At 47.7% G+C, this 54,238-nt stretch overlaps 2 protein-coding genes across 2 annotated transcripts; both read right to left on the minus strand.

Annotated features, from left to right (window-relative positions):
- Window positions 1-9,068: 9,068 nt before the first annotated feature.
- Window positions 9,069-17,907, minus strand: LOC140207350 (uncharacterized). The gene is made up of 5 exons (XM_072275899.1): window positions 17,812-17,907; window positions 15,518-15,773; window positions 15,073-15,138; window positions 13,502-13,621; window positions 9,069-9,434 (listed from the first exon to the last, which is right to left on the minus strand). The coding sequence occupies exons 1-5, from the start codon at window positions 17,812-17,814 to the stop codon at window positions 9,205-9,207; spliced, it is 675 nt and encodes a 224-aa protein (XP_072132000.1). The 5' UTR covers window positions 17,815-17,907; the 3' UTR covers window positions 9,069-9,204.
- An 8,994-nt stretch (window positions 17,908-26,901) lies between these two features.
- Window positions 26,902-51,092, minus strand: LOC140208157 (C-type lectin domain family 9 member A-like). Its single transcript, XM_072276638.1, has 5 exons — window positions 50,954-51,092; window positions 46,140-46,292; window positions 29,991-30,133; window positions 29,140-29,204; window positions 26,902-28,111 (listed from the first exon to the last, which is right to left on the minus strand). The coding sequence occupies exons 1-5, from the start codon at window positions 51,090-51,092 to the stop codon at window positions 27,922-27,924; spliced, it is 690 nt and encodes a 229-aa protein (XP_072132739.1). The 3' UTR covers window positions 26,902-27,921.
- Window positions 51,093-54,238: the final 3,146 nt, after the last annotated feature.

Genomic DNA, 54,238 nt, shown 5'->3' on the forward strand with positions numbered 1-54,238 from the left:
GAACTTGGAAGATTAAATTGGGAACAGGATCTATCAGGGAAATCTACGGAAGAAATGTGTCAGATGTGAAGGGGTTATTTGCTTGGGGCTCTGGGTAGATATGTTCCAATGACACAGGGAAGGGATGGCAGGGTACATAAACAGGGGTGTACAAAGGCTGTTAAAAATCTAGTCAAAAAGAAGAGAAGAGCTTCTGAAAGATTGAAAAAACTAGGTAATTAGAGAGATGTGGAAGATTATAAGGTCCGCAGTAAGGAAGTTAGGAAATAAATTAGGAGAGCTAGAAGGGACTTGAGAAGGTCTTGGTGGACAGAATTAAGGAAAACCCCAAGGGAGTTTTCAAGTACGTGAAGAGCAAGAGGTTAAGGCGTGAGAGAATAGGAGCAAGCAAGTGTGAAACTGGGAAAGTGTGCAACGGAACCGGAGGAGAGAGCAAAAGTACTTATTTAATACTTTGCTTCAGTATTCACTACGGAAAAGGATCTTGGCGATTGTAGGGATGACTTACCGCGGACTTGAGCATATAGATATTTTAAAAAGGATGGGCTACAACTTTTGGAAAGCAGCAAGTTGGTAAGGTCACTGGGACAAGAGGAGATGTACCCTAGGCTACTGCGGAAGGCGAGGGAGGAGACTGCTAAGCCTCTGGCAATGATCTGTGCATCATCCATGGGGAGGGGAGAAGTTCAGGAGGATTGCAGGTTTGGCAGATGTTGCTCCCTTTTCTGTTAGCCCAGGAAAACATAGACCAGTGAGTCTTACTTCGGTGGTTGGTTAATTGATGGGGAATATCCTGAGAGGCAGGATTTATGAAAATTTGGAGAGGCAAAATAATATTAGAAATAACCTGCATGGCTTGTCAAAGGCAAGTTGTGCATTACGAGACTGATTGAATTTTCCTGAGGTTGTCACTAAACACATTGCTGAAGGAAGATGAGTAGATGTAGTGGATATGGGTTTCGGCAAGGCACTTGACAAGATACCCAATGCAAGGCTTGTTGAGCAAGTAAGGAGACATCGGATCGAAAGGTGCATTCCTTGGTGGATCCAGAAATGTCTTTCTTCCAAAAGGCAAAGTGTTGTTGTAGAGGGTCATATTCCGCATGGAGGTCGGTGACCAGTGGTGTGCCTCAGGGATGTGTTCTGCTACCACTGCAGTTTATGATTTTTTTTTTTCCTAAACGACCTGCATGAAGAAGTATATTGATGGGTTAGTACGTTGGTTGATAATACAAAGGTTGGGTGTGTTGCGGATAGTCTGAATGGCTGTCAGAGGTTACAACGGGACATCGATAAGATGCAAAATTGGGCTGAAATGTGGCAGATTGAGTTCGACCCAGATAAGTGTGAGGTGGTTCATTTTGGTAAGTCAAAACTGAATGCAGAATATAATATTAATGCTAAAACACTTGGCAGCGTGGAGGATCAGAGGGATCTGGGGTCCTAGTCCATAGGACACTCTAAGACCCTACGCGGTTTGACTTTGTGGTTAAGAACGCATACGGTACCTTGGCCTTCATCAATCGTGGGATTGAGTTTAGGAGCCGAGAGTTAATGTTGCTGCTATATAGGACCCTGGTCAGACCCCACCTGGAGTACTGTGGTCAATTCTGGTCGCCATGAAAGATGTGGAAACCTTAGAAATGTTGCAGAGGAGATTTACAGGGATGTTGCCTGGTTCGGGGAGCATGCCTATGTGGAATAGGTTGAATGAAACATGGCCTTTTTCCTTGGAGCGAAGGAGGATGAGAGGTGACTTAATAGAGGTGTATAAGATGATAAGAGGCATTGATGGTGTGGATAGTCAGAATCTTTTTTTCCTATGGCTAAAATAGCTAGCATGATAGACCACAGTTTTAAGGTGCTTGGAAGTAGGTACAGAGGAGACGTCAGGGGTAAGTTTTTCCGCAGTGAGTGGTGAGTGCGTGGAATTGGCTGCCGGCGACGGTGGTGGAGGCGGATACAGAGCGTCTTTTTAAGAGAATCCTGGACAGTACATGGAGCTCAAAAATAAACAAAATAGAGGTCTATGTGTAACCCTGGGCAATTTCCAAGATTAGGACATGTTCTTCACAGCTTTGTGGGATGAAGTATTGTGTATTGAGTTTTCTATGTTTCTATTAAAACCGGTAAGGTTACAAGAGGCAGAGCGCTAAGGTAATGTAATGTTTAGCACATCGCTTTGCAGTACTAGCGACCCGGATTCAATTCCGGCCGCTGGCGGGAAGGATTCTGCACGTTCCCCCATGAGCGCGAGCGCCTCGTCCACGTGCTTCAGTTTCCTCCCACCGTCCGCAGACACACCAGTTGTAGGCTAGTTAGCCATTGTAAAATGGACAGATAGTTGGCCAAAATTAAATGGGAGGATGGGCGCATTGCTTTTCAAAAGATAAGTAATTTCATTTTTTTTTTTGAAGATGAATCTCAAGATTGTTTGTGGTATCAATATAAAAAGGGCCTTCGGGTGTTTGGAATGTATAGGACTGACATGAATGAAAATGGAGATCAATGGGTAGATAATTTTGCAGACGAATAGGTGTGGGAACGTGGCCAAATGGTTAAGACATTGGACTAGCAACATGAAGGTCATGAGTTCGGGCCCCAGCTGAGGCAGCGTGTTGTGTCCTTGAGCAAGGCACTTAATCACACATTGCTCTGCGACGACATTGGTGCCAAGCTTTATGGGTCCTAATGCCCTTCCCTTCGGCAACATCGGTGTCGTGGAGAGAGGAGACTTGCAGCATGGGCAACTGCTGGTCTTCCATACAACCTTGCCCAGGCTTGCGTCCTGGAGAGTGAAGACTTTCCAGGCGCAGATCCATGGTCTCGCAAGACTAACGGATGCCTTAAGATATGAATGAAAATGGAGATCGATGGGTTGATAATTTTGCAGACGACACAGAGAGTGGTGGTGTTGTGGAGAGAGTAGAACATCGCCAATACATATGGATCAGTTGTAGATTAGTGGAAAAATGGCAAACTGAGTTTATTCAGGGTTAGTGTGAGGCTCTGGGTCCTCGGAAGTCTAATGCGAAAGGACAGGACACAGGTAACGACAGGACCCTTAACTGGCGACTTAGAAACGGATCTTAGGTTGATTGCGCAGGTCGATGGTAAATACATGACTGTATTCGGCCTTTGACATCGTTCCTCTTTCGGGCGATTCATTCACAAGTTTGCGATTTATAGGAGTCACCGTGAATGGGCCATTTGGATTTCGAATTGGCTTCTGCACGGAAAACACAGGGCGGAGATCGCAGCTTGCTGTCTGTGACTGGTGGCGTTACGCAGGATCGATGCTGTCTATGGCAAAGACTTGGATAGAAACCTGGATTTTTCAACAAGGAATCTGTGTTTACGACATCCCCTCTGGTAGATTTAGTAAACTGGTTTATTATTGTCAAAGATAGATAAGCCAATACAGCACCGGGACACTTACATCAATTCCTGCCGTCGGCTCTCCTGCCTGCACAATATGCATATCCCTCCCTTTCCGTCACATTGATAGGTCAATCTCGTTAAATTCTGTACTGTCTCTGACTCTACCAACACCCAGGAAGCGTATTCCAGGAACCCACCACTCTCTGTGTGTAAAAAAAAAAAATAACACGACCTTAAAATTTCGTTTGAAATTATACCTTCTCACTTTAACTGGATGGTTTCTGGTATTAGACATTTCAGTACTGGGAAAAAAAGGTACTGCATGTCTACTCTATCTATGTCTCTTATAATAAAAAAAATCAATCGGATCTCTCCACATCTACCTCAGATGGAGAGAAAGCAACTCATTTCCGTCCAACCTCACCGGAAAACTCATGCCCTCTAGTCCAGGCAGCATCCTCGTAAACTACTTCTGCACCATATCCAGAGTCTTGGCATTCCTCCAGATAACGGGCTGACCAGATCTGTACGCAATTCTCCAGATGCGGCCGAGCCAGATGTTTATAAGTTCCGCCATAACTCCCTGAGATCTGTATTCAATGCCCCGACTAATAAAGACAACATGCCATAGTTTGGCAAAAGAATAAATCAAGGAAGGTAGTGCACCCGTGGCTGACAAGAGAAATTAGCCAGAGAAAGTGGCTCACCTGAGGACTGGGAGAAATTCAGAGTCCAGCAGAGGAGCACAAACGGCTTAATTAGGAAGGGGAAAAAATTATGAGAGAAAACTGGCAGGAAACATAAAAACGGACTGTAAAAGCTTTTATAGATATGTAAAAAGGAAAAGACTGGTAAAGACAAATGTATGTCCCCTGCAGACAGAAACAGGTGAATTGATTATGGGGAGCAAGGACATGGCAGACCAATTGAATAATTACTTTGGTTCTGTCTTCACTAAGGAGGACATAAATAATCTTCCAGAAATAGTCGGGGACAGAGAGTCCAGTGAGATGGAGGAACTGAGCGAAATACATGTTAGTAGGGAAGTGGTGTTAGGTAAATTGAAGGGATTGAAGGCAGATAAATCCCCAGGGCCAGATGGTCTGCATCCCAGGGTGCTTAAGGAAGTAGCCCAAGAAATAGTGGATGCATTAGTGATAATTTTTCAAAACTCGTTAGATTCTGGACTAGTTCCTGAGGATTGGAGGGTGGCTAATGTAACTCCACTTTTTAAAAAAAGAGGGAGAGAGAAACCGGGGAATTATAGACCGGTTAGCCTAATGTCGGTGGTGGGGAAACTGCTGGAGTCAGTTATCAAGGATGTGATAACAGCACATTTGGAAAGCGGTGAAATAATCGGACAAAGTCAGCATGGATTTGTGAAAGGAAAATCATGTCGGACGAATCTCATAGAATTTTTTGAGGATGTAACTATTAGAGTGGATAGGGGAGAACCAGTGGATGTGGTATATTTGGATTTTCAGAAGGCTTTTGACAAGGTCCCACATAGGAGATTAGTGTGCAAACTTAAAGCACACGGTATTGGGGGTAAGGTATTGGTGTGGGTGGAGAGTTGGTTAGCAGACAGGAAGCAAAGAGTGGGAATAAACGGGCCCTTTTCAGAATGGCAGGCGATGACTAGTGGGGTACCGCAAGGCTCAGTGCTGGGACCCCAGTTGTTTACAATATATATTAATGACTTGGATGAGGGAATTAAATGCAGCATCTCCAAGTTTACAGATGACACGAAGCTGGGTGGCAGTGTTAGCTGTGAGGAGGATGCTAAGAGAATGCAGGGTGACTTGGATGGATTAGTTGAGTGGGCAAATTCATGGCAGATGCAATTTAATGTGAGTAACTGTGAGGTTATCCATTTTGTTCGAAAGAACAGGAAAACAGATTATTATCTGAATGGTGGCCGATTAGGAAAAGGGGAGGTGCAACAAGACCTGAGTGTCATTATACACCAGTCATTGAAAGTGGGCACGCAGGTACAGCAGGCGGTGAAAAAGGCGAATGGTATGCTGGCATTTATAGCGAGAGGATTCGAGGACAGGAGCAGGGAGGTACTACTGCAGTTGTACAAGGCCTTGGTGAGACCACACCTGGAGTATTGTGTGCAGTTTTGGTCCCCTAATCTGAGGAAAGACATCCTTGCCATAGAGGGAGTACAAAGAAGGTTCACCAGATTGATTCCTGGGATGGCAGGACTTTCATATGAAGAAAGACTGGATGAACTGGGCTTGTACTCGTTGGAATTTAGAAGATTAAGGGGGGATCTGATTTAAACGTATAAGATCCTAAGGGGATTGGACAGGCTAGATGCAGGAAGATTGTTCCCGATGTTGGGGAAGTCCAGAACGAGGGGTCACAGTTTGAGGATAGAGGGGAAGCCTTTTAGGACCGAGATTAGGAAAAACTTCTTCACACAGAGAGTGGTGAATCTGTGGAATTCTCTGCCACAGGAAACAGTTGAGGCCAGTTCATTGGCTATATTTAAGAGGGAGTTAGCTATGGCACTTGTGGCTACGGGGGTCAGGGGGTATGGAGGGAAGGCTGGGGCGGTGTTCTGAGTTGGATGATCAGCCATGATCATAATAAATGGCGGTGCAGGCTCGAAGGGCCGAATGGCCTACTCCTGCACCTATTTTCTACGTTTCTATTTTTCTATATGCCTTCTTAACCATCCCATCAGAATGTGCAGTCGAGTACAAGGAAATATGAACATGGACCCCAAGCATCCTCTGTTCATCAACACTATTTTGAGTCTTGCCTTTAACAATGTATTACTCTTTTGAATTTGACATAACAAGGTGGAGCATTTCACGTTTTTCTGGATGAAACTAAATCTGCCATGTCACTAGTCAAATCCGTAACTGATCTCTCTCCAACTGAATTATTTACTAGTCTTCTACGCTCTCCACAACACCACCTGTCGTCGTATCATCTTCAAACCTACTAACCCGAAGTTGGGCCCCTCAGGACAGAAACGGGTGAAATTATTATGGGGAGCACGGAAATGGCAGACGAGCTGAACAGGTACTGTGGATGTGTCTTCACTGGGGAAGACACAAACAATCTACCAGAGAAAGAATCTTTCTTAGTGTCCTGAGGACCTAAGGTATCAGAGGAACTGAAGAAAATTCGCATCAGGCAGACAATGCTGTTAGGTAAAATGATGGGACTGAAGGCTGAAAAATCCCCAGGAATGCTGGTCTGCATCCAAGGGTACTTAAAGGTTGCTCCAGAAATCGTGGAGGCATTGGTAATTTTCCAAAGTTCTATAGATTCAGGATCAGTTCCTGCGGATTGGAGTGTAGCTAATGTTATCCCACTTTTTAAGAAAGGAGGGAGAGAGAAAACAGGCAATTATACACCAGTTAGTCTGACATCAGTGGTGGGGAAGATGCTGGAATCAATTATAAAAGATGAAATAGCGGCATATTTGGACAGCGGTAGCAGGCTAGGTCCAAGTCAGCATGGACCTACGAACGGAAAATCATGCTTAACTAATCTTCCGGATTTTTTTGAGAATGCAACTATGAAAATAGACATGGGAAAGCAAGTGGATGTAGTGTACCTGGACTTTCAGAAAGCCTCTGATAATGTCCCACATAGAGGTTAGTGGGAAAAAAAATAGTGCAAATGGTATTGGGGGCTGGGTACTGACATGGACAGAAAATTGGTTGGCAGACAGGAAACAAAGAGTAGAGATTAATGGGTCCATTTCGGAATGGCAGGCAATGAGTAGTGGTGTACCGCAAGGCTCGGTGCTGGGACCGCAGCTATTTACAATATAGATTAATGGTTTTAATGAAGGAATTAAAAGTACCTTTGGCAAATTTGCAGATGTCACAAAACTGGGTGTCAGTGTGAAATGTGCGGAGGATGTTATGAGAATGCAAAGTGACTTGGACAGGTTGTTTAAGTGGGCAGATGCATGGCAGATGCAGTTTAATGTGGGTAAATGTGAGGTTATCCACTTTGGTGGCAAGAACAGGAAGGCAGATCACTATCTGAATTGTGTCAAATTAGGAAAAGGAGAAATTCGACGAGATCTAGGTGTCCTTGTTCATCAATCACTGAACATGTGCATGCAGGTACGGCAGGTAGTGAAGAAAGGTAATGGCATGTTGGCCTTCATAACAAGGGGAATTGAGAATAGGAGCAAAGTGGTTCTACTGCAGTTGTACAGGGCCCTGGTGAGAACACACCTGGAGTATTTTGTGCAATTTTCGTCTCCAAATTTGAGGAAGAATATTCTAGCTATTGAGGGAGTGCAGTGCAGGTTCACGAGGTTAACTCTCGGGATGGCGGGACCGTCATAATTTGAAAAATTGGACCGACTGGGTTTGTATATAGTGGAATTTAGAAGGATGAGAGGGGATCTGATTGAATCATATAAGATTATTCAGGGATTGGGCACGCTAGAGGCAGGAAACATGTTCGCGATGTCGGGGGAGTCCAGAACCAGAGGCCGCAGTTTAAGAATAAGGGGTAGACTATTTAGAGCGGAGTTGAGGAAAAAGCTTTTTTTATATACAGAGGTGTGTGGTTCTGTGGAATGCTCTGCCTCAGAAGGCAGTGGAGGCCAATTTTCTGGATTCTTTCAAGAAAGAGATAGGTAGTGCTCTTAAAGATAGCGCAGTCAAGGGATATGGGATGAAGGCAGGAAAACGGTACTGATTGGAGATGATCAGCCATGATCACAGTGAGTGGCAGTGCTGACTCGAAGGGATGAATGGCCTTCTCCTGCACCTATTGTCTATTGTCTATTAACCAGCCCATCTACATTTTCATTCAGATCATTTGTATATATCGCAAAGAGGAGATGTTCCAATGGAATGTCATAGATACAGATCACATCATAGGAGTAAAAGAGGTGAAAGAATAAGAGAGTGCAGAGTAAAGTGTCACAGTTACAGAGAAAGTACAGTGCAGGTAGACATTAATCTTCAAGGGGACACGAGGTAGCAGACGGCGATGTCTAGAGTACATTACCGTCATCGGGGACCGTTGCATAGTCTGATAAAAGCAGGCACAAACTGCCTTTGTGCCTGGCGAGGCTTGTTTTCGTATCTTCCCCCGATGTGGGAGAGTATGGGTTGTGCGGGGGTCTCGTAGGAAGATTATCCAGGGTGGGTCGGAGTTTTTATTCCGGTGGCTGCTTCAGCGATGCAGCGGGATGTGTGGATGGAGACCTTGGAGGTGAGGCTGCCTGATCTGCGCGATTCAAACTGACTGAGAACAAAGTGCCATAAATGACAGATCGTCTCTTGCTGGTAAGAGCACAATGAATGGATGCAATCAATACAATTTGCCTGGAGCAGAGCCAATGAAAACGTGTCAAATGTCAGGCACTTGACCTGTAGCCAATGACACTGGAATGCAATAGGTGAATGGGTAAGAAGTGAACATAACTCAAACGCTTCAATTCTGCTGGCGAGTGCAACTCCGTATGAGAACAATTATCGTAGATGTGGGGTACCCCATTGACCGGTGGAGATTCGGAACGCAGCTACAAGGAACATGTGGCCAGCAGCAGAAACGTCCTTTTAACCGGTAATATCTTTTCTGTTCTTTGACCGTTCATGGAAGGTCAGAGTCAATTAGCTGGTGTGGACACAAGGTATTCAGTGTATGAATTAATGCACTTGGTAAATTAGACAATCAAGGTACTTGTCGGTAAATACGTCTCCGTTTATTACTACAAGGGACGAGCCTTGTAACACATTGAACTGGAAAGAGTGCAGATGGAGATTTAGGAAAGTATTGCCGGGACTCGATGGAGGCAGATACAGAGAGAGTTCAGGAAGGTCGGGACTATATTCTCTGGCGTGCAAGGGTGACTTTCCAGAGGTATTTAAAGTCACGAGGTGCAAAAACAGAGTGAATACGCAAAGTCATTTTCTCTCGTTTTGGAGAATCGAGGACCAGAGCTCGCAGGTCTGAACAACACACATCAAAGTTGCTGGTGAACTCAGCAGGCCAGGCAGCATCTGTAGGAAGAGGTGCAGTCGTCGTTTCAGGCCGAGACCCTTCGTCAGGACTAACTGAAGGAAGAGAGAGTAATAGATTTGAAAGTTGGAGGGGGAGGGGGAGATCCAAAATGATAGGAGAAGACAGGAGGGGGAGGGATGGAGCCAAGAGCTGGGCAGGTGATTGGCAAAAGGGATCCGAGAGGATCATGGGACAGTGGGCGGTGCCTTTCCTGGGGACGGGGCAGACAGTCTGGTCACATTTCAGTCCGGTGAACGTTCAGTGTGAGTGGGGGAGAGTGGGAAGGGAGAGTGTAGGGTAGAGAGGGTGGGCAGACGAATGAGAAGGCTTCATCAGGAGAGCAGTGATATAGAAAGGTGCTGGAAAGAGGAAGTAGAGGAAAATGGAGAGAGCTAGATAGAAGAGTGAAATTGAAGCGTCCATAGGAGGCATTCATGGGAGAGAAATAGGGAGATAGTGAGGGGAGAGTGAAGGACGCGGAGAGAAAATGATAGACAAAAGGTGATGGAGGGTTGTTGAGAGAGCTCCAGAACTCAGTCTGTTGGGCTGATATCCCTGCTTTTTTTATTATTATTTCTTGCTGTGTGTATGCCGGCCCGGTCAGTGTAGCTGCAAGCTTGCAATACTTCTCTGAAACACTCACAGCTCGCGGCTTATGTTTCAATGGGTGAAGAGAATCAAACCGCAGATACCGATCAGCGTGCGCTGCTTTCCTGTAAAGTTCAATATCTAAATGTATGCTCTCGTTGATCAGTGATACACAGTCATAAAATGGAAATCTATTTCTCTGACTTATTCCCGGAAGGAGGGGGCTCGATTACTTCTGTGGGTGTTTGCGGGTTTGTCCTGGGGCCGTGGCTTGTAGAGCACAGAGGGTCTGAAACCCCGGCTATAAGCAGAGCAATGGGAGCGCCGATGCTCAAACCAGGAATCACCTGGAAGTTGGAGTCGGAGGGGAGTGGTGGTGTTTGCAAATAGAAAACCATAGAATACCATAGAAAAACTACAGCACAGAAACAGGCCTTTTGGCCCTTCTTGGCTGTGCCGAACCATTTTCTGCCTAGTCCCACTGACCTGCACATGAACCATATCCCTCCATGCACCTCGCATCGATGTATCTGTCCAATTAATTCTTAAATTTTAAAAAAGAACCTACATTTACCACCTGGTCTGGCAGCTCATTGCATACTCCCACCATTCTCTGTGTGAAGAAGCCCCCCCTAATGTTCCCTTTAAACTTCCCCCCCACCCACCCTTAACAGATGTCCTCCGATTTTTTTTCTCCCCTTGCCTCAGTGGAAAAAGCCTGCTTGCATTCACTCTATCTATACCCATCATAATTTTATATACCTCTATCAAATATCCCCTCATTTTTCTACGCTCCAGGGAATAAAGTCCTAAACTATTCAACCTTTCTCTGTAACTGAGTTTCTCAAGTCCCGGCAATATCCTTGTAAACCTTCTCTGCACTCTTTCAACCTTATTTATATCCTTCCTGTAATTTGGTGACCAAAACTGAACACAAGACTCCTGATTCGGCCTCACCAATGCCTTATACAACCTCATCATAACATTCCAGCTCTTATACTCAATACTTTGAATAATAAAGACCAATGTACCAACAGCGCTCTTTACGACCCTATCTACCTGTGACGCCACTTTTAGGGAATTTTGTATCTGTATTCCCAGATCCCACTGTTCCACTGCACTCCACAGTGCCTTACCATTAACCCTGTATGTTCTACCTTAGTTTGCCCTTCCAACGTGCAGTACCTCACAGTTCTCGGTATTAAACTCCATCTGCCATTTTTCAGATCATTTTTCCAGCTGATCCAAGTCCCTCTGCAGGCTCTGAAAACCTTCCTCATTGTCTACTACACCTCCAATCTTTGTATCATCAGCAAACTTGCTGATCCAATTTACCACATTATCATCCAGATCATTGATATAGATGACAAATAACAATGGACCCAGCACTGATCCCTGTGGCACACCACTAGTCACAGGCTCTACTCAGAGAAGCATTTCTCTACCACCACTCTCTGGCTTCTTCTATCGAGCCAATGTCTAATCCAATTTACCACCTCTCCATGTATACCTAGCGACTGAATTTTCCTACCTAACCTCCCATGCGGGACCTTGTCAAAGGCCTTACTGAAGTCCATGTAGACAACATCCACTGCCTTACCTTCATTCACTTTCCTGGTAACCTCCTCGAAAATCTCCAATAGATTGGTCAAATATGACCTACCAGGCACAAAGCCATGTTGACTCTCCCTAATAAGCCCCTGTCTATCCAAATGCTTGTAGATTCTGTCTCTTAGTACTCCCTCCAATAACTTACCCACTACCGACGTTAAACTTACTGGCCTATAATTTCCCGGATTACTTTTCGATCCTTTTTTAAACAACGGAACAACAGGAGCCACTCTCCAATCCTCTGGCACCTCACCTGTAGACAGCGACATTTTAAATATTTCAGCCAGGCCCCCTGCAGTTTCAACACTAGTCTCCTTCAAGGTCCGTTGGAACACCCTGTCAGGTCCCGGGAATTTATCCACTTTATTTTTCCTCAAGACAGCAAGGACCTCCTCCTTTTCGTTTTGTACAGTTTCCATGATCTCACTACTTGTTTCCCTTAATTCCATAGACTTCATGCCAGTTTCCTTAGTAAATACAGACGCAAAAAAACTTATTTAAGATCTCCCCCATTTCCTTTGGTTCCGCACATAGCCGACCACTCTGATCTTCAAGAGGACCAATTTTATCCCTTACAATCATTTTGCTCTTCATATACCTGTAAAAGCTCTTTGGATTATCTTTCACTTTGACTACCAAGGCAACCTCATGTCTTATTTTAGCCCTCCTGATTTCTTTCTTAAGTATTTTCTTGCACTTCTTATACTCCTCAAGCACCTTATTTACTCCCTGCTTCCTATACATTTCATACAACTCCCTCTTCTTCTTTATCAGAGTTGCAATATCCCTTGAGAACCAAGGTTCCTTATTCCTATTCACCTTGCCTTTAATCCTGACATGAACATACAAATTCTGCAATCTCAAAATTTCTGCTGTGAAGGCTTCCCACCTACCGATGACATCCATACCAGAGAACAACCTGTCCCATTCCACGCTTCTTAGATCCTTTCTCATTTCTTTAAATTTGGCCTTCTTCCAGTTAAGAACCTCAACCGTAGGAGCAGATCTATCCTTGTCCATGATCAAGCTGAAACTAATGGTGTTACGATCACTGGAACCAAAGTGCTCCCCTACACAGACTTCTGTCACTTGCCCTAACTCGTTTCCTAACAGGAGATCCAATAGTGCATCCCCTCTAGTTGGTCCCTCTATATATTGATTTAGAAAAGTTTCCTGAACACATTTTACAAACTCTAAACCATCTAGACCCCTAACAGTATGGGAGACCCAATCAATATATGGAAAATTCAAATCCCCTACCACCACAACTTTATGCTTCCTGCAGTTGCCTTCTATCTCTCTGCAGAATTGCACTTCCATGTCTCGGTGACTATTGGGTGGTCTGTAATACAATCCCACTAATGTGGCCATACCTTTCCTGTTTCTCAGCTCCACCCACAAGGACTCAGTAGACAAGCCCTCTGATCTGCCCAGCCTGAGCACTGCTGTAATATTTTCCATAACAAGCAATGCCACTCCCCCACCTTTCATTCCTCTGCCTCGATCACATCTGAAACATCGGGACCGTGGAATATTAAGCTGCCAGCCCTGCCCCTCCTGCAGCCAAGTTTCACTAATTGCTACAACGTCATAATTCCACGTGTCAATCCACGTCCTCACCTAACCGCCTTCCCCGCAATAGTCCAAGCATTGAAATATATACACCTCAGAAGATTTTTACCAACACTCACAACCTTTCTATTAGTGGATTTGCTTGAACTTTTAATATCATTTATTTTCACCCCAGCCACACTGTCAGCTCTGGCACTTTGGTTCCCATCCCCCTGCAAATCTAGTTTAAAGCACCCCCCCCCCCCCCACCAATAGCATTAACAAACCTCCCTGAAAGGAAAGAAACTTAGACTCTTGGGAGTATGACACGTGAGCTCTTCAGAATGGCGTCGGTACTGTGAACCCTGACCTGTTTGTGCAGTGACTCGCAGTTCGCCGGGTCTCGAGGCAATGGAAGGACCCTCATCCTCATCGATGAGGGGTTCGTCTCTCCCAATGTTCAGCTCTGAGTAGGTGGAGGTCAGACGGTCTAGGGAGGACAGTGAAGAGAATGAGAGAGAGAGAATTAGAAGGAGGACAGAACGGTAAATAAAGGCGGACGGGTGAGGACAGAGAAACGGTGCAGAGAGACGGGAAGATAGGGGGATAGGGATTGAAGGTGAGAGAGAGGTGAACGTGAGGGGAAAGCGACGAGGAGACAGAGCAGGAGAGTGCGGATGAAAAGGATGGATGGAGAGGGGAGAGAGGAGTGAGCGATTGGAGCGATGGGTGAGAAGATGGGAGTGAATGGGGGAGAGAGAACGGTGACGGAAAGGGGAAAGACGGAGAGAGGGAGGAAGAAAAGGGAGCAAGATTATGCGTAGGGGAGTGACAGGGGGCGAACATCAGCGAAGGAGAAACTGAGGAGAGGGGGATTGAGGGAGGGGAAATGTGGGAGGCTCAGGGGTGCAAAACAATGGGAGAGAGAGAGAAGGGGAGACAGGTTACATAGAGAGGGTTAAGAGAGAGGGAAGAGCGTGGGGGAGAGAGAGACGGGGTGAATACAGAGAGGGAGATGGTGTGGAGGGGGGAGTTGATCGGAAAATTGGTTCACAGCGAGAGGGTGTGAACGGGGAGATAGACTGAGATAGGAGGAGCGAAACTGGAGGGGCGAAGTGAGCGGAGTGAGTGAAGGAGTGCGCGAGGAGAGCTAGAGTGGTAGAGAGAGGGAGTGTGAAAGAGAGTGTAGGAAAGGAGAGACTGGGGAAAGTGTGTAGATAGAGGGGAAATGGCAACGGAGAGAGCAGGAGGTGTAGAAGGGTAGAAACAGTGATAAGGGTAGGGAAAGGGGAAAGAGTGAGGGTAAGAGAAAGAATTAGTGGGCCAGAGAAGAAGACAATAAGATGACGGAGGATTAGCGTGTGAGAGATAGGGGGAGAAAGAGGGAGGCAGGGGAGAGAGAGTAGAGAGGATGAGAGAGTGGGGTTAGAACGCGGAGAGAGTTGTTCACATTTTATAGATTTCCCTTTCCTCAATGCCTCTTTTCACTCTGCTCCCTCCTCGCCACTCCTCGCAAGGTTTTTCGTACTCACCGGCCATGTCGCAGCACTCCCTGCTCTCGCACCACGCCCAAACCCCACCACACAGCGCCCCCTCCACTGTGTCCCCAATTTAACACCCTCTCACGGTTCTCCCACCATACAGCAAATCCCATGGCGTTCTCTGCACCGAACCCACCCAGAGCAATCTTCTCATCCCTTTCCACAGCCCTCCCTCTATACCGCCCGAGCTACTGCTCTGCCTCACCCCGCCCCTTCCCAGAGCGCTCCCTCCTCACCGACCGTCCTACAGAGCTCGTATCTCATCGCGTCTCGCACGCATTGCCTCGGAATCATTCTCAAACAGGGAATCATTAGTGTCAACTGCACCCGTGCCACGAGATTTCTCGACAGGAATGGACACATCGGCTGAACAGAGTCAAACCAACAAAGTGAAACTGACCTGCATCTGTCCGGGGAACGGAGAGGCCCTTGATATTCGGTTTCGCGTACGATACATCAGGTTCAGCTGGGAAAAGAACAGTGAGAGTCAGAAACAGGGTGAGGCTCCCTCCACACTGCCCCGTCACAAACTCCCGGGGTCAGACACAGAGTCAAGCTCCTTCCACCCCGTTCGATTACCCACTCCCGGGGTCAGCAACAGAGTGAATCTCCCTCCACACCCTCCCATCACACAGACACGGGATCAAACACAGAGTGAAGCTCCCTCCCCACCGTCCCATCACACACTTCCGGAGCCAGACACAGAGTGTCGCACCCTCTGCCCCGTCCCATCACACACTCCGATTGTCAGACACAGAGTGTTGCTCCCCCTTCCCCGTCCCATTACACACTCCAGGGGACAGAAAGAGATTGAAACTCCCTCCTTCCGTCACGGCCCCACTCACTTCTCGATGGAAACCGTGAGTCCGGTTTGACGAGCTGAACATTCGCATAAGTCTGCCTGTCTTCCATGCTGTCTCGGATTCTCTGCGTCTCTGAGCTCAGCGAGGGAATGTGACTGTTGTCAGCGGAAGCCCGTGTTGACAGCGGAGTCAGGCCGACAGAAACAAACACCGGATGAGCAGCTGATAAAGAGAGCAGCCGAGAGCAGGGGAGGAAGTGCTGGGGAAGAGGGAGATTCAGGGTGTGAGAAGGGGTGGTCTGGAGCGATGAGAGTGGCAGGGGGAAGAGTGGTGAGAGTGGGGAGATGCACAGGGAGGGGAGAGTGGCAGGACGTTAGGGCTTGGCGGAAAGAGAGACGTGGGATACAGGGGTCAGAAAGGGGCAGCGAAATGAAAGAAGGGGAGGCCGAGAAGTGGGAGATAACTTAGAGCAGCGATTGAGAAAACAGAGGGTGAGCTAACGGAGGAAAGCAGGAGAAAGAGAAACGAACAGGGAGGGGCAGAGGAAGAGGGAGGAGAGATGCAGGGACGGGACGATTGAGGGAGAGGGAATGTGGAAGTTGTGGAAGGATATAGGAAGAGAAAAAAGGAGATAGAAAAGAATGGTAGAAGAGGAAGAGGGACAGATGTCGAGTGAAGAGGGAGGGAGAGACACACAGATATATCATCACTCACGCAGAGCCTTTATTGTCCGAGAGATTTGCAGCGAACACAACTCGCCCGATCCCCTAACCCCAACCTCCAGGTAATTCCTGGTTTGAGCGTCAGCGCTCCCATTGCTCTGCTTATTGCCGGGGCTTCAGACCCTCTGTGCTGCAGAAACCCCGGCCCCGGGACAAACCCGCAACACCCACCGAAGTAAGCGAGCCCCTCCCTCCGAGAATACATCAGAGCAATAGATGGCCATTTTAGATTGTGTAACACTTAGGTAAGAAATCAGACATTTAGATATTGAAGGTCACAGGAAACCAGCGCACGCTGATCGCTCTCTGCGGTTTGACTCTCTTCACCCTTTGGACATAAGCTGGCGGTTGTCAGTGTCTTTGTTTGAGAGAAGTTTTGAAACCTTGCATCTGTCTATATAGACAGCAAGAAATAAAAATAGCGGGGACGTCAGCCGAACAGACGGCGTTCAGGAGCTCTCTCAAAAACCCTCCATCACCTCCTGCCTGTCATTTTCTCTCTCTGCGTCCCTCACTCCCCCCTCACTATTTCCCTATTTCTCTCCCATGAATGCCTCTGACCCGCTTCAATTTCGCTCCTCTCTCCAGCTTTCTTATTTTCCTCTTACCCCTCTCCCTCCTCTGCCTTTCTATCTCACTGCCCACCTCATGAAGCCTTCTCTTTTGTCTCCTCACCCTCTCTACCCTACTTTCTGCCGTCCCACTCTCCCCCGCTCACACTGAACGTTCGCTGGTCTGAAATGTGACAGGGCCGTCTGCCCCGTTCCCAGGAGAGGCGCCGCACAGTCGGATTAGTTACATCCTCCGCAGTAAGTAAGGGAGGAGGTGACAGGAAATAGGGCCTTGGGAAATGAGGGGAAGGGTAGTAGTTAAGGGGCTGGCGGTGGCAGGGGGGGGGTTGTCTATGTGCTGGAGCGACTGTGTGTGTGTGTGTGTGTGTGTGGGCGTCTGTGTGTGTCTGTGTGAGTCTGTGTGTGTGTGTGTGTGTGTATGTGTGTGTGTATGTGAGAAAGAGAAAGAGAGAGAGAGAGAGAGAGAGAGAGAGAGAGAGAGAGAGAGAGAGAGAGAGAGAGAGAGAGAGAGACTCGGCACTGTCCGAACAACCACTCCCGGAGTCAGACACAAGTACAGCTCCCTTCAGACTGTCCCATCTCACAGTCGTAAGGATCAGACACAGAGCGAAGCTCCCTCCGCAGTGTCTCATCACACAACTCCCGGGGTCAGACACAGAGTGAATCTCCCTCCTCACCGTCCGATCACAGACTCCACAGGGTCAGAAACAGAGAGAAACTCCCGCGCACCGTCTCATCACAAACACCCAGGGTCAGACACAGCGTGGAGCTTAAACACATAATAATCTGCATATGCTGCGGTGAAAACAACACTCACAACACGCTGGAGGATCTCGACATGTCGGGCAGCATCCGTGGAAGGGTTCCTGCCCGAAACGTTGACTGATCGTTCCACGGATTCTGCCCGAATTGCTGAGTTCCCCCAGCGTGTTGTGAGTGTTACAGAGTGAAGCTCTCTCCTCTCAGTCTCATCACAGACGAACAGATTCGGAAACAGAACGTATCTCCCTCTTTACTCCCTCTCTCCCACCTCACCACTCACCATCACTTCAGCGTTCCTGTAGTCTCTAATTCTGTGCCTGTCTCTGAGATAATCTGTGTTTGTGATCAAATGTAGAGTTGAGGAGGGAGCCGAAAGAGACGTAGGGCAGTGACGAGGTGGCGGGTTTCCAGCACTGGGAGGAAGTGACGTGAAACCACACGATAATCCTGTATACACAGAGACGTAGAGAAGCTCAGAACTGAGAGATCGATATTGGGTGAAAGGCTGCAGATCTCACTCCAACGGTGTGGAGCGGGGTTCACCATGTGTCTGACACCGGCGTGTGTGATGGGACGGTGTGGAGGGAGCTTCTCTCTGTGTTTGATCACGAGACTCTGTGTTGGGACGGTGCGGAGGGTTTATCACTTTGTGTCAGACCCTGGGAGTGTGAGATGGGACGGTGTGGAGGGAGGTTCACTCTGTGTCTGACCCTGGGAGTACGTGATGGAACAGTGTGGATGGTTGATCACGGGAGTGTGTGATGGGACAGAGTGGATGGATATTCAGTCTGGTGTGAATATATCTTCTGTGTATCAGACACATAACTCTTCCACTTTTCAATTTATTTCCAGACGCTTTGAATCAGAGTGTGAAAAATGCTGCTTCCCCACATCGCCTGCTGTGGAAAATAGGAACAAGGTACGTTGAATCTCTCTCGTAAGGTAGAAAGCGTGCGGAGAAAAAAAAGAGAAGGCTTCATGAGGAGGGCAGTGAGATAGAAAGGCACAGGAGGGAGCGGGGTAAGAGGAAAATGGGTGAGCTGGAGAGAGGAGTGGAATTGAAGCGGGTTGGAGGCATTCTTTGGAGAGAAATAGGGAGATAGTGAGGGGAGAGTGAGGGACGCAGAGAGAGAAAATGACAGACGGGAGGTGATGGAGGGTTTTTGAGAGAGCTCCTGAACTGTGTCTGTTGGGCTGACGTCCCTGCTATTTTTATTTCTTGCTGTGTATATAGCTCAGTCAGTGCAGCAGCAAGCTTTCAATACTTCTCTGAAACACAGACACTGACAACCCCCGGCTTATCCTCCAATGGGTGAAGAGATTCAAACCGCAGATACCGATCAGCCTGCGCTCGTTTCCTCTGACCTTCAAGATATAAATGTCCGCTTTCTTTCATAAGTGTTACACAATCTAAAATGGTCATCTATTGCTCTGACGTATTCTCGGAGGGTGGGGGGGGGGCGCTTGCTAACTTCAGTGGGTGTTGCGTATTTGTCCCAGGGCCGTGGTTTCCAGAGCACAGAGGGTCTGAAGCCCCAGCGATAAGCAGAGCAATGGGAGCGCTACACTCAAACCAGGAATCACCTGGAGGTTGGGGTTAGTGGGAGAGGGGGCTAGTGTTCGCTCCAAATCTGTCCAACAATAAAGGTTCTGCGTGAGGGACATCATACCCGTCCGTCTCTCCCTCCCACTTCACCCGTCATCCCCCACGCTTCCCCTTCTTCCATTGTTTTCTCTCTCCTTCCTTCGCTTCCTATATCCTTCCAACTTCCATATTCCTTCCCCCACAATCGCTCCTTCCCTGCATCTCTCCACCCCTCCCTGTTCGTTTCTCTTTCTTCTGCTTTCCTCCGTTAGCTCGCCCTCTGTTTTCTCATTCGCTACTCTAAATTCTCTCCCCATTCTCTCCCACTTCTCGCCGTCCCCTTCTTTCATTTCTCTCCCCTTTTTTCTGACCCCTGTATCCCACGTCTCTGTTCCACCAAGCCGTAACCTCCCCTCAATCTCCCCTCCCTCTGTATCTCCCCACTCTCACTACTCTTCCCCCTGCCACTCTAATCGCTTCAGACCACCGCCCCTCACACCCTCATCTCCCTCTTCCCCAGCGCTTCCTCCCCTGCTCTCGGCTCCTCTCTTTATCAGCTGCTCATCTGGTGTTCGTTCCTGTCGGTCTGACTCCGCTGTCAACAGGGGCTGCCTCTGATATCGGATACATCCCCTCGCTGAGCTCAGAGACGCAGAGAATCCGAGACAGCATGGAGGACAGCCAGATTTATGCGAATGTTCAGCTCGTCAAACCGGACTCACGGTTCCCATCGAGAAGTGAGTGGGGCCGTGACGGAAGGAGGGAGTTTCAATCTATTTCTGTCATCTGGAGTGTGTGATGGGAGAGGGTGGAGGGAGCGACACTCTGTGTCGGGTAATCGGAGTGTGTGATGTGACGGTAGGGAGGGAGCTTCACTCTGTGTTTCATCCCATGTCTGTGTGATGGGATGGTGTGGAGGGAGATTCACTCTGTTTCTGACCCCGGGAGTGGGTACTAGAACGGGGTGGAGGGAGATTCACTCTGTGTCTGACCCCGGGAGTCTGTCACGGGGCAGTGTGGAGGGAGCCCCACCCTTTTTCTGACTCTCACTGTTCTGTCCCCAGCTGAACCTGATGTATCGTACGTGGAACCGAATATCAAGACCCTCTCTGTTCCCCGGACCGATGAAGGTCAGTTTCACTTTGTTGGTTTGACTCTGCTCAGCCGATGTGTCCATTCCTGTCGAGAAATCTCGTGGCAAGGGTGCAGTTGACACTAATGATTCCCTGTTTGAGAATAAGTCAGAGGCATTGCGAGCGAGAGGCGATGAGATACGAGTACTTGTGTCTGATCCCGCGAGATGTTGTTCGGACGGTGCCGAGGCTCGCCCGCTCTCTCTCTCCCTCTCTCACACACACAAACACACACACACACACACACACTCGCACACAAACCGCTCCAGCACATCGCCTCCCACACCACCACCCCCTTAGCCACTACCCTGCTCCCCATTTCCAAAACCCCCCACCTTTCCTTTCACTGCACCTCCCCCCTTACTCACTGTGGAGGATGTAACTAATCCGGCTGTCGAGGGCCCGGCGTCTCTCCCGGGAACGGGGCAGACGACCCGGTCACATTTCAGTCCGGTGAGCGTTCAGTGTGAGCGGGGCAGAGTGGGACGGGAGAAAGTCGGGTAGAGAGGGTGGGGAGCCAAAAGAGCAGGTTTCATGAGGAGGGCAGTGAGATAGAACTGCATAGAAGAGACAGGGGTAGGAGGAAAATGGGAGAGCTGGAGAGAGGAGCGAAATTAAAGAGGGTTGGAGGAACCCATGGGAGAAAAATAGGGAGATAGTGAGGGGAGAGTGAGGGACGCAGAGAGAGAAAATGATAGACAGGAGGTGATGGAGGGTTTTTGGGAGAGCTCCTGTACTCTGTCTGTTGGGCTGACGTCCATGCTATTTTTATTTCTTGCTGTCTGTGTAGCCCAGTCAGTGTAGCCGCAAGCTTTCCATACTTCTCTGAAACACCGGCACTGACAACACCCGGCAGAGTCCATTGGGTGAAGAGAGTCAAACCGCAGATACCGATCAGTCTGCGTTGGTTTCTTGGAAACTTCAATATCTAAATTTTCGCTTTCTTTGATAAGTAAAACACAGTCTTAAAATGACAATCTATTGCTCTGACGTCTTCTGGGAGGGAGGGGGCTCGTTTACATCGGTGGGTGCTGCAGGCTTGTCCCGGGGCCGTGGCTTCTAGAGCACAGAGGGTCTGGAGCCCCGGCGATCAGCAGCGCAATGGGAGCGCTGACACTGAAACCAGGAATCAGCTGGAGGTTCGGGATGGGGAGGGTGTGCTCGTTGTGAATCTCTCCGTCAATAAAAGCCCTGCATGAGTGACCACATATCCACCCGTCTCTTCCACCCTCTTCACTTGTCATCCCTCACTCTTTCCCTTCTTCTATATCTTTCTCTCCCTCTCTCGTCTGCTCCTATGTCCTTCCAAATTCCGTATTCCTTCTCCCTGCATCTCTCCTCCCTCTTCCTCCGCCCCCACACTGCCCGTTTCACTTTCTCCTGCTTTCCACCGTTTGCTCGCGCTATGTTTTCTCATTCTCTACTCTCAATTCCCTCCCCAATCTCTCCCACTTCTCGCCCTCCCCTTCTTTCATTCCACCATCCCTTTCTGACCCCTGTATCCCACATCTCTCTTTCCGCTAAGCCATAGCCTCTCCCTCACTCTCCCCTCCCTCTGTATCTGCCCACTCTCACTACTCTTCCCCCTGCCAGTCTCATAGGTCCAGACAACCCCTTCTCACACTCTAAATCTTCCTCTTCCCCAGCACTTCCTCCCCTGCTCTCGGTTCTTCTCTTTATCAGCTGCTCATCTGGTGTTCGTTTCTGTCGGTCTGACTCCGCTGTCAACACGGGCTTCCTGTGACAACGGTCACAACCCCTCGCTGAGATCAGAGACGTAGAAAATCGGAGACAGGATGGAAAACAGCGAGACTTACATGAATGTGCAGCTCGCAAAACCGAACTCACGGTCTACATCGAGAAGTGAGTGGTGAAGAGACGGAGGGAGTGAGTTTCCATCTCTTTTTGAACCCGGGAGTGGATACTGGGACAGGGTGGAGGTAGTTTCACTCAGTGTATGGCACTCGGACTGGGAGATGGGACGGTGTGGAGGGAGCTTGACTCTGTGTCTGAACACAGGATTGTGTAATGCGACGGAGTGGAGGGAGCTTCACTCTGTGTCTGACCCTGGACGTGTGTGGATGGAGATTCACTCTATGTCTGATCCTGGGCGTGTGTGGAGGGAGATTCAGTCTATGTCTGATCCTGAGGACTGTGTGATGGGACAGTGTTCAGGGAGCTATACATATGTCTCACTCGGGAAGTGTGTTTTTTTCGGGCAATGCCGAGGCGTGCGCTCTCTCTCTCTCTCTCTCTCTCTCTTACTCACACACACACACACACACACACACACACACACACACACACACACACACACACACACAGACAGACACACAGAAAGCCGCAATAGCACATCGCCTCCCCCACTACCGCCCCTTTAGACACTCCCCCGCCCCCACATTTTCAAGCCTTCCGCCTTCCTTTCGTCTCCTCCCTTACTCACTGTGGAGGATGAAACTAACCCGGCTGTCCAGTGGGCGGCGCCTTTCCTGGGACCGGGACTGACGGCCCGGTCACATTTCAGTCCGGTGACCGTTCAGTCTGAGCGGGGGAGAGTGGGAAGGGAGAAAGTAGGGTAGAGAGGGTGGGCAGATGAAAGAGAAGGCTTTACCTGGAGGGCAGTGATATAGAAAGGCACAGGAGAGAGAGGAAGTCGAGGAAAATGGAGAGAGCTGGAGAGAAGAGCGAAATTGAAGCGTCCATAGGAGGCATTAATGGGAGAGAAATAGAGAGATAGTGAGGGGAGAGTGAAGGACGTGGAAAGAAAATGTTAGACAGAAGGTGATGGAGGGTTGTTGAGAGAGCTCATAAACTCAATCTGTTGGGCTGATATCCCTGTTATGTTTTATTTCTTGCTGTCTGTATGACGGCCTACTCAGCGTAGCTGCAAGCTTACAATGCTTCTCTGAAACACTCAGAGCCCCGGGTTATGTTCCAATGGGTGAAGAGAGTCAAACCGCAGATACCGATCAGCGTGCGCCGGTTTCCTTAAAACTTAAACATCTAAATGTCTGCTCTCGTTGATCAGTGATACACAGTCTAAAAATGGAAATTGATTCTTCTGACGTATTCCGGGAAGGAGGGGGCGCGATTAGAACCATAGGAAGAACCATAGAAACCATAAAAAAAATACAGCACAGAAACAGGCCTTTTGGCCCGTCTTGGCTGTGCCGAACCATTTTCTGCCTGGTCCCATTGACCATATCCCTCCATACACCTCCCATCCATGTATCTGTTCAATTTATACTTAAATGTTAAAAAAAGAACCCACATTTACCACGTGTCTGGCAGCTCATTCCATACCCCCAGCACGCTCTGTGTGAAGAAGCCCCCCCGATGCTCCTTTAAACTTTCCCCCCTCACCCTTTAACCCTTGTCCTCTGTTTTTTTTTTCTCCCCTTGTTTCAGTGGAAAAAAAGCCTGCTTGCATTCACTCTATCAATACCCATCATAATTTTATATACCTCTATCAAATCTCCCCTCATTCTTCTATGCACCATGGAATAAAGTCCTAACCTATTCAACCTTTCTCTGTAACTGAGATTCTCAAGTCCCGGCAACATCCTTGTAAACCTTTTCTGCACTCTTTCAACCTTATTTATATCCTTTCTGTAATTTGGTGACCAAACTGAACACTATACTCCAGATTCCGCCTCACCAATGCCTGACACAACATCATCATTACATTCCTGGTCTTATACTCAATACTTTGATTAATAAAGGCCAATGTGCCAAAAGCTCTCTTTAATACCCTAGCTACCTGTGACGCCACTTTTTAGGGAATTTTGTATCTGTGTTCTCAGATCCCTCTGTTTCACTGCACTCCTCAGTGCCTTACCATTAACCCTGTATGTTCTACCTTGGTTTGTCCTTCCAACGTGCAATAACTCACACATTGTCTGTATTAAACTCCATCTACCTTTTTTCAGCCCATTTTTCCAGCTGGTCCAAGTCCCTCTGCAGGCTCTGAAAACCTTCCTCACTGTCTACTACACCTCCAAACTTTGTATCATCAGCAAATTTGCTGATCCAATTTACCACATTATCATCCAGATCATTGATATAGATGACAAATAACAATGGACCCAGCACTGATCCCTGTGGCACACCACTAGTCACAGGCCTCCACGCGGAGACGCAATTCTCTACTACCACTCTTTGGCTTCTTCCATTGAGCCAATGTCTAATCCAATTTACCACCTCTCCATGTATACCTAGCGACTGAATTTTCCTAACTAACCTCCCATGCGGGACCTTGTCAAAGGCCTTACTGAAGTCCATGTAGACAATATCTACGGCCTTCCCTTCATCCACTTTCCTGGTAACCTCCTCGAAAAACTCCAATAGATTGGTCAAACATGACCTACCACGCACAAAGCCATGTTGACTCTCCCTAACAAGTCCCAGTCTATCCAAATGCTTGTAGATTCTGTCTCTTAGTACTCCCTCCAATAACTTACCTATTACCGACGTTAAACTTACTGGTGTATAATTTCCCGGATTACGTTTTGATCCTTTTTTTAAACAGCGGAACAACATGAGCCACTTTCCAATCCTCCGGCTCTTCACCTGTAGACAGCGACATTTTAAATATTTCTGCCAGGGCCCCTGCAATTTCAACACTAGTGTCCTTCAAGGTTCGAGCGAACATTCTGCCAGGTCCCGGGGATTTATCCACTTTAATTTTCTTCAAGACAGCAAGGACCTCCACCTATTCGATCTGTACAGTTTCCATGATCTCACTACTTGTTTCCCTTAATTCCATAGACTTCATGCCAGTTTCCTTAGTAAATACAGACGAAAAAAAAACTATTTAATATCTCCCCCATTTCCTTTAGTTCCGCACAGAGCCGACCACTTTGATCTTCAAGAGGACCAATGTTATCCCTTACAATCATTTTGTTCTTAATATACCTGTAAAAGCTCTTTGGATTATCCTTCACTTTGACTGTCAAGGCAACCTCATGTCTTCTTTTAGCCCTCCTGATTTCTTTCTTTAAGTATTTTCTTGCATTTTTTTATATCCCTGAAGCACGTTACTTACTCCCTGCTTCGAATACATGTCATACAGCTCACTCTTCTTCTTTATCAGAGTTGCAATATCCCTTGAGATCCAATGTTCCTTATTCCTATTCACTTTGCCCTCTGGAATTCAAAATAAAGAGGGGTGACCTTTTTGAAAGTTTTCGGATGGTGAAAGGTCATGGCAGCGTTTGTGTGGAGAGAATGTTTCCTAATTTAGGGTAGTCTAGGATGAGAGACACAGCCTGAGAATAGAGTGGCTTGATTTATGAAGGCGACGAGGAGGTATTTTCTTCGCCAGAGCTTGGTGAATCTGCGGAATTCCAAGCCACAGGCGGACGTGAGGAACATCCATTCGGTATATTTATATAACCATATAACCATATAACAATTACAGCACGCAAACAGGCCATCTGGGCCCTTCGAGTCCGTGCCGAACTCTTACACTCACCTCGTCCCATTGACCTGCAGTCAGTCCATAACCCGCCATTCCTTTCCTGTCCATATCGCTGTCCAATGTAACTTTAAACCACAACATCGAACCCGCTTCAACGACTTCTCCTGGAAGCTCGTTCCACACAGCTACCACGGTCTGAGTAAAGAAGCCCCCATTTCTGTTACCCCTAAACGTTTGCCCTTTAATTCTCAACTCATGTCCTCTTGTTTGAATCTCTCCCACTATCAATGGAAATAGCCTATCTACGTCAACTCTATCTAAGCCCCTCATAATTTTAAAAACCTCTATCAAGTCACCTTCAACCTTTTACGTTCCAAAGAATCAGGACCCAATTTATTCAACCTTTCTCTGTAACTTAGGTGACGAAAGCCAGGTAACATTCTGGTTAATGTTAATTTAATAAAATTCACTTAATTTACTCTAGTAAATTTAAGACAGTTTGAATAATTATTCATGATTGAAGGCATGAAGGTATGCCGGCAGACGGCGGGAGATGGAGCTGAGAGGACAATCGAACAGAGATAAAATGGCCAGCAGACTCGATGGCCTAATTATGCTCTTATGTCGTATCGTTTTAATTGAGGTTCCTCTGTTACTGGTTGACAGCAACTCAGTGGATCTACAGTGGCCCAACACATTCATGCAAACACAAAGAAGGTGCCATGTGCCCGACTGACTAGGACAGGTGTCCACGTTTCCGCAAGTCCATTTCCCGGAGTACAGTTAACTGTCACTTTTCTTTTCAGATTCAGAGATATAATGGTTCAATGCCACATTCCTTCATGGAAAGTCTACCGTTAAAGGACTCTAGCTGAGCACTCAGTGCTCAACCGTAAGAGTTCCGTCTCCAGTAAAAGTGCGTGTGATGTCGTCATTGGTTAGAGTTAGTGCCGTCTTGTTTACTTCGAGTCTGATCTCAATCAATTCTAGACATTGCTCTGCATTTGGGTTCAAAGACATCCATAGCTCTCTCCTACAGAAGGGGTCACAGATTTAGGAGATTGAGGAGGTGTGCTCTCTCAGTGAAGATGAGGAAAGTTCTATGGATGTTCGGTGGAGAACATTCTGACAAGCCGCATCGCCTCCTGGAGTGGATGCTGCAACGTACAGAATAGTAACAGGATACAGAGGGTTCCAGCCTCAGCCACCACTCTGACGTCACATCCCTCCCTACCATCGAGGACATTTTCGAGAGGCGATGCCTCGAGAAGGCGCCGTCCATCACTGAGGACCCTCCCCACTCGGGGAAACTGTCTGCTCGTTTCTACAGTCACCGAGGGGTCGCATGAGTCTAAACACCCACACACAACGATTCAGGAACCAGCTTCTGCCCCTGCGCCGTCCCATCTTTGAACGCTCGGACACTAACACGACATTTTTGCTGGGTTTATTAATATTTGTAATTTACATTAATTGGACATGTTTGTGGGATACTGACGCTGCAAAAGAACATATTTCTGGCTCTAAATATTTCAGATAATAAATCAAATTGCGATTCCGGTGGAAAACATCCGACACGAGTAGACAGGACACTTGGCACGCTGGTCTTCGCCAGTCAAAACAAAAACAGTGAAATGGATAGAGTGTACAGGGAGTTCTACGAGGATATTGCCGGGACTTGAACGACTGAGTTCTGGAGAGAGTTCGGGAACGCTGGGACTTTATTCGGTGGAGCGTAGTTGTAAATTTACAGTGTTCTATAAACACAAGAGGGGCACAGACAGAGGGAATACGCATAGACTTTTTCGCGGGGTTCGGTTATGGAGAACCAGACGGCACAGGATTGAGGTGAGTGTGGGTGCTAAGGAGAATGAGAGAGAGATCAGAGGGAACGGGGAGAGGAGGGAGAGAGTGCCATACGTGGGGGGTGGGTGGAGGTGAAGAGAGGTGAAAGAAGTTGTCAGAAGGGGCAGAGAAAAAGCGGACGGGGAAAGCTCGGGGAAATAAGGGGAGGTGAGGGGTAGAGAGAAAGGTGGAGCAAGCGTGGAAGAACCGGACGGGGAAAATGGCGAGAAAGAAGGGGATAGACTGCGAGAGAGGTTTGACGGTGTTTCGCGGGGAGAATATGATGGCGACAAGATGAGGTGTATGAGGAGGAGGGAGAGGCAGAGAATGTGAGGAGGGAATTTGAAAGGATCACGGAGTGAGAGTGAAGAGGAGAGAAGGACGAGAATTTGGGGTTAATCACTTGATTCACGACGCCTCCAGTGGCTGTCGACAGAGACCCTGGATCTTTTCAGGAATATCCGGGAACAAAGGTGCCGACTTCTTGCAGATGAAACGCCGATCTCGATCGCAACGGTTATTCCATCCGTTTGTTTTGCACTGACTGCAGGCGGGCGTTGCAGATTGTACCTTGTACAGGAGACCCCAGTCAACATACCTACCCAAGAGTGTTAAACAATTTCAATAGAGACAAAGCAGCCCCAGCAGAGAACCCGAGCCGAGACTGTTCACAAGCTAATCCCATGAAATCGCTCCCTCCTAACAGCCTGAGTCAGTACGCAAAATCATCCCATTCATACACTCTCTTCGTATAGCCCCGTGCCAGTACCCAGACAGATACCACGGTCCCAATGTCTCCCCACGGCCCTGTGTCAGTCCCCAAACTAATCGTACTGACCCAACGATACCCTAGAGCCACGTGTCTCCCCAAACTAATCCCACAGAACCGCTTTCTCACCACAGTCCTCTGTCAGTCCCCATACGAATCGAACAGGCCCACCCTCTCCCCTCAGATCTGTTTCAGTCCCCAAACAAACCCCACTGTCCCACCGTCTCCCCACACACTAATGGCTGTCCTGAAATCAATGCAACTGGTCCACACTTTTCCCTCAGCCCTGTGTCGGTCCAAGATCAATCCCGTTGCCCCTCCCTCTACCCAGACTTCGTGTCAGTTACCTAACATACCCCACTGCACCGCGATCTCTCCATAGTCTCTGGTCCGCCTCCAAACTTCCACTGGCACCCTCCCTCCCACATCCGTGCGTCAGTTCGCAAACTAATCCATTAACCCACTGTGTGTCCACCGCCCTGTATCGGACTCCAAACTAATCCAGTTGCCCTACCTTCGCCCCTCAGATCTATGCTATTCATCAAACAAATCCTGCTTTTGCTGCCTCTCCTCACAGCCCGGCAACTATCTCCAAAATAATCCTACAATAATCCGACATGCGTCAGTATAGAAATAATCCCTATGTGCTGAACTCTCCCCACTGCCCTCTGGCTGTTTCCGAAGTATTCCCACTGCCCTGTCATTCTCGGACAGACAGATGTCGGCCCCAGATTGTACCCTTTCTACCACACTCTCCAGAAAACCTCGTACAGTCTTATCGTAAACTAATCTCATTTTCTCCCGTCAGGATTATGTCAATGTCCAACTCTCACCCCACAGATCAGTCCAAATCTCACCCTTCTTCGCATTTTCCAATCCAGTATGCACGGTCCCGATGCACAAGTTTGTGCGTTACAAAGCTCTGGAACATTAAATTTATTTGATTAATGCCAAGAATCGAAAACAATGTACAGAGCTTCTCTCAACAGGAATCTGTGATGGGATGTTGCGGACCTGCCTCTGTCTCTGACCCCGGGTGTGTGCGCTGAACGGTGTGGAGGGAGATTCACTCTGTGTCTGACCCCGGGTGTGTGTGATGGGACGGTGTGGAGGGAGATTCACTCTGTGTCTGACCCCGGGAGTGCTTGATGGGACGGTGTGGAGGGAGCTTCACTCTGTGTCCGAGCCTGGGAGTGTGTGATGGGACCGTGGGGAAGGGGGTTCACTCTGTTTCAAATCCCGGGAGTGTATGATGGAATGGTGTGTAGAGAGTTTCACTCTGTGTCTGACCTCTGGTGTGTGTGATGGTACGGTGTGGAGGGAGATTCAATCTATGTCTGACCCTGGAAGTGTGCGATGGCACGGTGTGAAGGGACATAACTGTTTGTCTGACCCCGGAAGTGTGTGATGGTATGGTGTGGAGGGAACTTCACCCTGCATCAGACCTCGTGATGCACTTGGAGTGTATTTTGAGTTTTCACTCTGTCTCTGACACCGGGCGTGTGGGATGGGACGGAGTGGAGGTAGCTTCACTCTGTGCCTGACTCCAGGAGTGCGAAATGGGGCTGTGTGGAGGGAGCATCACTATCTGTCCGACTCCGGGAGTGTGTGATGGGACTGTATTCTGGGTGTTCACCCTCTGTCTGATCTCGCGGGTGTGTGATGATTCCTGTGTTACGGTGGGACCTTCTCTTGCTGTGATACATACCGCTTCATCCCTTGAATCGATTTCCAGCAGCCTTGAATCAAGGTTTGAACATTCTTGCATCGCTTCGTGGAAAGATGTTTCAATCGTGGATACGTAATAACACCGGTCTGTATTTGTGATCCATTTCTCGGAACACGGTTGCCCTTGAAATCAGGAACAAGAAAGAGTGAAAAACAGAGTGAATCATCCTTCCTACTTTCCCATCACACACACGAGGGCTTGACACACAGAGCGAATTTCCCTTCTCGCGTCACACACACCCGAGGTCAGACACATCCCCACACCGTCCCATCGCACATTAGCAGGATCACAGAGTGAATTTCCCTCCACATTATCCATCACACACTCCCGAGGTCAGACACGGAGTGAATCTCTTACACACTGGCCCAACGCACACACGCCGCAAAGACACAGAATGAAGTTTCCTCCACAACGTCCCATCACAAATTCACAGGATCAGGCACCGAGTGAAGTTCAATCCACATCATCCATCACAGACTCTCCGGTCAATCACAGATTGAGCTACCTCTACACCCTCCCTGATACAATCACGGAGTCAGAGACAAAGTGATGCTTGTTCCACACCGTCCCATCACAGACTCGGGATGTCAGACACAGAATGATGCTCCCTCCACGCCGTACCATAATAGACTCCACAGCGCCTCATCACACAGCCTCTCCGTCAGACCCAGAGTGAAGTTCCCTCCACACACTCCCACAGCAATGGTGTCAAGCACAGAGTGATGATCCCTCGAAGCGTCATATCGGACACATTCACCGGGTCAGAGGCGCAGTGTCCTATCTAGACACTCACGGAATCAGATAGTGACTGATGTTCTCGTCCCACCACACGTTCCCGGGGTCAGATACATAGTGAAGCTCCCACCACACCCTCCCTTCACAGCGCACACTCCCGGGGTCAGGCGTGGAGGGATGCTTCACCTCTGCTACTCGTCGGAAATTGGCAAATTTCACCCTTCGTCCATTCGAAAGGTCTGAGCTCGTTTCGAAGATGGAGAGGCTGTTTTTGAGGACAAAAAAAAAATCTGGAGATATTCGTAGTTGGAGAGATTCAGCTCATAAACCTGTTGTCGATATTTGGTCTGTGTCCTGATCATCTCCAAATACTGTTCCCAAAGCAGCTGGTATTTTATGTCAGAGATGATCTGAGACGGACGAATCTGTGATACTGAGAGAGATGGTGAAGGATATTTTGCGTTTATAGTGCGGTGTGACACAGCGTTACGGTGCTGGGCGGTTCTCGGTAATCGGTGTGTTAGTGTCACCTTGTGGTGCGATGAGATTCATACTGAGGAGCGTGTAGCTGTCACGGTGCGCTGTGCTGCGGTGGACGTTGAGAAGCGTGCAGTTGTCACGGTGCGCTGCCGTGCAGTGCACATTGAGGAGCGTGCAGTGTCACGGTGACGAGAATTACAGTGAGAGGCGTGCTTTTGTTACGGTACAGATCATGTGTGGAATGCTGAGGGCCCTGTCAGTGTCAGGAGAGAGGGGCGTGTTGATGACAAGGGGACGGGTGTATTGGTGTCACAGTGAGGGCAACTTTGCCACCGTGAGGTGACTGTCTGTGTCAAGCTGACAAGTATATCAGTGTCCCGCGAGGTTTTCATAGAAACATAGAAGCATAGAAAATAGGTGCAGGAGTAGGCCATTCGGCCCTTCGAGCCTGCACCGCCATATATTATGATCATGGCTGATCATCCAACTCAGAACCCTGCACGAGCCTTCCCTCCATACCCACTGATCCCCGTAGCCACAAGGGCCATATCTAACTCCCTCTTAAATATAGCCAATGAACTGGCCTCAACTGTTTCCTGTGGCAGAGAATTCTCTGTGTGAAGAAGTTTTTCCTAATCTCGGTCCTAAAAGGCTTCCCCTTTATCCTCAAACTGTGACCCCTCGTTCTGGACTTCCCCAACATCGGGAACAATCTTCCTGCATCTAGCCTGCCCAATCCCTTTAGGATTTTATACTTTTCAATCAGATCCCCCCTCAATCTTCTAAATTCCAATGAGTACAAGCCTCGTTCATCCAGTCTTTCTTCGTATGAAAGTCCTGCCATCCCAGGAATCAATCTGGTGAACCTTCTTTGTACTCCCTCTATGGCAAAGGTGTCTTTCCTCAGATTAGGGGACCAAAACTGCACACAATAATCCAAGTGTGGTCTCACCAAGGCCTTGTACAACTGCAGTAGTACCTCCCCGCTCCTGTATTCGAATCATCTCGCTATAAATGCCAGCATACCATTCGCCTTTTTCACCGCCTGCTGTACCTGCATGCCCACTTTCAATGACTGGTGTATAATGACACCCAGGTCTCGTTGCACCTCCCCTTTTCCTAATCGGTCACCATAAAGATAATAATCTGTTTTCCTAGTTTTGCCACCAAAGTGGATAACTTCACATTTATCCGCATTAAATTACATCTGCCATGAATTTGCCCACTCACCCAACCTATCCAATTCACCCTGCATCCTCTTAGCATCCTCCTCACAGCTAACACTGCCGCCCAGCTTCGTGTCATCCGCAAACTTGGAGATGCTACATTTAATTCCCTCATCCAAGTCATTAATATATATTGTAAACAACTGGAGTCCCAGCACTGAGCCTTGCGGTACCCCACTAGTCACTGCCTGCCATTCTGAAAAGGTCTCGTTTATTCCCACTCTTTGCTTCCTGTCTGCTAACCAATTCTCTATCCACATCAATACCTTACCCCCAATACCGTGTGCTTTAAGTTTGCACACTAATCTCCTGTGTGGGACCTTGTCAAAAACCTTTTGAAAATCCAAATGTACCACATCCACTGGTTCTCCCCTATCCACTCTATTAGTTACATCCTCAAAAAATTCTATGAGATTCGTCAGACATGATTTTCCTTCCACAAATCCATGCTGACTCTGTCCGATGATTTCACCGCTTTCCAAATGTGCTGTTATCACATCTTTGATAACTGACTCCAGCAGTTTCCTCACCACTGACGTTAGACTAACCGGTCTATAATTCACCGGTTTCTCTCTCCCTCCTTTTTTAAAAAGTGCATGTAAAAGTTACATTAGCCACCCTCCAATCCTCAGGAACTAGTCCAGAATCTAACGAGTTTTGAAAAAGTATCACTAATGCATCCACTATTTCTTGGGCTACTTCCTTAAGTGCTCTGGGATGCAGACCATCTGGCCCTGGGGATTTATCTGCCTTCAATTCCTTCAATTTACCTAACACCACTTCCCTACTAACAAGTATTTCGCTCAGTTCCTCCATCTCACTGGACCCTTTGTCCCCTACTATTTCTGGAAGATTATTTATGTCCTCTTTAGTGAAGACAGAACCAAAATAATTATTCAATTGATCTGCCATGTCCTTGCTCCCCATAATCAATTCACCTGTTTCTGTCTGCAGGGGACCTACATTTGTCTTTACCAGTCTTTTCCTTTTTACATATCTATAAAAGCTTTTACAGTCAGTTTTTATGTTCCCTGCCAGTTTTCTCTCATAATCTTTTTTCCCCTTCCTAATTAAGCCCTTTGTCCTCCTCTGCTTAACTCTGAGTTTCTCCCAGTCCTCAGGTGAGCCACTTTTTCTGGCTAATTTGTATGCTTCTTCTTTGGAATTGATACTATCCCTAATTTCTCTTGTCAGCCACGGGTGCAATACCTTCCTTGATCTATTCTTTTGCCAAACTGGGATGAACAATTGTTGTAGTTCATGCATGCAATTCTTAAATGCTTACCATTGCATATCCACTGCCAATCCTTTAATTGTCATTTGTCAGTCTATCTTAGCTAATTCACGTCTCATACCTTCAAAGTTACCCCTCTTTAAGTTCAGAACTTTTGTTTCTGAATTAACTATGTCACTCTCCATGTTAATGAAGAATTCCACCATATTATGGTCACTCTTACCCAAGGGGCCTCTCACGACAAGATTGCTAATTAACCCTTCCTCATTGCTGAAAACCCAGTCCAGAATAGCCTGCTCTCTAGTTGGTTCCTCGACATGTTGGTTCAAAAAACCATCCCGCATACATTCCAAGAAATTCTCTTCCTCAGCACCTTTACCAATTTGATTCACCCAATCTACATGTAGATTGAAGTCACCCATTATAACTGCTGTTCCTTTATTGCACACATTTCTAATTTCCTGTTTAATACCATCTCCGACCTCACTACTACTGTTAGGTGGCCTGTACACAACTCCCACCAGCGTTTTCTGCCCCTTAGTGTCATGCAGCTCTACCCATATCGATTCCACATCTTCCCGGCTTATGTCCTTCCTTTCTATTGCGTTAATCGCCTCTTTAACCAGCAACGCCACCCCACCTCCTTTTCTTTCATGTCTATCCTCCCTGAATATTGAATATCCCTGAACGTTGAGCCCCCATCCTTGGTCAGCCTGGAGCCACGTCTCTGTGATCCCAACTATATCATAATCATTAATAACAATCTGCACTTTCAATTCATCCACCTTGTTACGAATGCTCCTTGCATTGACACACAAAGCCTTCAGGGGCTCTTTTACAGCTCTCTTAGCCCTGATACATTTATGTTGAAAAGTGGCCCTTTTTGATGCTTGCCCTGGATTTGTCGGCCTGCCACTTTTACTTTTCTCCTTAGTACTTTTTGCTTCTACCCTCACTTTACACCCCTCTGTCTCTCTGCACGGGTTCCCATCCCCGTGTTGTGAACTAACCTCCTCTCGCCTAGCCTCTTTAATTTGATTCCCACCCCCCAACCATTCTCGTTTAAAGCCATCTCAGTGGCCCTCGCTAATCTCCCTGCCAGGATATTGGTCCCCCTAGGATAATTGGTGTTACGATGGGGGTTCCGTCAGTATCACGGTGATGACTGACTCCGTGACACAGTGATGGATATGACAGGGTTGCGGTGAGGTACGTGTCGTTGTCACTGTGATAGGTGGTTCTGTGTCTCCATGAGAGGTGTGCCGTGTCACTGTGAGGTTCACCTCGATGTCACGGTGAGGGATATGTCGCAATCACAGTGAGGGGTCTCTCGGTATCACGGTGAGTGGAGTGTCTGTGCCATCGTGTTTGGTGCGCTGGTGTCACAGATGAAGGTGTCGCCCCTAGGAGCGTAACAGTAACACGACCAGGGCCATGTCGATGTTACAGTGAGGGGTACACTGCTGCCATGTCTGTGTAACTGTGAGGGTCGTGTTCGTGTCACCGTTAGGAGCATTTCCAAGGGTTTAGATCGGGCAGAGTTTTTTTAGTGTGTCCAGGACGGATTACTGTCACAGTATGCTGACAGGCCGACCAGGGGGAATGCCATACTAGATCCATAACCAGGTAATGAACTGGGTCAGGTCACAGATCTCTCAGTGGGTGAGCATCTGGGGGACAGTGACCACCGCTCTGTGGCCTTTAGCATTATCATAGAAAAGGATAAAATCAGAGAGAACAAGAACATTTTTAATTGGGGAAAGGCAAATTATGAGGCAACTTGCGGGTATGAATTGGGATGATGTTTTTGCAGGGAAATGTACTATGGGCATGTGGTCGATGTTTAGAGATCTCTTGCGGGATGTTAGGGATAATTTTGTCCCGGTGAGGAAGATAAATAATGGTAGGGTGAAGGAACCATGGGTGACAAGTGAGGTGGAAAATCTAGTCAGGTGGAAGAAGGCAGCATACATGAGGTTTAGGAAGCAAGGATCAGATGGATCTATTGAGGAATATAGGGAAGCAAGAAAGGAGCTTAATAAGGGGCTGAGAAGAGTAAGAACTGGACATGAGAAGGCCTTGGCGAGTAGGGTAAAGGAAAACCCCAAGGCATTTCTCAATTATGTGAAGATAAAAAAGATGACAGGAGTGGAGGGAGGACCGATTAATGATAAATGTGGGAAGATGTGCCTGGAGGCTGTGGAAGTGAGCGAGGTCCCAAATGAATACTTCTCCTCGGTATTCACCAACGAGAGGGAACTTGATGATGGTTAGGACAATATGACTGAGATTGATGTTCTGGAGCATGTTGATATTAAGGGAGAAGAGGTGTTGGAGTTGTTAAAATACATTAGGACAGATAAGTCCCCGGGGCTTGACGGAATATTCCATAGGCTGCTCCACGAGGCGAGAGAAGAGATTGCTGAGCTTCTGGCTGGGATATTTGTGTCCTCGTTGTCCACGAGAATGGTACCGGAGGACTGGAGGGAGGCGAATGTGGTCCCCTTGTTCAAAAAAGGTAGTAGGGATAGTCCGTGTAATTATAGACCGGTGAGCCTTACGTCTGTGGTGGGAAAGCTGTTGGAAAAGATTCTTAGAGAGAGGATCGATAGGCATTTAGAGAATCATGGTCTGATCAGGAACAGTCAGCATGGCTTTGTGAAGGGCAGATCGTGTCTAACAAGCCTGATAGATTTCTTTGAGGAGGTAACCAGGCAAATGGATGAGGATAGTGCAGTGGATGCGATCTATATGGATTTTAGTAAGGAATTTGACAAGGTTCCACACGGTAGGTTTATTCTGAAAGTCAGAAGGCATGGGGTCCAGGGAAGTTTGGCCAGGTGAATTCAGAATTGGCTTACCTGCAGAAGGCAGAAGGTGGTGGTGGAGGGAGTACATTCATATTGGAGGATTGTGACTACTGGTATCCCACAACGATCCGTTCTGGGACCTCTACTTTTCGTGATTTTTATTAACGACCTGGATATGGGGGTAGAAGGGTGGGTTGGGAAGTTTGCAGATGACACAAAGGTTGGTGGTGTTGTAGATAGTGTAGAGGATTGTCAAAGATTGCAGAGAGACAGTGACAGGATGCAGAAGTGGGCTGAGAAGTGGCAGATGCAGTTCAACCCGGAGAAGTGTGAGGTGGTACACTTTGGAAGGACAAACTCCAAGGCAGAGTATAAAGTAAATGGTAGGATACTTGGTAGTGTGGAGGAGCAGAGGGATCTCGGGGTACATGTCCACAGATCCCTGAAAGCTGCCTCACAGGTGGATAGGGTAGTTAAGAAATCCTTATGGGGTGTTAGCTTTCCTAAGTCGAGGGATAAAGTTTAGGCGTCTCGATGTACTGATGCAGTTCTATAAAACACACGTTAGGCCACACTTGAACTATTGTGTCCAGTTCTGATGACCTCACTATAGGAAGGATGTGGAAGCATTGGAAAGGGTACAGAGGAGATTTACCAGAATGCTGCCTGGTTTAGAAAGTATGCATTATGATCAGAGAATAAAGGAGCTTGGGCTTTACTCTTTGGTGAGAAAGAGGATGAGAGGAGACATGATAGAGGTGTACAAGATAATAAAAGGAATAGGTAGAGTGGATAGCTAACGCCTCTTCCCCAGGGCACCACTGCTCAATACAAGAGGACATAGCTTTAAGGTAAGGGGTGGGATTTTCAAGGGGGATATTAGAGGAAAGTTTTTTTTTTTAATCAGAGAGTCAGTGGTGTGGGCAGTTACACTAGTGAAGTTTAAGAGGCTAGTAGACAGGTATATGAAGGAACTTAAGTTGGGGGCTTATATGGGAGCCAGGGTTTGAGGGTCGGCAAAACATTGTGGGCCGAAGGGCCTGTACTGTGCTATATTATTCTATGTTCTATTTCTGTGTAGTGTACAAACGTCTGTCGGTGCTATGGTGACAGGGTTGTTAGTGTTATGGTGAATGGCGAGTCGGTGTGAGAAGGAATTCGAAGAAGGAAGACTGAGAATCGGAGCGTGGGTGCGGGGAAAGCCATTTTTGAATTTTTCTTTTTTTTATTCTTTCGGAGTTCAGAGAGGCGGGACTGCGCAGGCGTGTGAGGTCGGGGACTGAAGCGCGGAAATTTTAAAAGGAACAGAGCCTCATACAGCGGGCAGCGTAGATTGCGGGCTGCGGGGTGAGCCGGGAGCAGAGTGGAGGCTTAAGGGCTTCGGCTCAACGGGCTCAGTAGGAAACTGGCGAGGCGAGGGAGGTTTGCTATTCATTTCTTGTTGTTTGCAGAGGGGCAGTATGAGTGTGAGGGCAGTTTGTTGTTCTCGGTGCCGGATTTGGGAGGCCCTGGAGTCTCCAAGCCTCCCGGACTTCCACATCTGCGCCAGGTGCGCCGAGATGCAGCTCCTAAGGGACCGCGTTAGGGAACTAGAGCTGCAGCTCGATGACCTTCGTCTGGTCAGGGAGAGTGAGGAGGTGATAGAGAGGAGTTACAGGCAGGTGGTCACACCGAGGCCACGGGAGGCAGACCAGTAGGTCACGGTTAGGAGGGGGAAGAGGAAGAGTCAGGTAATAGAGAGTACCCTGGTGGTTGTGCCTCTTGACAATAGGTACTCCTGTTTGAGTACAGTTGCGGGGGGGACGGCTTACCTGGGGGAAGCGACAGTGGCCGTGCGTCCGGCACAGAGTCCGGCCCTGTAGCTCAGAAGGGTAGGGAAAGGAAGAGGAGGACAGTTGTAATAGGGGACTCGATAGTAAGGGGGTCAGATAGGCGATTCTGTGGACGCAGTCCAGAGACCCGGATGGTAGTTTGCCTCCCTGGTGCCAGGGTTCGGGATATTTCTGATCGCGTCCAAGATATCCTGAAGTGGGAGGGTGGGGAGCCAGAGGTCGTGGTATATATAGGTACCAACGACATAGGTAGGAAAAGGGAAGAGGACCTGAAAGGAGAATATAGGTAGTTAGGAAGGGAGTTGAGAAAAAGGACCTCAAAGGCAGTAATCTTGGGATTACTGCCTGTGCCATGCAATAGTGAGAGTAGGAATGCAATGAAATGGTTGGTAAATGCATGGCTGAGGGATTGGATTAGGGCGCTGGGATTCAAGTTTTTGGATCATTGGGACCTGTTTTGGCGTTGGTATGACCTGTTCAAAAAGGACGGGTTGCACTTGAATCCTAGGAGGACCAATATACTGGCGGGGAAATTTGCGAGGTCTACTGAGGTGATTTAAACTAGAATGGTTGTGGGGTGGGAATCAAATTAAAGAGACTAGGAGGGAGGAGGTTAGTTCACAACAGGGGGATGGGAACAAGTGCAGAGAGACAGAGGGGTGTAAAATGAGGGTAGAAGCAAAAAGTAGTAAGGTGAAAATTAAAAGTGGCAGGCCGACAAATCCAGGGCAAAAATCAAAAAGGGCCATTTTTCCACATAACTTTATAGGGGCTAATAGTGTTGAAAAAGAGCGCCTGAAGGCGTTGTGTGTCAATGCAAGGAGTATTCGTAACAAGGTGGATGAATTAAAAGTGCAGATTGTTATTAATGAATATGATATAGTTGGGATCACAGAGACATGGCTCCAGGGTGACCAAGGATGGGAGCTCAACAGTCAGGGATATTCAATATTCAGGAAGGATAGACATGAAATAAAATGAGGTGGGGTACCAAAGCTGGTTAGAGAGGAGATTAACGCAATAGAAAGGAAGGACATTAGCCGGGAGGGTGTGGAATCGATATGGGTAGAGCTGCATAACACTAAGGGGCAGAAAACGCTGGTGGGAGTTGTGTACAGGCCACCTAACAGTAGTAGTGAGGTTGGGGATGACATTAAACAGGAAGTCAGAAATGCGTGCAATAAATGAACAGCAGTTATAATGGGTGACTTCAATGTGCATATAGATTGGGTGAAGCAAATTGGTAAGGGTGCTGAGGAAGAGGATTTTTTGGAATGTATACGGGATGTTTTTTTTGAACTATCATGTCGAGGAACCAACTACAGAACAGACTATTCTAGACTGGGTATTGAGCAGTGAGGAAGAATTAATTAGTAATCGATCGTGAGACGCCCCTTGGGTAAGAGTGGCCATAATATGGTAGAGTTCTTCATTTAGATGGAGAGTGACATAGTTAATTCAGAAATAAAAGGTTCTGAACTTAAAGAAGGGTAACTTTGAAGGTACGAGCCGTGAATTAGCTAAGGTAGACTGGCAAATGATACTTAAAGGGTTAACGGTGGATATGCAATGGCAAGCATTTAAAGATCGCATGGATGAACTACAACAATTGTTCATCCCAGTTTGGCAATAGAATAATTCAGGGAAGGCAGTTCACCCGTGGCTGACAAGGGAAATTAGGGATAGTATCAATTCCAAAGAAGGAATGTATACGGGAAGAAGATTATGAGAGAAAACTGGCAGGGAATATAAATACTGACTGTAAAAGCTTTTTAGAGATGTGTAAAGAAAACGGTTGGTTACGACAAATGTAGGTCCCTTACAGATAGAAACAGGTGAATTGATTCTGGGGAACAAGGACATGACAGAACAATTGAATAACTATTTTGGTTCTGTCTTCACTAAGGAGGACATAAATAATCTTACGGATATAGTAAGGGACAGAGGGTCTAGTGAGATGGAGGAACTGAGGGAAATGCATGTTAGTAGGGAAGTGGTACTAGGTAAATTTAGAGATTCAAGCAGACAAATACCCAGGGCCAGATGGTCAGCATCCCAGAGTGCTTAAGGAAGTAGCCCAAAAATAGTGTATGCATTAGAGATAACTTTTTCAAAACTAGAGAAACCGGGGAATTATAGACCGGTTCGCCTGACATCGGTGGGGGGGGAAATGCTGGAGTCAGTTATCAAAGATGTGATAACAGCACATTTGGAAAGCGGTGAAATCATCGGACAAAGTCAACATTGATTTGTGAAAGGAAAATCAGGTCTGACGAATCTCATAGAATTTTTTGAGGATGTAACTACTATAGTGGATAGGGGAGAACCAGTGGATGTGGTATATTTGGATTTTCAAAGGGCTTTTGACAAGGTCCCACACAGGAGATTAGTATGCAAACTTAAAGCACACGGTATTGGGGGTAAGGTATTGATCTGGATAGAGAATTGGTTAGCAGACAGGAATCAAAGAGTGGGAATAAACAGGACCTTTTCAGAATGGCAGGCAGTGACTAGTGGGGTACCGCAAGGCTCAGTGCTGGGACCTCAGTTGTTTACAATATATATTAATGACTTAGACCAGGGAATTCAATGCAGCATCTGCAAGTTTGCGGATGACACGAAGCTGGGCGGCAGTGTTAACTGTGAGGAGGATGCTAAGGGAATGCAGGGTGACTTGGATAGTTTAGGTGAGTGGGCATATTAATGACAGATGCAGTTTAATGTGGATAAATGTGAGGTTATCCACTTTGGCAGCCAAAATAGGAAAACAGATTATTATCTGAATGGTGGCCGATTAGGAAAAGGGGAGGTGCAACGAGACCTGGGTGTTATTAGACACCAGTCATTGAAAATGGGCATACAGGTACAGCATGCGGAGAAAAAGGCGAATGGTATGCTGGCATTTATAGCAAGATGATTCGAGTACAGGAGCAGCGAGGTACTACTGCATTGTACAAGTCCTTGGGAGACCACACCTGGAGTATTGTGTGCAGCTTTGGTACACTAATCCACGGGTCCCTAACGTTTTACGCACTGAGGACCGGTTTAATATTCAGAATATTGCTGCGGACCGGCCGACCCGGGGTGAGGGGTAGGGGTGTAGGGTTGCCGACGGACAAGAGTAGCAGTCAAATACATTGTGTTTACCAATATATAGACTACAATGACCATGACGTTTTGCGCGGACACCAGAGCGCATGCGTGACCTGCGCATGCGTGTACAGGCCGATTTTCTTTTCTGTAAATCGTTTTCGGCGATTCTGTTCGCAGGGAGGGGTTAATCACGACCGGAATATAGGGGCATATGTGGCTAGTACACTCTATTTCGTTTCTGAAACGATTTAACTAACAAATTTAATATTAAACACACTGCACATATTTTCCTCGCACGAATACAGCGATGAGTTCAATTATCAGTGGGGGACAGGGGAGCCTGAAGTAAGTGTTGAACGAACTAACAGTAGAAGTGGTAGAGCCAGGTTCGACGTTATCATTTAAGGAAGGATTGGACAGCTATATGCACAGGAAAGGAATGGAGGGTTATGGGCTGAGTGCAGGTCGGTTGGACTCGGTGAGAGTAGCGTTCGGCACGGACTAGAAGTGGCGAGATCGCCTGTTTCCGTGCTGTAATTGTTATATGGTTATATAAGTAAGTTAATAGCATCGTGACATATTAAGTAACGTTTGGATATTAAACACACAGCGGATATTTTCCCCAAATGAATATATAAAATCATTGCAACACACCAATATCGCGGAATCAGTGGGAGCCCTGGGCTTGTTTTCCTGCAACAAGACGGTCCGATCGCGGGGTGATGGGAGAGAGCGATACTCGGCGGGGTTTCCTTATGTCCAGTTTATTATGCAATTTATTTTTTCGTTGCAGTCATTGCATAAAAATGTTGGAAATGGAAGCAACGTTCTCAGTGCTTTCGTGTCTATGTCAGGATATTTAGCCTTGACGTTGATCCAGATTGCCGGCAGAGATGTTATATCAAACATACTTTTCGGCCTGCCGTCATTTGAAAGATCGAGGAGTTGATCTCCTTCCCGCGCTGACATAGATGATGCGCGGGTAATGACCTCGCGTGCGTTCAAGTTCAGCACTAAGCGTGACAGGGAATGAGGAAAGGTCAGCTGACCCCTATCGCAAAATCATATCGTTTCCTCGCGGCCAGGTAGCGCATACTTTGCGGCCCGGTCGTTGGGGACCGCTGCGAGGAAAGACATTCTTGCCATAGAGCGAGTACAAAGAAGGTTCACCAGATTGATTCCTGGGATGGCAGGACTTTCATAAGATGAACGACTGGATCGGCTGAGCTTATGCACTTTGGAATTTAGAAGATTGATGGGGGATCTTATTGAATCGTATAAAATCCCAAAGGGATTTCACAGGCTAGATGCAGGAAGATTGTTCCCGATGTTGGGGAAGTCCAGAACGCGGGGTCACAGTTTGAGGATAAAGGGGAAGCCTTTTAGGACGAAGATTAGGAAAAACGTCTTCACACAGAAAGAGGTGAATCTGTGGAATTCTCTGCCACAGAAAACAGTTGAGGCCAGTTCATTGGATCTATTTAAGAGGGAGTTAGATATGGCCCTTGTGGCTACGGGGATCAGGGGGTATGGAGGGAAGGCTGGGGCGGGGTTCTGAGTTGGATGATCAGTCATGATCATACTGAATGGCGGTGTACGCTCGATGGGCCGAATGGCCTACTCTTGCACCTATTTTCTATGTTTCTATGTTTCAGTCATTTCATCCATCTTTTGCTTCACATAATTGAAGAATGCCTTGGGGTTCTCCTTTACCCTACTCGCCAAGGCCTTCTCAGGCCCCTTTCTTGCTCTCTCCGCCCCTTCTTAATCTCTTTTCTTGCTTCCCTATATTCCTCAATTGACCCATCTGATCGTTGCTTCCTAAACCACATGTATGCTGCCTTCTTCCACCTGACTAGATTTTCCACCTCACTTGTGACGCATGCTTCCTTCACCCTACCATTCTTTATCTTCATCACCGGGACAAATTTAACCCGAACATCCTGCAGGAGATCTCTAAACATCGACCACATGTCCATAGTACATTTCCGTCTACTCTGCCCCATCCCACTCTCCCGTGATAAGACAGGAAATGAAACACTTTCAGCCCTATCTCACCGTGATCAGACACAGTCCGATGCTCTTCTTCCCCGTCACATCACACAACACAGGGTTCAGATATGCAAATAGCTCCCTCCACACCATCCTATCAGACACTCCCGGCTGGAGAACACAGAGACGTCTTTTCCACACCCTCCCAGCATAAAATCGTGCGATCAGGCTTAGGGTTAAGCGCCTTTCATACTGTCCATTTGCAGCTTCCAGGGATCAGGCACAGTGTCGCTGTTTCAGCACCGTTTGATTACTGACACCCGGAGAAAGACCTGGAGTGAAGCTCTTTCTCACTCTCCCATGCCACGCGAACATGATCATAAACAGTCCCATCACAGACACCCGGAGTCAGTTATATAGCGTAGGTCTCCGCACGCCATTCAGTCACAGACTTCCTGATGGGTCAGACACAAATTTACGTTCCAACCACAATGACCCGTCACACACTCCCGGGAACAGACGAAGAATGACGCTCTTGTCTCACGGGCCCATCATACTCCCCCCGGTGTCAGACACAGAGTGATGCTCCTTCCACAATATCCCGGGTTCAGCCTCAGACTGAAGGTTTCTCTCCACCACACTATCACACACTCCTTGGGTCAGACATGGAGTGAAGCTCCCTGCACACTGTCACATCACACAGTCCTGCGGGCACACACAGAGTCAACCTCCGCCCACACTGCCCCATTACTCCCGCCCGTGATTAGACAGGCAATGAAACGCTGTCGGCACCATCCCACCGCATACTCCTGTGGTCAGACACAGTATGATGCTCCTTCTACCCCGTCACATCACACAACACAGGGTCGGGAAACTGGAGATGCTCCCTCCGCACCGTTCTATCACTCACCCCTGGTAACAGGCACAGAGCGGAACACCATCCAGGCACGCTTCACTGTTCCCGATGTCAGACAGACACATGCCCCCCTCCCAAACGCATTCACCCACTCCCCACCTCGGCTATTCCTTCCCTCATCACTGTGTCACAAACAGAATCCAATCATACACACACGGGATGAGACACAGATTTAAGCTTCCTGCACAAGGTCAGATCACACAATAAAATGGTCACACGCAGATGGAATCTCTCTCTCCGCGGTCTCATCACACACTACAGGCGTCAGACGTGTAGTGAAGCTCCCTTCCACATTGTCCCATCATACACTCCCGGAGTCAGACACCGAGTTTAGCTCCCTCTACAAAGTCCCGTCACATACTGCCTGGGTCAGAAACAGAGTGAACCTCTCTCTCCATGGGCTCATTACACATTCCAATGATCAGACGTGGAGTGATGTTTCCTGTACACCGTCCAATTACACTCTTCCCATGTTAGATTCTGAATGTTACTCCTTCCACACCGTTTCATTACACACTCTAGGGGTCAGACACAGAGTGAATCTACCTCCACACCGCCCCTCATACACTCCCTGAGAAAAAGATCAGAATTTAGATCCTTCCCCAAAGTCCAATCTCACAGAGCCTTGGTGAGACACACTGTGAATCTCTCTCTCCACAAACCCATCACACACTCCAGCGGTTAGACACGGAAAGAAACTCCTTTCGCTCACACGACAAATATCAGAGGGAGACAGATTCTCCTCTTCGTCTTCTCAACACACCACAGAGCAAACTGTGTGACACAGGAGAAACCTGCCTTCTCACCGTCCCATCACACACTCCCGAGAATAACACAGTGCGAATCTCTCTCCTCACGTCCCATCACACACTCCCGTGGTCAGACACAGAATGAATCTCCCTCCACACGGCCACATGGCACACTACCGAGTCTAACAAAGTGTAAATCTCCCTCCTTACGTTTGATCACACACTCCCTGGCGACGCACAGAGTGAAGCTCTCTCTGAACCGTCCCATCACACCCCCACTGTGTTCACACACAAAGCGAAGTTCCGCCCTTACCCTCCCATGGCACACTCACGGGGTCAGACTACCTTCACAACATCCAGTAACACAATCCGGTGTCACATAGAGTGAACGCCCTCTGCACTGTCCCATTACACACTCCCGGAGTCAGACACAGACGCTCTCTCTCCCTACGATCCCATTACACACTCCGGGAATCAGATACAGTGTGATGCTCCCTCCACACCGTCCCATCACACAGTCGCGGATTCAGTCACAGAGTGAAGCCCCCTCTGCAACGTCCCATCACTCACTCCTGGATTCAGACACAGGATGAAGCCCCCTCTGCACCTTCGCGTCACACACTCCCGGATTCAGAGTGAAACTCTCTTTCCGCCATGTCATAACACCATTCAGGGGTTAGACCTTGAGTGAAGCTCTCTGGGCCCTGTCCGATCACACAAGCCGCCTGTCAGACACAGAGTGAAGCTGGATCCATACCGTCCCATCAGAGATTTCCGGATTCAGACATAGAGTGAAGCTGTAAAAATACGTCTCACAATCCTTTGGGCAGGCGCAGAGTGAATCCACCTCCACAACGTCCCGTCACACTCTCGTTGGTTCAGTGATAAAGTGCAGCTTCCTGCACGCAGCACCATGACACACTCACAGGTCAAACACAGAGAGGGAATCTCCCGCCATACCGTCTCTTCACTACTCCCGATGTCAAACACAGAGTGACGCTTCCTCTCTCTGTGTCTGCCCTGTGATGAGGAGCGGGTTAAAGATGAGAATGATGCCTCACCTCTTCTGCTGGTCAACAATTCACAGATTTGAGCCTTGGTTTCGTTCACAGCTTTGTACTTCGCTTCCATCTCGTTGATCTTGGATTGAAGGGTTGAGTTTAACTCATCGTAATTTCGGTCCACGGTGAACTTGGACTGACGAATCTGTGACACTGAGAGAGATGGTGAAGGATGATTAACGTTTACAGTGACACGTGATTCAGCAACACGCTACCGAGCGGGCCACAGAGAGTGTTGTGTCAGTGTCACGGTGAAAGTTGTCACAGTGAGAGGTGTCGGCCTGTCGTGTCACGCTGAGGGGTATATTAATGTGTCGGTGAAGGTTATGTTGTTGTCACAATGGGGTCTGCATCAATATCATGCGGGTCACGATCGAGTTGTTTTGAAGGACGTGGCGGTGTCACCGTGATAGCTGATTCTGTGCCCCGGTGAGAGTTGTGCCGGGTCGCATTGAAGTGTACCTCGATGTCACGGCGAGGGAAATGTCAGAGTAAGGAGCCTGGTGCTGTCAAGGTGAGTGGAGTATCTCTGTCATGGTGTGGGGTGTGTTTGTATCATAGAGAGGAATGTTTTTGTGTCACGGTGAGAGACATGTCATTGCCACGGTGGTTGTAACAGTGTCAGGCTGAGGTGTTTTGGTATCACGCTAAGAGGTTTGCCCGTGTCAGAATGAGGCGTGGGTAATTGCCTCTGTGAGCGGTGCATCGGCGTTATGTTGAGCGGTGATACTGTCTCGGTAAGGGGTGTTACAGTGACTTCTAAGTCTTTGTCACGAGGCGGTGAGGATCACGACGAGGAGCGTGAAGGTGTCACAGTGTACGGTGCCTCAGAGTCACAGTGAAAAAGCGTGTCGGAGTCATTTTGAGGTGTGTTTCGCTGCTGCCTTGAGGAGTTTATCAGTAATACAGTCAGTGGGAATGTCGATGTTACAGTGAGGGGTACGTTGCGGTCAGTGTGACTGCCACGGGTGTGTAACGTCCATGGTCCGTGTCTGTGTTGCGGTTAGGAGTGTATCTGTGTCTCGTTGAAGGTCGTGACCGTGATACGGTGACTGAATTGTTCATGTTCTGGTGAATGGCGTGCCGGTGTCCGGATGAGTCTTGATTGTGTTACGGTGAATGCCGTGTCTTTATCATGCTTATAAGCCATATGACCAGAAGACAAAGGAGCAGAAGTCGGACATTCGACCCGTCGAGTCTGCTCCACCATGTTATGAAGGAGCTTATCCATTCCCCCACTTAGTCCCTCTCCCCCGCCTTCTCACCATAACCTTTGATGCCCTGGCTACTCAGATACCTATCAATCTCTGCCTTAAATACACCCAGTGACTTGGCCTCCACTGCCGCCCGTGGCAACAAACCCTGTTCTGAATGGTCGCCCTTCAATCCTTCAGTCATGCGCTCTCGTACTAGACTTCCCCAACATGGGACACAACTTTGCCACATCCGCTTTGTCCATGCCTTTCAACATTCAAAATGTTTCTATGAGGTCCCCCCTCATTCTTCTAAACTCCAAGGAATACAGTCCAAGAGCGGACAAGCGTTCCTCATATGTTAACCCTCTCATTCCCAGAGTTATTCTGGTGAATCTTCTCTGCACCTTCTCCAACGCCAGCACATCCTTTCTCAAATAAGGAGTCCACAACTGCCCACTGTACTCAAATTAAGGTCTCACCAGCGCCTTATAGAGCCTCGACATCACATCCCTGCTCCTATACTCTGTTCCTCCAGAAATCAATGCCAGCATCGCATTCGCCTTTTACACCACCGACTCAACCTGGAGGTTAACCTTAAGGGTATCCTGTACGAGGGCTCCCAAGTCCCGTTGCATCGCAGAACTTTGAATTCTTTCCCCATTTAAATAATAGTCTGCTCGCTTATTTCTTCTGCCAAAGTCCATAACCATACACTTTCCAACATTGTATTTCATTCGCCACTTCTTTGCCCATTTTTCCAATCTATCCAAGTCTCTCTGCAGACTCTCCATTTCCTCAGCACTACTGGCCCCTCCACCTATTTTAGTTTCGACAGCAAACTTAGCCACAAAGTCGTATATTCCATAATCCAAATCGTCGATGTACAATGTAAAAAGAAGCGGCCCCATCCCGGACCCCTGTGAACACCACTCGTAACCGGCAGCCAACCAGAATAGGATCCCTTTACTCCCACTCTCTGTTTCCTGCCAATCAGCCAACGCTCTATCCACGTATATAACTTTCCCGTAATTCCATGGGCGCTCATCTTGTTAAGTAGCCTCATGTGTGGCACCTTGTCAAAAGCCTTCTGAAAATCCAAATATACAACTTTCTCTGCATCTCCCTTGTCTACACTACCTGTAATTTCCTCAAAATATTTGAAATAGGTTTGTCAGGCAGGATTTTCCTTGAAGGAATCCATGCTGAGTTCTGCCTATCTTGTCATATGCCTCCAGGCACTCTGTAACCTCATCCTTGACAATCGACTCCAACAACTTCCCAAACACCGATGTCAAGCTAACAGGTCTATAATTTCCTTTTTGCTTCCTTGCCTCCTCCTTGAATAGCGGGGTGACATTTGCTATCTTCCAGTCCTCCGGAAGCATGCCAGAATCTATCGAGTTTTGAAAGATCATCGCTAGTGCCTCCGCAATCTCCACAGCTGCTTCCTTCAGAACACAAGGGTGTATTCCATCTGCTCCGGGAGATTTATCTACCTTTAGACTATTCAGCTTCCTGAGTATGTTCTCTGTCGTAATTGTGACTGCGCACACTTCTCTTCCCTGCCAGCCTTGAGTGTCCGTTATACTGCTGGTGTCTTCCTCAGTGAACACTGATGCAAAATACTCGTTCAGCTCCTCCGCCATCTCCTTATCTCCCATTACAATTTCACCAGCATCATTTTCTATCGGTCCTATGTCTACTCTCACCCGTATTTTGCTCTTTATATACTTGAAAAAGCTTTTAGTATACTCTTTGATATTATTTCCGAGTGTCCTTTCAGAGTTAATCGTTTCCCTCTTAATGACCTACTTAGTTTCCTTTTGGAAGCTTTTAAACATTTCCCAACCCTCTATCTTCCCACTATTTTTTGCTTCCTTGTATGCCGTCTCCTTTGTTTTAACTTTGGCTTTGACTTCTCTTGTCAACCACGGTTGCATTCTTTTTCCATTCGAAAATTTCTTCTTTTTTGGAATATCCCTGTCTTACCCCTTCCTCACTTCTCGCATAAACTCCAGCCACTGTTGCTCTGCCGTCTTTTCCGCCAGTGTCTCTTTCCAGTCAACTTTGGCTCGTTCCTCTCTCATGCCGCTGTCATTTCCTTTACTCCACTGAAATACTGACACATCGGATTTCGGCTTCTCTTTCTCAAATCTCACAGTGAACTCAATCATGTTATGATCACTGCCGCCTAAGGGTTCCCTCACCTCAATCTCTCTAATCACCTCTGGTTCATTACACAATACCCAATCCAGTACAGCCGATTCCCGAGTGGGCTCAACAACAAGCTGTTCTAAAAAGCCATCTCGCAGACATTCTACAAATTCTCTCTCTTGAGATCCAGTGCCGACCTGATTTTCCCAATCCACCAGCATGTTAAAATCCCCCACAATTATCATAACACTGCCGTTCTGACAAGCCTTTTCTATTTCCAGTTGTAATTTGTGGTCCACATCACTACAGCTGTTTGGAGGCCTATAAATAACTGCCATCAGGGTCCTTTTACCCCTGAAATTTCTTAGCTCAACCCAAAAAAATTCTACACCTTTCGATCCTATGTCACCTCTTTCTAATGATTTAATATCATGCCTTACCAAGAAAGACACGCCTCCCCTTCTGCCTACCTTCCTAAACTTCCAACACACCGTGTTTCTTTGGACGTTCAGCTCAGATTTTATTTCCTTTCTTATACAAGGCTGCTTCTTCCTATACGTTCTGTCCTTGCTTTTAGCCAGAATATACTATTGTTGGGGACTCTAATGAGTCTCTTGGAAAATCTTCCACTGTTACTTACCCGTCGCACTATATTATATGTGTTCCCAGTTTAAATTCTCTCACATCCCATTTTTGTTTTACGTTGTGGGGTTTATCGGTGTCACAGAGACAGGACGATTTGTGTCAGGTTGAGGGCGATGTCGGTGTCACGGTGTGGGGCTTATCGTTACCAGGGTTTTGAGAGCATCGGTGTCAGAGTGCGGGGCGGGCGCGGCGTCACGTGGCGTGTCCCTGTCAGTGTGAGGGGAGTGAAGGTTCTCGGTGAGTGTGTGTCGCTCTGTGTCACGGCGAAGAACGTGTCGTCACAGTGGATGGCTCGTGTCAAAGTGAGTGGTGTGCTGTTATCACGATGAGGGGTAAGTAGGCGTGCTGTGAGGGGCGTGTCGGTGTCACGATGGGGGATGTATTGTTTTGACGGCGACCCTTATGTAGGTGATGCAGTGCGGTGAGTGTTGGTGTCACGATAAGGGACGAGTCGGCTTGAAAATGAGGAACGTGACTCTGTCATAGTGAGGGATGTGTCTGTGTCACAGTGCGGGACTTGCCAGTGCCACGGCGAGGTGCGTGTCGGTGTTAGAGTGAATCGTTATTACAGTGGGGGGTGTGTCGGTATCAGGTTGAGGGATTTGTGGTATTATGTTGACGGATGTGTTGGTAGGGTCGTGTCAGGGTCACGGTGAAGGATGTGTGGTAGTCATGGTAAGGGGCCCGTCAGTACCGCAGTGAGGGGTGTGTTGGTACCGCAGTGAAGGGTGTTTCCCGGTAATGTTCGGAGTGTATCGCTGTTATAGTGGCCATTTTCATTTTCTGCGGTTTGGTCGTTACGACCGGTGTTAAACTCACCATGAATCCTCCAGCAGATACCCGTGATAATGAGGGTCGCTGTTAAAACGCAGATTAGCCATATGCTTGAGTCTGATCTGTCTCTCCCTGTGGGTCGTTCACTGACCATGTCGTCTGTGGAAAAATCGTTCCTCGACATTGTTAATTGTCATTTTCCCTGATCTATTCCACCCCTGATCTTCCCACTCTCTGAGTTCAAATCAGTCTCTCCCCTCCTGAAGAGCAGTGGACATAAATCACAGAAAAATACAGGCCCTTCGCTCACAATTCTGTGCTATACTAGTGAAATCCTTTCTGCCTTCGCAATCTCCATATCCCTCCAATCCAATTAGATTCTCCCAGTCTACCTCTTGCCGTGGAGATTGGCCAAAAGAATATTCTGTTCTGGCTCCACAACTCTTTTCAGCTTCCTGACTTTCACACTGTTTCCCCTTTCCTACACGATGCATCTAACTTCATCCCAATATGTCCTCCCGATCACCCCTCAGCTTTCCAAATGATCCTGTGTTCATCCAGTTCCAGTTCCAGCTCCTTAACGCCGAGTGTTGGAAGCTGTATCTGGATGCACTTCTCACAGGTGAAGACGTCAGAGACACTGGAGGTCTCCCTGCATTCCCATGCCCTACAAGAGGAACATTCAATTCTGCAGCCAGGCATGCCTACTGTTCTAAAAGAGCAATTATAAAAAAGGAAACAGTAAAATAACGGAAAATACATCTATGTACTTTCTCTCAACCGAGACTCTCCTGGCTGAATCATCGAAGAGCTAAAACCTCAAATCCCCACGATAGCACTGCCCACACCAATTATTGGCTCTCGGCTTGCACCGGTCCTTTCTAATAAATTCCGGACCCTGATTGGTTGCTCTTCAAACGCTGATACTTCCTCTAATCGCTGTTTTTTAATGGCCACTCGCCGACCAGTGTGAGTGACACTTACTTGGCTCCTGATCTCTGCTTGGAGACACTGAAATCAGATATCTGTCTGACTCAGACACAGAGGGAGTCTCTCTCCATACCGTCCCATCTCCCTCACGGAGTCAGACACAGAGTGAGCCCCACTCCCCCCAACCCCCCACAACGATCCAGTGCAAAAGATCGTGGTTAGGCAAGTAATTAAGCTTCATCCACATTGTTCTATCACACACGTCCGGCTATAGACACAAAGAGAATCTCCCTCTTTCCCGTCCCTAATACATTCCCGGGGTCAGACAAAAATACTGCACAACGTCCTAACACACACACCCTGAGTTAGACACTGAGTAATGTTCTCTCCACACAGTCGCAACACGCACTGTCAGGGTTCAGCCACAAAGGGGAGCTGCATCCACCGCGTCTCATAACACGCTATTCGGTTCAGTTATTTTATGAATTCGCCCCCTTCCTCCTGCTCCATCGAGGCCCACGCTACCGGATTCAGAAAAAAAAAAGAGTCGAAGCTCCCTCCCTCCCCTCTGCTCTGTGTGAGTGTGTGTGTGTGTGTGTGTTTGGGTGTGTGTAGTGTGTGTGTACGTGTGTGTGGGGGGGCTGCGTGTGTGTGTGTGTGTGTGTGTGTGTGTGTGTGTGTGTGTGTGTGTTTGTGTGTGCATGTGTGCGTGTGTTTGTGTGTGTCTGTGTCTGTCTGTGTGAACGGATGGGGTGTGGAGAACTATAGTAACGGCGATATCGAGGAGCAGATCGGGAAATAGGTCCTCGAAAGGTGTAATAATAAATTTGTCGTAAAGGAGTTTTAATTTCCCAAATATCGATTGCCATCCCCTCAGAGCAAGCGGTTTAGAAGAGGGGTGGAGCTTGTTAGGTGTTTTAGGAAGTTTTCTTCACACAATACGGAGATAAGCCTACAAGAGGAGAGGCTGTACTTGTTTGGTATTGGGAAACTAACTTGGTCAGGTGTCAGATATCTCAGTGGGAGAGTATTTTGGAGAGAGTCATCATAATTCCATCTCCTTTGCAATAGCATTGGAGAGAGATAGGAACAGACAAGTTAGAAAAGCGTTTAAAAAGTGTACGGGTAATTATGAGGCTATCATGCAGGAAAATGGAGGCTTAAATTGGAAACCGATGTTCTCAGGGAAAAGTCGGAGGCAATGTGGCAAATATCCAGGTGATATTTGTCTAGAGTTCTGCATATCTACGTTGCATTGAAACAGTGAAGTTATGGTAGGGTACAGGAACAGTGGCGTACAAAGGGTGCAATAATTCTCGAAAGAAGAAAAAAAAAAGTTTCTCAAGGTTCACTGAGGTAGGAAATGTTAGAGATCCAGAAGATTACAAGGCTAATCTTGTAATCTTGAAGGCAGCATACATGAGGTTTAGGAAGCAGGGATCAGATGGGTTTATTGAGGAATATAGGGAAGCAAGAAAAGAGCTTATGAAGGGGATGAGAAGAGCAAGAAGGGGGCATGGGAAGGCCTTGGCTCGCAGGGTAAAGGAAAACCCCAAGACATTTTTCAACTATGTGAAGAAAAAAAGAATGACAGGAGTGAAGGTAGGACCAATTAGAGATACAGGTGGGAAAACGTGCCTGGTGGGTGTGGAAGTGAGCGAGGTCCTCAATGAATACTTCTCTTCGGTATTCACCAATGAGAGGGATCTTGTTGATGGTGAGGAGAATATGAGTGAGTTTGATGTTCTGCAGCATGTTGATAATAAAGGAGAGGAGGTGTTGGAGTTGCTAAAATACATTAGGTTGGAAAAGTCCCCGGGGCCTGACGGAATATTCCCCAGGCTGCTGCACGAGACGAGGGAAGAGACTGCTGAGCCTCTGGCTAGGATCATTATGTCCTCGTTGTCCACCGGAATGGTACCGGAAGATTGGAGGCAGGCGAATGTTGTCCTTTTGTTCAAAAAACGGCATAAGGGATAGTCCAGTAATTATACACCAGTGAGTCTTACGTCTGTGGTGGGAAACCTGTGGAAAAGATTCTTAGATACGGGATCTTTGGGCATTTAGAGAATCATGGTCTGATCAGGGACAGTCATCATGGCTTTGTGAAGGGCAGATCGTGTCTAACAAGCCTGATAATGTTCTTTGAGGAGGAGACCAGGCATATAGATGAGGGTAGTGCAGTGGATGTGATCCATATGGATTTTAGTAAGGCATTTGACATGGTTCCACACGGTAGGCTTATTCAGAACATCAGAAGGCATAGGATCCAGGGAGGTTTGGCCAGGAGGATTTAGAATTGCCATGTCTGCAGAAGACAGAGCGCCGGGGTGTAGGGAGTACATTCAGCTTGGAGGATTGTGACCAGTGGTGTCTCACAAGGATCTGTTCTCGGACCTC

The sequence above is a fragment of the Mobula birostris genome, chromosome 13 (assembly GCF_030028105.1).
Source record: "Mobula birostris isolate sMobBir1 chromosome 13, sMobBir1.hap1, whole genome shotgun sequence".
Taxonomy (NCBI): Eukaryota; Metazoa; Chordata; class Chondrichthyes; order Myliobatiformes; family Myliobatidae; genus Mobula; species Mobula birostris.

What these genes read in the sequence shown, in the direction of transcription:
- LOC140207350 (XM_072275899.1), bottom strand. An exon ending in CTCACGGTTTCCATCGAGAA is followed by an intron (nt 15,139 to 15,517) that starts GTGAGTGGGGCC and finishes TTCTTTTCCCAG; the next exon opens with CTGAACCTGATGTATCGTAC. An exon ending in GCGAGTCACTGCACAAACAG is followed by an intron (nt 9,435 to 13,501) that starts GTCAGGGTTCAC and finishes CTCTTCCTTCAG; the next exon opens with TTAGTCCTGACGAAGGGTCT.
- LOC140208157 (XM_072276638.1), bottom strand. Translation starts at nt 51,092, where the DNA reads ATGTCGAGGAACGATTTTTCCACAGACGACATGGTCAGTGAACGACCC. An exon ending in TATCTGCTGGAGGATTCATG is followed by an intron (nt 46,293 to 50,953) that starts GTGAGTTTAACA and finishes CATCTCTCTCAG; the next exon opens with TGTCACAGATTCGTCAGTCC. An exon ending in TCGATTCAAGGGATGAAGCG is followed by an intron (nt 29,205 to 29,990) that starts GTATGTATCACA and finishes TTAATGTTCCAG; the next exon opens with AGCTTTGTAACGCACAAACT.